Source organism: Micromesistius poutassou (genome assembly GCF_964030765.1).
Source record: "Micromesistius poutassou genome assembly, chromosome: 2".
Lineage (NCBI taxonomy): Eukaryota > Metazoa > Chordata > Actinopteri > Gadiformes > Gadidae > Micromesistius > Micromesistius poutassou.
The window spans coordinates 1,275,597-1,327,704 of NC_140272.1; the positions used below are offsets into that span (position 1 = coordinate 1,275,597).

The window sequence follows — 52,108 nt, forward strand, 5'->3', positions numbered from 1 at the left end:
GATAGATCGAGAGAGTGTGAGAGAGAGAGAGAGAGAGAGAGAGAGAGAGTGAGAGAGAGAGAGAGAGAGTGAGAGAGGCAGAGATAGATCGAGAGAGTGTGAGAGAGAGAGAGAGAGAGAGAGAGAGAGAGAGAGAGAGAGAGAGAGTGAGAGAGAGAGAGAGAGAGAGAGTGAGAGAGAGAGGCAGAGATAGATCGAGAGAGAGAGAGAGAGAGAGAGAGAGAGAGAGAGAGAGAGAGAGAGAGAGAGAGAGAGAGAGAGAGAGAGAGGCAGAGATAGATCGAGAGAGAGAGTGAGAGAGAGAGAGAGAGAGAGAGAGAGAGAGAAAAAAAGTCAATAAGAGAGGCAGAGAGAGAGAGGCAGAGAGAGGCAGCGAGATAGGCACAGAGAGAGAGAGAGGCAGAGAGACAGGCAAAGAGAGGGAGAGATAGAGAGAGAGATAGAGAGAGAGACAGAGAAGCAGAGAGAGACAGAGATAGACAGATAGGGAGAGAATAAGAGAGAGCCAGAGGGAGAGAGACAGGAAGAGTGTGAGAGCGAGAGCGAGATTCTGTTGATCACAATAAAGCATCTGTTGGCTGCCTGGCTATCTGGTTACCCCCACCAACAACAATTGCACCTGCCAGTCTCTTAAAGACCCCTCTTCCCAGTTCTCCTAAAGCCCTTCTCCAGATCCACTCAGCCTCTCTGTGTGTCTCACCCTCACAGCCCCTCCCTCTGCTATTCTTAGCAAAAACGAAAGCTCTGGAATTTTCCATCCAAACAGACCTGATGAGTTGGTCCTTTATAACGTCTGTGACTAACAAACAGTTGCATGACCGTAGATACTGTCAGCCACTTGTGAGCAATGGATGGTCGCCTGCTGCTATAGCAACCAGGGGGTCTGCTGGAGCTCAGACGCCCTCTAGTGGCGAGATGTGAACGGTTCAGCCGAAACGTCTCCTTCACACACGTTGTTACACCTGTTCGTGTTCTGCTCACTTTGTTTATTGTATCCACTATGTGGCATCCACGTGTGATTTTAGTCAATGTTATAAAAAAAATTATGGCAGCACTAAATATCATCATACACAGATTACAAGAGCCCTGTTCTGGCCCAGATCTGCTATGGAAAAAAGGCAGTTTAATTTGTACTCTCAGATGATGGACACTGCAGTTATCGGATGATATGCAACATAATAACAGATTTTTCTCTGCTTCAATCCGTTTAAACATATTACTGATCTCAGAGCTCTGTGAACACGGCCGTGGGTTGAGAGTGCAGCTGTCCAACAATGATGATCAGATTTCATTAGAAAGCCTGCTGGAAGTGTCCCCCGTTCACTTCCTGTCGCAAAGACGGGACACATGACACAAGCCCCAAACACATCACAAGACCGGCTGCACAACTCTGCTCTCTCATGCTCACAGTGCTCTCTGGACGTCCGCCTGACCACCTGGTTAAGCCGTTTAGACATGAGGCTGGGCTTCCTGCCTGCATCCCATCAGAATACATTGACACTGAATGAGTGTAGATGTAATTGAGGGATGTGGGGGTGAATAACAACCGCACCGTGATGAGACAGCGATGCACAGTTCTGTTGGCAGTCGCCGGTCTGGGAAGTAAGCAATCACTTATGACAGCTTTCTAACAGATTAGCATATGGTCCCGCCCACCACCAGCCGGTGAAGGACTCTCACTTCCCCTCCTCTCTCTCTCTCTCTCTCTCTCTCTCTCTCTCTCTCTCTCTCTCTCTCTCTCTCTCTCTCTCGCTCTCTCTCTCTCTCTCTCTCTCTCTCTCTCTCTCTCTCTCTCACATGTTTATGTTTTCTCCTATGTTTGCTTGTTGCTATAACATAAACAGTCTAGGTCTGCAGTGTGAGTTAAAGCCACTGTAAGTGATGTTGTCGTTTTTGGCTAACTTCATGTCCGTGATGCAGTTAGAACTCATCTCCCTCCTCCTTCTGTCTCCTGATTGGATAAAGTGGGACCGGGATACCAAAAATACAGATTACTCTTTAGTGTAGAGGCTGTCAGAATATAGAGCTATATTACACTTATTTAACAAAAACATTATATCTCTGACAATGCCTTTAAATGTACTAACAATCTTCAAAACAATAGATGCACGATTTTACCCAAGATTTTATTTTATGACGTGTTTACAGTTTCCCAGTTGATTTTTATCCCCAAAATAACATAACTATTGAAGGTTGCAAACAATCTACAGCTCACATGTCTCTTCCCTTAACATAAGATACGGTGTTCCCGAAATAGGATCACACTGGGTACAAAGTGTACATTTCCTGAGTTATCTCAGTTCAAAGGCCTGGGGGGATGTGGGTGTGTGTGTGTGTGTGTGTGTGTGGGAGGGGGATGTGGGTGTGTGTGTGTGTGTGTGTGTGGGAGGGGGATGTGGGTGTGCTAGGGCTTGTTTTGCAGAGGTAATCATGCAGGAGCGAGAGAGGGCGGGGGGGATCCACACACCCACCAGCTTGAATAGCTATAATAATAATACTATAGATATAAGGTGCTACCCCCATGTGATGCAATCACAATGTGGACGAGGGATGATAGTGTACAGGGAGAGAGAGAGAGAGAGCATATGAGAGAGAAAGAGAGAGAGAGAGGGAGCGAGAGAGAGAGGGAGAGAGCATGAGAGAGACAGAGAGAGAGAGAGAGAGAGAGAGAGACAGAGAGAGAGAGAGAGAGCATGAGAAGGAGAGAGAGGAGAGCAAGAGAGAGAGAGAGAAAGAGTGATAGAGTGATCAAGAGCAAAAGAGAGAGAGAGAGAGGGAGAGAGAGCGAGGGAGAGAGTGAAGAGCAGGAGCGAGGGAGGAGACGAAGAGAGAAAGAGAGAGAGGGCAAGAGAGAGAGAGAGAGAGAGAGAGATCAAGAGAGAAAGAGAGCGAGCGAGGGAGAGGGAAAGAGGAATGGATTCCTCCTCCATCAGAGAGCTGACTGGGCAGTCTGAGCCTCAGTAACACGGCGCAGTAACACGCACACAACACAGCTGCTTCTACACAGCTTCAAACCCCCGCGCGGGGCCAGAGACGAGCCTTCACCGGGCTTCACTGCTGTGCGTTCCTCGGGCGAGGGAGACAGACGGTCGCGTTGTTGTGATCAGACCACGAGGAGAATAGTGACCCGCAGACCAGCAGACCAGTTTATCAACTCGAAGTGAGCAAAAGGGCCGAGTGTGCCAGCGACTTGAGGCTGATGTTGTATGATGAGGCTGCGCTGGAAGACGGCCTCGGCACGGCGCGCAGCCAAGCACCACAATGTGAGGACTGAGAGGACGGCTGGAGATGGAAGACCTCTAAGTTATTTATTACTGCAGCAAAGATAGGCGGCCTTAACCCTGTGTGCGTGGCGTGCTCGCTTTTAACACCGTCCCTCAAAACATCCACCCTTCATCCACCCTTCCCTTCATCCCACATCACGTCATCGCTAAGAAGCTCGGAGAAAAATATCCTCAATGTAAACAAAAGATGTGTCATTGTTTACATTGGAATTGTATTATAAACAAACATAGCCTCACCACTATAGGCTATGTATATCTAGATGTATATCTATACCTATGTATGTAGGCCAACCACTATAGCCTAACCTGTTGTACCCTCAGGATTTAGACGGGTCTAAAAGGAGACAAGGGTTAAAAACATTAATTTCTAGTGCCTCACAACAATTTCACAACAACGAGTTCAAGGATAAAGATTTGTTATAAGATTACTATAATTAGGAATATATTATTATTGTCATCATTATAGAAACACTAAATAGGAAAGATAGTTCAGTTGTTTCAGTAGAGCCCGTTGTATTAAGTGTGTGTGGGACTATTGGGTCTGCCTGAACAGGTGTCACTGTGGCCCAGGGACGGCTCACTGGCTGCTAAGTAGCGTGGCTTTGGTGTTCGGGGAGCTAGCACAAGCCCCCGGTGTGACACACACACACACACACACACACACACGCACACACACACACACACGCACACACACACACACGCACACACACACACACACACACACACAGGGGTGTGATTTACAGGTGGGTCTGGAGGTTAGAATCCAGTCGATAAAATGACAGAAAGAATAGGGCCTTCCGAGAAGCCCAATACCCGTGCCAGGACGTTACCGTGGTGACGACCTGGCACCGATGCACAAATAAACTCTACTCAAATGGTCTGAATGAGACTTGAGCTGTGTTGCAATGTCCTTCTTTTTACTTCCAGGGAAAAATTACAACCAAACATGCGCGAGGAGGACTTGCTCAACCTGTTCTGTTTCAAAGAAAAATAATCATCTGGTTATTTCGAAAGAAAAGAATGCTGATGATTAAGATTCATTCAAGAGCATGTAACTCAAACTGAAGAGCAGCATCATTTTTTAGATGAGATCAGGAAAAACACCTCACAAAGCAACACACATGCAATCTAAGCAGGTTGTCTGCATAAAACCAAAAAGCTAAAAAGTTACTCACAGAGATGCTCAGAGCACAGACGGAATGGCCTGTAAGTGGCTGGAAGAGTCATGCAACCGGGGCAGTTGTCAGGTTGATAGATAATAAAGAGCCTGTGACAGCAGATAAGGCCTTAAGACACGCAGGCAGTGAAACCGTGATAAACTGACCCCCCGGAGGGCCGGACACAGAACCCCCCTCCCATATTTCTTCACTCACTGACTAGAGTGCTGACTGTCAGCACTGTTGGCTACCCTACCCTGTACGTAGGTGTTGACTTGAACGATTTATCGAAAGAGGAACGCAAGCTGGCAAGCGACCTGTACATTTTAAGTCAGATTTGCTTTCCTGTCAGAGGAAGAGGTTGGATGATGGAATATGTTTAAACACAATGAACGTACTACAAACATCAATTATTTATAAAGAAACTGTGTCAGAGAAATGGTGTCGATGAACTGCAGCAAAAGTGCTCTCTGGTACAAGAACTAAGTGTCTGCTTCGGTTGAGAACCTTTAAAGACAAAACCAAAAGACACACAAGACTCCCAAAGACTGTGAAGTGCCCCTTGCTGCTGCTGCTGCTGCTGCTGCTCCAGCATCTGTGTGTTTATCTTTACCCCGGACCCCCCTCCCCCATCCTCCCCCACTTCCTCCATCCTCCCAACCAAGCTCCCCTGTGCTCCCCATCCCTCTCTCCCTCCCTTCCCCCGCCACTCACCAGGACTGGTGGCGCTCTGCAAGCTGCCCCTCTTGTGCAAGGTGGGCTTGGCTCTAGCCTTCCCTTGTGCCTCGGCCGCCCCCGAGGACGGGGCTGTGGAGGTGGTGGCGGCGGCGGCGGCGGCGGCGGCGGTGGTGGTGGAGGACAACATCTTGCTGCCTGGTGCGCGGGCTACGACGGGAGCGGAGTGAGTCAGAGCTGCGGAGCGGCCGGCGGAGGCAGAGCGAGAGGGAGAGGAGAGGAGCGCCTGCCCCGTCGGAGCTGCGCCGACTCACTCTGGACAGCAGGGGCAGCAGGAGCAGCCGCGGCGCGAGGCCCGGGGGGGCCCCTTTGCTGCAGAGCTGGCTCCGCCCCCCCAGGAGGCAGGAGTGGGTCAGCGGCGGAGAGGCACGGGGCTTCCCTCACTCCTGCCGGGGGGGGGCCCCGCCTCCCCCGTCGTCCTAGCAACCTGGAAGCCAGCTTCACCGCAGCGGACGCGGAGGAAAAATGCCACGGAGGAGGAGACATTGCTGACTTGTTAAAGCGCTCAGCTGGCGTGACTCGCCGTAGCTGCAACGCGGGACAGGCTCTCGACCGAGCGACAAGGTGAGCTGAGGACACAGTGCTGTCCTGCTCCAGCGGTAAAAATAGAAACAAGAGACGTTTGCGCTGGCCAGAGCAGAAATATAAGCTGTAACACAACAGGACGGGCGCCAGGCCTCCTCTCGCAATGACAGCAGCAGCAAACTCCAGACAACTCGGTTGGAGGTAAGAAAGTGCAACCGCCCAGCTTCAGGTAGCCTGCCCCCAGCTTCAGGTTGTCTCACACAACAACAATCTTATTTACTTATTAAACTTATGAGCATGAACAGCGAGCTGTTGAAAACACACACCCAACACACACCCAGATTAAATTCTTTACACCTGAAAGTATGCATTGAACAGGAATGAACAGGAACAATAAATAGAGGAAGATAATCTGGTAAAACAATGTCAGGAACCTGTCTGCCATGTCCATCATCGGATCATTGTTATGCTGTAGGTTCAGTAAAAATGTTTACTAGCCTGATTAAATTACACAAAAGAAAAAGAAAAAGCAACAACCAGGCATTCCATAATACACAAAATGCATGATAGGCGTATTGTTCGGTTATATCAGTGTTATATATAGATGTGTGTCACGCACACATAAAGGTGGAGGGGCTTTGAACAAAAGGACAGCATAAAACCCCATCTAGTGGACAGGCAGATGAACAGCAGCCATTGCAAAACAAATAAGCAGAAGGTAGCAATTGTTCTAATCGTGCATGCCCAGCCGTTATAGCCGTTATATCGACATATTGACATAGATCCGCTCAACTTGGACCCAACCAATACTCTCACAAATCCTTTATGCAATATTTACACACCTTTCTCTGTGCTTCGCCTTCTTTGCTCGAGCTCGCTCTGCTTCCTATTAAAGCTGAATGCTGGCTGCTCTGCTGAGAACCAGACTACTGTGAAAACCACAGTTTGCTATTTTCTTCCTTCCCCCAGCTTGTGAAATACCTCATTTTTCTTTGCGGAAGGCACATGGCGAAACCACACTCCTCTCGAGCCCATGTATATTCATTTCTTAAAGGGGATATAAGCCATTCCAAATGCAAACTAAACTTTTAGGACAGAACATTTTGACTCAGTGATGAGGAAAAGAAGTCAAGATAAGCAGGTTCTAATGGTACGGGACTCTATTTGGTTATGGTCCAGTCATAGCATTACGGCAAAGTTAGTTTAACCTCTGGCTGTTAGCCATGAGCAGACATAAAATGGATAAGCTATTTCTGTTTACACAAACATCTATGTTGTTTACATTACATTTATTTTGTCAATGTAAATCCAAAGTCTACAACGTGAACGTAGCAGAGACATCCAGGTCTCTTACCACAGAATAAAGCCAAGCACATATGATTTCCTAAAACAGACATCCATTATGAGTCAACAAAAGAATATATGTAGGCCTGTCAATCGAGGGTCAAATAGACCTGGATGCATATGTGGGCTATATCTTTCCCCGCAATAGGGTCTTTTTCTTCCATCAACAGCAACAGCGCCTTGAAGAGGGGTTACTGATTCACAAGATGTTTAACTTCAACTGAACCTTTGCACTTTTTCTGAGGAAGAAATCCTCCCACCCTCTTTGTACGGGGTTTGGAACTTTAAACCTCTGATAATGATGATGCGCACACTCACACGCACGAGCACACCACACACACACGCACACACGCGCGCGCGCGCGCCCGCACACACACACACACACACACACACACACACACACACACACACACACACACACACACACACACACACACACACACACACACACACACACACACACACACACACACACACACACACACACACACACACACACACACACACACACACACACACACACACACTTACCAGACATCTCGCCAGTATGCAGATGCGTCAGTAGAAAGTTGGAAGCGCTGACCGCTCTGCAGAAACAACAGTAGCCCTTTGTTAAAGACTTATAATTACGCCAGCGAGAAGCTAGCAATTTGAATTAGTAGCCTACACATACAATCAAAAAATTATAATACACGTGATCATTATATTTAGTTTGAGTTCAATGGCGATTATAACACATGTTGTAGCTGGAAAAGTAATGTGAATCTTACCCAGTTTTAATGACCCAAAATTCAACACTTCAAATTAACCTCATGAATGGAACCTACTTCGTGTTACAGAGTTATCTCCCCTATATGCATTTTGTCATCAACAGTTAATGGAGGTTATTTCAGATTTCTTTTCTCTATCGGGGTATTGTTGTCATCTGGGTCCATCTACGGGATGCACATTTGATAGCTGCGTTGACGTAGTCGCTTCCTTGTGTAACAAGGAAAGCGTCTGGTTCCCACTTAAAGGGGCCGTGGCTCCTAAACCGGGCGCTTTATTCTAGGGCCGCTATCTGCAGCCGGGCTGTTTGAAATAATAATAATAATAATAATAATAATTATTATTATTATTATAATAATAATAATAAAACGGTGTTGTGTTTTGTCTTCATTTTTTTCGTTGAGCATGTCTTGCAGAGAAGTTTTTGGAAAACACCATTCGAGCCCAAATAACAGTTTCATATTTATACAGCACTTTCCCCTTCGTTTCTATTTGCAGTTAGGCTTTTTCATTTACAGTTATGTGGTTTGGAAAATATTTAAGCCGAGGTTTATTAAATACACAATGTTTGTGTTGAGAATTTGACGTTAGATAAATTGTAAAACACTGTTTTATTTCCTGAGAGACACTGGCCTACTTCAGTCCATCATGTGATCGATTGAATAGCTTTTCCCTACAATATGGAATATGCGCAGACCAAATTTCATATAAGTAATAGACATGGTTGTATTCTTGTTTTCCCCAAAGAGCCGGCTCCTCCCACCACCTACTACAGCATTTAGAAATGTCACTAGGTTTAAGTTGCCATGGAGATGGCAGAGCCTGGAGAAGCTGGGGGCGGGGTTGACTGAGGTCCGTTGCTGAGGTTTGAGGCCTGTTCATTCTACATGGTTAACCACCACATCTGTCTATCTATCTATCTATCTACCTATCTATCTATCTTTCTATCTATCTATCTACCTATCTACCTATCTATCTATCTATCTATCTATCTATCTATCTACCTATCTATCTATCTATCTATCTATCTATCTATCTATCTATCTATCTATCTATCTATCTATCTATCTATCTATAATCTACTGATAGGTAACTGTCTGTCTGTCTGTCCGTCTCTCTCTCTCTCTCTCTCTCTCTCTCTCTCTCTCTCTCTCTCTCTCTCTCTCTCTCTCTCTCTCTCTCTCTCTCTCCCTCTCTCTCTCTCTGTATATATATATTTGTATTTCTGCATTTCTGTTCATTCATTTCTGTGTATTTCTGTCTGTAGGTCCTACTGTCCTCTTTCTGTCCTCTCTCTGGCCGTCTGTGCTGCATGCCTGTTTGGCTGCCTGTGTAATGCTTCGTCTGCCTGGTCCACATGACGTCTGTACATCCTGAAACCCCCCAGCTCCCATATAAAGGTCAGACTATCATCGCAGGCTTTTGAACTTCAAATGATGCGCTCTGGTCAAAGTGTTTGAACTCCGTCCCTCGGTCCACCTCCTACAGTGTAACGTGGAAGCAGGCCTGCATCAGTCACTACAACTACGGAGGCCCAAGTGATTAAACCTTCTTTATGACAACATCTTTCTCATGTCAATATACATTACTCCTGTGGTAGGAGTTACATTTTTTTTGGTTGATTTTAAACATTTAAAAATGTAAGATGAGAAGCACTATAAATAAATAAAAACATTAGATTTAGCTAAGATTGAGCTAAATTGTATAAATTATTATTGCCTCAAAAATGTGAAATGTTGAAATGAGTTCAAATTTAAGAGGTGTGAATGCAGCTCTGAATTATATTAACCATTTTTATCAATTGCGATGTAAGTTAATCTATTTAGTCTCTCTCTAAAGAAGATGAGGACTGGTAGAAATGTCATCCAAAAGATTCATTAAAAACAATGCAATTCCTGATAGCAATAATCTTTAAATTAAATTAAATAGAATAAATTCAATTATGTATAGATAATCGTATATACAAAATAACTGATATAAGCAAACAATTAGCAGTCTAACCTGGCCAAAATCAAAAGAAGATATCTATAAACAAATGACGACAAAGCTGTTTTATTTGGACCATTATATAATTGCACTTCATACAATGGTCAGGCGAATTAAACTGTAAATGTTGGTATGCAATGACTAAAAGGCACATTAGGCTACCTAATGTTTTCAAGTGACAGCACAGTACTGCCATCGAAAATGCTTTCTAGATCATTTTGATTATATTTAATGTTATAATTTAGAATTGTTTTAACATTTTCATAAACAATGACCATTTGATCATTGATTCGTCATTACACCTCAATCCTATTTTGTCATAATTCATATTTAAAATGTCAGAGGGCAATCTTCTCATATCTGAAGAGCCCCTTACAATATGACAGTAATATAACGGTCATGGACATGTGTTCTTAAATGCTGCCCAGTGTGTATCCTGAATAAATTAATCTGAAAATATTGAGCATTAATGACTAATATAATACCTGTATTATAAATTATTATACATTCCTGACAGCCCACACATATGTAAAATCAAACAGGTATCTAATTTGTACATATTTTATTTTTTTTTAACGTATAACATCAATAAAAACATTCATTTTACATCAAGTCATTTTCTATACAGGGCAGAGAAGTTATTTCCAAGGCAATAGGGTAGTTGTTGTTTTTTCTCATAAATGTAGCTTAGAAATTACGTAAAAAATTAATTTCTGAGGATTTCAATTGAAATTCATTATAATTTGAATGTATCACAAGTGCAATTTTGCAATGGAACAATAAAAAATAACCTAGCTAAACTCATAAGCTACCATCCGTGACGGATTGGGGACAACCTTCAGCAAACGATGCCCTGAAACACAATAAATAACAAGATTAAAACGATACAATCTTCTTCCAAACCTTAACTGTCTTTTATTATATGGTTGTTTTTTTTCACGTGTTCACCATCGGTGAACTCTGCCGTGTCCTCCGCGATTTGTCCGGGAATCCTGAAATCAATAGGTATGGCCTGTGGGGGTTGGGGAGCCTGAGCCTGGACCACCTCTCCCTTGGGGCTGGACGTGCTCTGCGAGTCCGGGGGCTCCAGGTTGCACCCGGTGCCCTGGAGGAACTGCAGGAAGTTCTCCTCGATGGAGCCCTCCCGGCCGTCGAGGTCCTCCTCCTCCACCCGGGCCCTGCGGAACAGGCAGGGCATGTGCTTGCCCAGCTCCTCCCGGATCTGCCTGTTGAGGCAGCCGTAGAAGAAGGGGTTTGAGGTAAAGCAGAAGTAGCCGATCCAGGTGACCACCTCCTCCAGGGAGGCCAGCGCGGCCGGGGGGCTGGCCACCACCGCCGAGTACAGGTGGAAGGAGAAGTAGGGCAGCCAGCAGCAGAGGAACTGGCCCCCCACCGCCGCCAGCACCGCCGCCGCCTTGCCCCCGCCGAAGGACCTGTGCGGGGTGGCGCGGCCCGTGCCCGTGCCCGACCCGGAGCTGGTCACCATGGTGGAGCGGCTGCTGATGGACTCCAGCCGCTGGCGGCGCGGCGTGTCCATCCAGGTGGGCAGGGGCCCGTGGTGCATGGCCGCCACGCGGGCCACCTTGAACATGTTGCAGTACACCACCAGGATGAGCAGCAGCGGGCACAGGAAGTACACCAGCGTGAAGAGGACCATGAACACCAGGCGGTTGGAGCCCCCCACCGTCCAGTGCAGCGAGCAGCGCCTGTGGCCCCCCGGGGCCGGCACGGGGGGCACCCCGGGCCCGCCGCCGCCGCCGCCGCCGCCGCCCCCGCCGGCCGCCGCCCCCACCCCCACCCCGCCCCCGTCCAGCAGAGGGCCCCTGCCGCCCTGCAGGAACCAGGCCACGAGGGGCAGGACGGACATGGCCAGGGCTTTGACCCAGATCCCCACCAGCACGGAGGCCACCAGGCCCATGGTCATCTTCACCTCGTAGCGCATGGGGTGGATGATGTAGTAGTAGCGCTCCACGTTGATGGCGGAGATGGAGAGGATGGCGGCGCTGACCAGGCACACGCTGAGGAAGAGGTAGCTCCGGCACAGCGCCTCCCCGAAGAAGGCCCGGCCGGAGAGCATCCCCAGGGGCATCAGCACCAGTGCGGCCAGCAGGTCCACCGAGCACAGGTGGAAGACGAAGGCAAACTTGTGCAGCTGCGGCGCCTTGGCGATCACGGCCATGACGGCGCCGTTGCCGACCACGGCCAGCAGGTCCATGAGCAGCATGGCCAGCAGGGCTAGGCAGTGGGACAGCGCCCAGTCCTGCTCGGGCACCGGGGAGGCAGACATGTTGGAGGCGGACTGTGCGTGCGGAGGGCTGTGTGAGGAGGAGGAGGAGGAGGAGTTCCACGTGGGCTCCATTGAAGCGCGAGGCGGGGCCGGGGCAGGCAGGCGGGATCCGTCACAGACCCATCGCCCATCCTTCACCGCCGGGGAGCTTGGGGTGTGAAGACGAGGTCCGGAGCGTCCCCGGTGAGGGGAGCCTGATCCGACTCACGCTCTGGCTCTCTGGGACACATCTACAAAGACCGGTGTCTCCGGAGCTGTCAGAGGAGACCCTGAGGAGAGAGGGGGAGAAGAACAGGAGGATTGTCATCTGCTTGCAGCGAGTGAATCTGAGTGACTTCTGTCTGGTACCGTCCCTCGGAACAGAGAGGCAATAAGTGATCCACGGTTCTATCTAGGGTCCACCTGAAGTCTGTTGTAGGAGCCGAGCACACAGGAACCATCAAACTGTGAGTGTTTGTAACCATCAGCATATCTTTCAGAAATAACAAGAAACTGTTTTTTGGGGGGGAAGCTGCACAGGAAATCAGGTTAAATCTATTTAAAGCACACATCCTGTCAATGCATGAAGCGCGAGCTAATTCCTGCACATAATCCTATTACTCTAACGCCATTTTCATTACCATTAATAATAACTTCCATTGACAACGAATTTCCAGCCTCGGAAATGCACTAATGCAGTCACTGTGTGGTGGTGTGTGTGCTTTCAGATCTGGAACAGGTGAACTTGTCATGTTGTCATGTTCTTCATGTTTCAAAACGCTAGTATGAAGATGTGATGACGTAGGCTTTAGTATGGATTTAACCCGGCCGCCTTCCCACCTTAAACAACAAGGTTGAGGCTTGGGTCACAGAGGCCAACGGCATGTTGCAGAAAAACAAATGGTCCTCTATGGAGGTGGCAGCTGTGTGTATGTGTGAGTCTGTGTGTGTATGTGTGTGTGGGCATGGGCATGCATGCGTGCGTGCGTGCATGTGTGTGCGTGCGTGCGGGCCGGTGTGCCTGCGTTTGCATGTGCGTGCGTGTGTGTGTGTGCATAGCCAATCAACTTAAAATTGTAAAATTACAAATCAAAAGGAGACGATTTAACGAGGCACGGTTCCACAATCAGAACAATACACCACAGCTCCTATACATTACGGCTGCTCGGGTAGCAATGGTGTCACGTTGGACGACTCGATCCTCTGTGATCAATGGACCTCATTCTCCCAAGCCTATCTGTTCCCCTCGCCTGGTGTAGTCATGTATTAACGCCTACTCATTCATCCATCAATCATTTATATATCAAACTGACTCTACAACACCGGAGCCTGGTGGCCCTGACAACACTGTTCTAATCCCAGGCTGGCAAACAGATTCACTCAGCTGAGCTCCTACACAACGTGGAAGAAGAACCAGGTAGAGGAGAAGTGAGCATGTAGATAAAAACAAAAAACAAAGCGCATGACAGAAACAGAGAGAGCGAGGGAGAGATAGAGAGAAGGAGAGAGAGAAAGGGAGCTATAGATAGAGAGAGAGAGTGAGAGAGAGAGAGAGAGAGAGAGACAGCACGAGAAGACTGGATCAGAAGACATGATTAATCCTGGTATAGCCAGGGCTACAGCCTTGGTTGTTATGGTCTTTTAGGGGCTACGACTGGGAGCCGGTTTAGCTGGCAGCAGAGTGAGGTGGACGGTGGAGATGAAGCCCGGTATACCTTGTGAATGGTGGTGAGGTAGTTCCCGCTGAAATAACCTGCTCTTCTTACCATCTCGCCGTCGTCCTGGTTGCTCCCCTCGCAGCCCACCGGCAGCAGAGGTTTGTTCAGGACCGAGCAGTGGAGAGGACGAGAAGGAGAAAAAAGCTGCTCCCTTTTTTTGATGATATAAATGCTTACACAGAGATGCTCCCTCTCCTCTCGCGCTCTCTCTCTCTCTCTCTCTCTCTCTCTCTCTCTCTCTCTCTCTCTCTCTCTCTCTCTCTCTCTCTCTCTCTCTCTCCCATACACACAAACACTGACTGCAGAGATGGAGCAGGAGGCAGCTAGTAAATGGGTACCAGAGCAACTGGCCGCACAGGGTCCTAGTGCCTGCACATTCCTTACATTGGAATAGTTTGAGCATTTACATTTTTAGGGAAGTGCGTCAATACGTATAAGAAGTCAAAGCCATCCAAAATTGTAACACCGTCAAATATGTTTAGCCCACAATGGATGATATGGTTTAAGAAGATCCATACAGATTCAACATCTGTGCTAACTAAACACTAATTTCCTGATTTAAAATCTCGCCCTCAATGTTACTTGTGCACGTGTGTGTCTATTGTATAAAAAATAGAACGGAATACATTCAGCCAACCATACGTGTAATGGTAATTTTCATATTTTAACATACATACACATCCACTGTCCTTCCGTCACAATTAACCATATGTTTTAATCATTGGTCATTTGAACTGAGGTAAACCAATTACAAATTGGCCTCAGCCACCTCAGTATTACTTCATCAAACTGGGGCAATTGCTGATTCTCCTGTTGCCACGGTGATCTTTCTTCACATACAGTCTGTCTCGTTGCATTTTCCAAGGTGGACAATGAAATGTTAAATGTTATATTTAATGTGACTGCAATAACTCAGCTGAAGGAGCAAACACACATATCTCTTGTTCCGCAATGCTTTCATTCATTCATCCTCTTTCTCGAATAAAGGATTACGTGCATGCAAAGCCTCATTTGTCAATATCCATATGCATATTCAATGCATGTTTTTTTGTATTCCAAAAACATTCACTGATAACATAACATCAGATGATGATCAATGCTCAGTGCTTCAAGTGAAGTGATTTCCATGTGTACTGTGTACGTGTGCGTGCATGCCTGTGTGCCTGTGTGCCTGTGTGCTTGCGTGCGTGCGTGCGTGCGTGCGTGCGTGTGTGCAGTGTCTGTGTGTGTGTGTGTGTGTGTGTGTGTGTGTGTGTGTGTGTGTGTGTGTGTGTGTGTGTGCGCGTGTGCGTGCATGCGTGTGTGTGTGTGTGTGTGCGCGCACAAGCATCTATTTATGAGTATGTATCAGGTGTTGACTCATGACAAAAATAGAAGATTTGTCTCTCTCCGCAGCACCAATCACTGCCACCACAAATACAATGGTTTCCATGGCAACCTTCAAAATAGATTCAGCATCCTGGCTCAGAAATAGCGATGGCATTCTGCCCTTACCCCATGCAGCCCCTGCTTAAAAAAAACACCAGCTATCCAAAAATACCCATAGCAAATGCTCTCATTAATGCAATCATGCAATTACAGTTACCGAAAACACAATTACAGCATAGCACATGTTCAAGTGGAATTTAAATGCACTGAAAGCCTGGGGATGTAAAGAAACCATTAACCTGCTGTTGATATTAAATCATATGAAAGCCGGCAGCCCACCCAGGAACACAAAGACATAAAGGTGTATGTTTCCCTGGCATCCGACATGAAGACCGCAAGTGAACCGGACCAAATGTCTGCGACAAGGCAGTAGGAGGGACACACCGTAGGCCAATGTACAGGAATTAAACATGCAGGAAGAATGTGACCTTTTAGCCTAGCTTGCAGAGGGTACAATGCCTGAAAATGGGTTATTTGATGCTGAGTGTGATGAGTAAGATGAAGGATGGATAGGAGGCACCGAAACTCACTATAGATTTAACCTTATAGTCCAGTGGAGGACTGAAAAGCTAAAGTGGAGCTCCCTTTAGCAAAACACATATTTATCATTTGTATTTCTGCCATGGGTTCATTTAAATTTACAATTCAAGTGTCTTGATCTTGATATCTTGGCAATTGTGTGTTACTTATGGCATTATACTCTCTTATCAAATGCTTTTCGTTCAAAGTTCGTTTGATTACTTATTTTTTTTTATCATTTTTGAGGATTTATCTTTTTGGATTACTTTTTTTTTATTAGATTTTTGGAGTACATTTTTTAATTACTTTTTTCGATTGACCATTTTGATTAGATTTTTGATTAGGTACACCAAAAAATGGCAGTTATGCAAAAATCAAAGTAGCCTATGTTATATATATTACAAGCTAACATGATTCTATGAAACATAACCCCACTTCATAATTAGCCAGAAACCGATTATTAACGTGCACAAAGACGAAGTCTACCTTAACAAGTGTAGCGTGTATTGCGTCGATACCTCAATCGACAACGTTCCCATGTCGATTACAAACAGAACAGTGCTCCGTTAGACGGTAGGCCCCACCTCGCCTACAGGGGTCGCAAATCCCACCGAAACGGTAAATGCTGGAGTTGTAGAACCATAATTCAGATTCAATCCAAATCGCTTGGGAAGAATTCCATCGCTCCTGAGTGACGGGCCTCCGCAAAGCGCGGGAAGAGGTATGGGCCTACGGGTCGCTGGGTTAAGATGTGGGCGGTGAATACCCGAGGTTACTAGCAGTCCTAGTAGGTCCTATATACATCATCTAGCCTGCATGTGGAGGGCCACATAAGGTAAGAAATTGATTTACTTAAACTGTGCTGCTGGTTTTGTTTGCTCGTGATGACCTGGTCAAAGGCTACGATTGTGATCTGATTCTGGTTGGTGCTCCAGCTAGTATGGATTGTAGATACAGATTGCAGCTACACACGGTGCGATTGCTATGCCAATGTGGTTATAGTTGTTTTGTCTGGTTGAGATATGTAATGTGACGTTAGACTTGGAGCCTGGTATCCTAACATAAATATGTTCTGAGTCTCGACTCTCGAATAACCTGTGTGATTATCCTAAACTGTAGGGGATTTTATTTGCGGGCAGTTTGCTTATATGACGTAACGAGTGAAGTCTACCTTGGTCCTTCGCGAGTGTTTACTACTTTACTGGTGAGGATTTGGCAGATGCAATTCTGCTCTGGGCGTTGTTTTTTTTTTGTTTTTTTTTAAATGCATAACAGGCTACCAGCAGCCCTTGCTCTTCTTCAAAAGGCTGATGCTCAGTACCTCGTTTCATTTCGTACCCCCTTTACAGTCTGGCATTGTTTGTCTGGTAAACTTTGTTGATGTCAAGAGAAGTGTTTAATTGCCAACACTGTTCTTTGTATATGATGTGTATTAGTATTACATATCCCGACAACAACAACAACAACAACACCTTTTCAACACCTGAGAATTCACTGTAGAGCATATTGTAATGCAGCGTTGAATGGATGAATAGCTTACATAAGGGTACCCAGCACTTTTCAAATCACACTCAAGGTTATGGTTATTGTCCCCAGCACTTCTAAAAACAAACTGACGCCACTGCCTATGTTTATTCATTCCTTTATTAAAGGAGACATATTATGGTATTTTCCCAACAAGTAAACATAGTATATGAGTTCCAGAAAACATGTTTTTGAAGCTATTTGCTGGAATTTTTAGGGGGAAAAAATCTCGACTACCGCTATTCCCCTCTGTTTCAGTCCCTTCAGAATGTGCTGTTTCTGGTGTCTGTAGCTATAATGCAAATGAGCTGCTGCCCATTGACCAATGAGCTGTCAGAGTGAACCACAGCATGGAGGAGAAGTGCTTGTTGCCGTTTGCGGACTACTGGAGCTCTATATCTATATAATATAATATAATATAATTATAATAATAATAACATTATTATTATTAGGCTATTATTATTATTATAGGTATCTATATAATAAAATATCTAATATCACGCCAAAAGCTATGTGCGCCTCGGATGGTACCAGAGTCTGACGTCTCGGCAGCTCCGGCGGGGGGAGCTCGGCGGCAGTCGGGCAGCTCCGGCGGGGGGAGCTCGGCGGCAGTCGGGCAGCTCCGGCGGGTGGAGCTCGGCGGCAGTCTGGCAGCTCCGGCGGGGGGAGCTCGGCGGCAGTCGGGCAGCTCCGGCGGACTCCCTGCCAGGCAGTCACATCTATTTTTGTATGGAATCTCCCTGCTTCTGAAATGCGCCAACATCTCCGCTCAGCGCTCGCACGCTGGTCCACAAAATCGTATCTATGCTCTGATTGGAGGGGGATGGGGAAGTGGGTGGTAATATGCAAATGTACCCCCTTCCTACGTAGGAGGGGGCGCCGAAACGGACTCGCTCGTTTGGTAACTGTAGACGGCGTACTTTCAGAAATGCATATCTCACTCAAAAAAGCATGTAGGCCTATGGACTTATTTCAAAGTTTGTATGCGTGTGGCATCACCAGAGACCCAAAACAACACCCCAACTCCCAGGAAAAGTGTTGTTTCCATAATATGTCCCATTTAACATAAGCATATAGAACAGTAGGCCTACAGTCTATTTAATGGGGATCCCTTGTCTAACACAGTATTACATAGAGTATCTTTCTTCATATTTTATTACACGGCCGCCTTTAAAATGTCTCGATCAGAGAGGGTTGTATTGACATAAGTGATCCATGAGAGGGAGCTCTAGCAATTCACATGTTTTTGGTTGAACTCCTAACTATCGGTTTGGCAAAAACATCATCAAATAAATATAGACCTATAATATATAGCTATGAGTTCTTATATATATCCATGGTCCATTCAGTCAATTCGATGTCACAAACCTCAAAACTCATGTCATCTTACTATGCTATATGTTGTAGGCCTATAGTTTTTTTTACTTTGTGTCCTATAAATTGTTGTAATATAAATATGAATACAAACTATTGAAAACTAAACCATTCAAAGGCCTTCTTATCGATAAGCACCAATGACGATAGACAGATGTCCAGGGCAGCATCCTTTGAGTTGCCCATGACTGTACACCGGTTTACATGCGCGCGCCCACGCACACACACGCACACATACACACGCGCGCGCGCGCAAACACACACACCACACACACACACACACACACACACACACACACACACACACACACACACACACACACACACACACACACACACACGTACATACTATTTGGATATGTTGCTTTATAACAAAATTCGATCGAGCAAGCAGTTGAATGAAAGTATTTCAGAAACACTTTCTGATATTAGAATAATTTCTTCTCATGCATAATAAATAATATATGATCATAAAATATTTACCTTTGGTGGATTTTACTCATTCAGTGTCATTAATTACATTTCCGAATATACAGGACAATGTTTGAATGCGTATACAGTATAGCGAATTTACTGTGGAAATGAATGTAATATGAAGCCTTTTAATAATGCTCACGCTACTAAAACATACTAGGCCTACTATAAAAGTGTAAGGGAATGGCCCCCATTCTGATGTTGAGATAGGATGCTGCTGAAGTACGAAATACCTGTTTTGACGTATGCCGTAGTCCTACAGTTATATTTGGTTGGTATTTTTCTCACATACAAACCCCAAATGTCTATTTATTTACTTTCCATTTGTTTTTTTTTTATGTGAAACAACATAAAGGACAGAACTGGGCGTTCAATAGTCCGTCAAGGATCGGCAGCAGAGCGCATGGAACTCTAGGAGACCCTATAGGAAGCCTATAGAAGATCCCTCACACCACCCCTACAGAACGCATTACACGATTCAACACTTCCACCAAATCGAGCCATTCCCCTCTCCTAGTTTGACCAGCATAACAATCCTAATTTATCCCGTTTACCCAACTGTATGTGTGAGTGAGAGAGTGAGAGACACAAGGATTCAAATGGTTTTGAAGAACGAAAACAAAACAAAAAATATCTTTAATTTAAATCGAAAAAAAAACAGTAAAACGTGTCTGTTGTCATTTTCCCCATGGACACGTTGTTCCTGCGTCTCGGCGTTGACGGCCGTGTGTCAAGCTGGACCTCGCTGCTGTCAGAGGGACGGGGTCAAGGTTGCAGGTGGGCATGAGGGGGGCTGGAGCGTGATGACCCAGTTGCCTTGATCTACAGTCAGGGCTACATGCGCCACAGCTCATCCATAATTCACTGGAGGACTGCGCATCTCCACACGCAAAGTAGACCGCCGCCTACATCTTCTACCGCGCAGCCCCACACTAATACACAATACACTATAAAGGGCGCAGGACAGAGATAACTATATAAACAGTCCACCAACAGTATGATACTAACACTACTACCCAACAGGATTGTTCCAACAGTTCCATACTAACTAGAATCGTATGCTATTTAATAAAGTATCTTATGTTATTTAATTGGACATATATGTATCAGTAGACCAACAACAACAGTACACCTACTATTTATAATACGAAATACTTTATCTTAACAGGACAATTAATACAAAGAGTACTATACCAACACTCTAATGGTATGCCTATACCAACAGTACTGGAATGGTACTAAGCAACAGTACTAGGCCTATTCTAATGGTACTATAGCAAAAATACTATTCTAATGTTATAGTAGCAACCGTACTATCTTAATGGCCATATAGCAACAGTACTATTCTAATGGTACTATTACTATAGCAACTATCTTAATGGGATTATAGCAACGGTTATACCCTCCTTGCTAAGCCAGCGTTGTGTATACATGTTGTGTGTTGACAGGGCAAGGTGAGTTATCTGTTTCCATTGTTGCGGTGTCACAGTGCAAGGCCATAGGATACAGAGCCCTCCCGTGGGAGTCCCGTTAGACACACATGTATGCACACACGCACGCAAACAAACGCACGCACACACACACACACACACACACACACACACACACACACACACACACACACACACACACACACACACACACAGAAATGTGCAAATGTAAAACTGATATGCACATTGAAATGTATTTAAGCAACCGGACACTTTGTTTAGACTCTAAACAAAGGTAGCAGTAGCAGTATCAATATCCAGGGATCCTCTAAACTTTAGAGGATCCCTGGATATTGATACTGCTACTGCTACCTTATCCTCCACTCACACTAGCACCCCCCCCCCCCCCCCCCCCCCGTGTTTTCTCATCCTATAATAGACCATCGCTTGCATAGATCACAGATATGCAAATGAGATCCGCAATTAAAGATCGGATTCGGTTCACGCGTCATGATGGAGCGGTGCCCTGCCCTTGACAAGGTGACGCACGTGAAAAGGTTGCCTGATGGAGCGCTGCAGAGGACCAGTCAGCGTGCAGCTCCCCCCCCCCCCCCCCCAGCCGCCTATATAGGCTGGTGTCGGGAGAGGAAGGATGTAGCCAGCCGTATCCGCCCTGCTGTGAAGTATGTAGGAAATGAGTATCCCACCATCAGCCACAATGCAATTGATCTATGTTCAAAGCTAGCATTTCATAAGTTATTAGTCTTTAACACGTACCCAGAGATTTATTTTTACTGGGACACGTGTTGGATTCAGTTAAGATTCTACATGTAAGATACAGTCCATCAGCCCCAGGAAGAGCGAATGCATCCCATGTTATGCATTTTTTATTTACCTCGACGGCGGCGGGATTTTTATTCTGCCTGAGGGTACAGGTGTTGTTATAGGTATAAAGACAACCACTACAAAGTGAGCAAATGTGACGGATCACGGGAGAGCGAGAACGTGCACCGAACGTGGAGATGCGTGCGTGTGCACATTGATGTGCCACACCTCCTGCTGTGTCGGATCAATAATAAAATGATGGGGTTTTCTTGGACCACAGCGAGGACGACGGTCGGGCTGTCCTAGTAGTAGCCGCCCCCGATAGGTCCGGACCAGAGAGAGGCAGCCGGTCGTCGTCGCTCCGGTAAATGGCCAAGGACGTCATCTGAGCGGACCATCTTGAAGCCTGGAACATATGTGGACGTCGGATTTATCGTTCTCTAGACATCGGCCGAGGTAAGGGCTCTGGGTTGGAATGCTCTGCTACCTGGAAGTGCATAATACGTCTTTGTGATGTTTAATAACTGTGCAGGGGATTAATTCAACTCTATAAGGTGATTATACACGCAGCATTGCAGTTCGGGCAGGGGCAGGATTTGGGGAAGTATTTATTGGGAATATGTTTTTTAATGATTATTATCATTATTGTTATTGATGTTGCACATTTGGCTTAAACATGCATTCACTGTTGCTTTTTCATCAGTTGTTATTGTAGTGTTGTTATTTACATTCGAGTAAAAGTAACTTCAGCTGCTGTTGCAGTGAGATACAGGCAGCCCACCCCGCGCTTCCTACCATGTCGGCCTTATGCCAGCATCCTGCGTTACGAGTAATAACTAGTAATAATAACTAATAACTAACAAATGTCTAGCAACGTCATGGCAGATGACAGGCAATCAGGATTGCTTACTCACTTCAATATGGGTCCCACTTTACCATAAGGGTACATTAATTAACCCTTAATTAACCCTTAATTATCGTTAATTAGTGCAGTAATTATGCATTATTATTGCCTAGGGGTTAGGGGTAGTAGGTTTAACCCTATTAAACAATGTATAAAAAATACGACTAGTTGATATGAACACCGTTTCCTTAGTAACACTTAGTCAACGTGAACGTTATTTAATGCTCATTTCTGCACTAATCAACGGTAATGAAAGGTTAATTAACAGTTAATTCATTTTGTAAAGTGTTCCCCCAACATGTCATTGCAGCCTCAAGTCGCTCGAACGTGATTTCTGCAACATCCCCCCCCCCCGCCCTCCCCTCCACCGTTCCACCATGAGAGAGCCGCGCTCCCCCTCTCCCGGAGTCCCGCCGACCCGCCGGCTCCTCGCGGCGCTCCCGCTGGTTCTCCTGATCGCCTCCATGAACGCCGACGCCCAGTTCATGGCCCTGCCCCTCAACAGCCGGACGGTGTGCGTGTGCGCCAGCAACATCGTCAGCTGCTCCCAGCTCAACCTGACCAGCGTGCCCTACAACCTGCCGTCCTACGCCGCCGTGCTGGACCTCAGCTTCAACCTCATCTCCCGGCTGCGCGCCGACTGGACCCAGGCCTCGCTGTGCCGGCTGCACACCCTCCACCTGAACCACAACGGCCTCACCTTCCTCTCCTCCGAGGCCTTCGCCCACGTCACCCAGCTGCGCTACCTGGACCTGTCGTCCAACGGCCTGCGCATCCTGGAGGAGCTCATCTTCGAGCCGCTGGAGCAGCTGGAGACGCTGCTGCTCTACAACAACCACATCTCCCAGATCGACCGCACCGCCTTCTCGGGCCTGGCGCGCCTGCAGAAGCTGTACCTGAGCGGGAACCAGATCTCCCGCTTCCCCCTGGAGGTGGTGAAGGAGCGGGGCCGGCTGGAGACCCTCTCCCTGCTGGACGTCTCCTCCAACCGGATCAAGACGCTGCCCCTGGCCGAGCTGCAGGCGCTGCCCGCCTGGATCAAGAACGACCTGTACTTCCACCGCAACCCGCTGCCGTGCAGCTGCGAGCTGCACGGCCTGCTGGCGCTCTGGGCCCTGCAGAGGTTCAGCTCCGCCGCGGACTTCCGGGAGGAGCACACCTGCCTGGTGGTGGGGGCGAAGGAGAGGGAGAAGGCGGCGGTGCTGGACCTGGACCGGCTGCACCTGAACTGCAGCGAGGTGAAGGTGGTGAAGGCCAACGCCTACCTGGGCCAGTACCTGCTGCTGGACTGCGACACGCGGCGGCGCGGCATGCTGAAGACCTGGGCGCTGCCGGAGAACGTCACCGTGTCCCGCGCCGACAAGAGCGCCCTGGTGCTCCCGGGCGGCGAGCTGCAGATCGGCCCGCTGAGGGCCGACGACTCCGGGGTGTACCTGTGCCACGCCACCAGCGACGCCTACAACGAGACCCTGCACATCACCGTGGAGGTGTTCAACGCCACGCTCAGCGGTGGGCTGGAGAGCATCAAGACGGCCTACACCACGCTGGTGGGCTGCCTGTTCAGCGTGGTGATGGTGCTCATCTACCTCTACCTCACGCCCTGCCCCTGCGCCTGCTGCCCCGGCCACGGGCTGACGGCGGTGGACAGCGGCGCCGACGACAGCCTGCGCTCGTCCATGGTGAGCGTGTGCCAGATGCACGAGGAGACGCCGGGCGGCAAGCCGGACGGAGACAAGACGGATAAGAACTTCCTCAACAGGCTGCAGCAGCAGCAGCAGCAGCAGCAGCAGCAGCACACGGGGTTCCTGGGGGCCAAGGACCCCCTGGAGCAGAACGGGAGGCTGAACCCCATCGGGGAGGAGGAGGAGGAGTGGCACGGGGAGAACGGCGCCAGGCGGGGGTCTGACGCGGACTCCGTCAGCTCCGTCTGCTCTGGAACTCCCATGGTGGTGTAACACCACCTCTATCTGCTCTGGGACCCCCAGGGTGGTGTAACACCACCTCTATCTGCTCTGTTACCCCCAGGGTGGTGTAACACCACCTCTATCTGCTCTGGGACCCCCAGGGTGGTGTAATACTCGCTCTGTCTGCTCTGGTACCCCAGGGTGGTGCAACACCACCTCTATCTGCTCTGTTACCCCCAGGGTGGTGTAACACCACCTCTATCTGCTCTGGGACCCCAGGGTGGTGTAACACCACCTCTATCTGCTCTGGGACCCCAGGGTGGTGTAACACCACCTCTATCTGCTCTGGGACCCCCAGGGTGGTGTAACACCACCTCTATCTGCTCTGTTACCCCAGGGTGGTGCAACACCACCTCTGTCTGCTGTTACCCCAGGGTGGTGTAACACCACCTCTATCTGCTCTGGAACTCCCATGGTGGTGTAACACCACCTCTATCTGCTCTGGTACCCCAGGGTGGTGTAACACCACCTCTATCTGCTCTGGAACTCCCATGGTGGTGTAACACCACCTCTATCTGCTCTGGTACCCCCAGGGTGGTGTAACACCACCTCTATCTGCTCTGGTACCCCCAGGGTGGTGTAACACCACCTCTATCTGCTCTGTTACCCCCTCACAGGATGGCAGGGCAAGACTGTAGGCCATATGTCATAGCAGCTCTCTCTCAACACATGGTTATGAATGGGATATGCCATGACCATGATTGCATACACTGTATGGCATACTATTATCTACTATCAATGGCATAAGACTATCATTATAACATGATGCGGGTTGTTTATGTTATACGGTGGTTTGTGTCTGTATTATTTTTGTTTGCGATTCTGTTTGTTTATGCCCCCCAAAAAACTGTTTAGAAAGACTGTATGGCCACAAGAGGATGAGTTTTCATTTTTTTTGTTTATCAATAATAGTTTATTGACAGTTTATTGGAAGTTATATACACTTATTAAATAGCTTTAATATCAAAGGTTTTAGTTTACTTTTGATAGAATATTTGCAAGAGCATAAGATAAACTATTGAGTTTATCTTACGCTCTTGCAAATATTCTATCAAAAACCAATGTAACTTGTGTAAATAATACATCAATACTTTCTAGTATTTTGATATAGCTGCAAATATTAAATAATTTAAAAATCATTAGAAATATGTTAACCAGCATATTAGGCTACTTATTAATGACTGTAGCTTCTGTTATTGTAGCACACAGTTAAGTTGAATGCAATATCAAACACTAGCAACCAAAACTGAATTGTTAGCATGGGTGTCTTTTAAACATGTATTTTTGTCTATTTTGTGAATCTATTAGGAAAAAGCCAAGGTATTCCTAACAGAAAAACCTTACAAAATAATCCATCCAGTAATATTTACAGTCACTAATCGCTTACAAATCAATATCATAGCATTTATAAAAAATAACGATTATGATTATGTATTAATGTATACTTTGTCCTTCGAAATCTCCTGAGTCCACTAATAAGCACACAGGAGATGTATTTTATATATTGCGTCATGTCATCTTTATTCGTTCTTTTGATAAAGCTGAATAGGAACATTTTAGCACTTGAACCCTCTCCCAAGCCGTCTCTTTCCATACCAGTGGCCTATATGATGTTAGCATGTTGGTGTTGGGAGGACATGTTCTCCGAAACTATGTGTCCCAGTACACACAGACACCAGTCTACCCAAAGAGTCTCACCAACCTGTCCTGTCCATGGCTCCATTCCATTATAAAGGCTCACGGTTTACCCCTAACTCACTGTGTGTTGCTTCTGGGGGGGGGGGGGGGGGGTTAGGTCATGTAGCTTATTTTGAACATGAAGTAAAACTGTATGTTTACATTTTTTGTATATATATATTTATTTATTTTTACAAAAAGGATTTATTGCACCTGGTGGGATACTATTGTATGATGATGACATTTCTGATGTCATGTGTTGAATCGTAGATCGTTTCGTTCACTTCCTCTTGGTTTTTTTTACCCATCGTTTCACTCTGGCAGGACTTATTATTTGTATCCACGCAGAATATCTCAAAATAGAAGGCAATATAAAGTCATCCTATGTTTGTTATTCTAAGTATGTGAAATATTCCAAGAATCAAACTTCCCCACCTATTGGCAATGACTGGGACTCATTCAGCCATGTTGCATTTAGTATTATAAAACGGGTGGCTTAAATCAAGCGATCTTATTGGTTCCCAACTAAATTCAGCGTTCAGACATGTTGCATTCAGTAGTAATGCCACTACTGAATGCAACTTTCTGCCATGTTGCATTAGTAGTGGCACTATTCCCATATGTGAAACCTGTTGTTCAAAGGTAAAGATAGCAGTGGGTCTATTAAGGTCTGTATTATGCTAGGCTCTGATTGTCTACCATGGTACTGCTTTCTGTCCTCCTATGGGACGCTAGGCATCTGCTGGCTCAGGAGACTCAACTGAGAACTGGAACCTTCCACTACATTCTTGTGGGCATCTGTCAATACATACCAACCAGACAATAGTCGGATGACAATAAACAATAATACAAAAATAGCATCCACTATTGGCAACTCGCATGTAAAGTAGCACTTCTTTATGCTGACATAACTCAGCTAATGTTAGGCATCCGTTGGCCAGGATTGTGTAAAGAAGTACGGAAAATATAAGTAGTGTCACTTCTGAAAATGTCTTCCACTGTAGGTGTGCTCTGAAGAAGTAAACAAATGTAAAATTAATTCAAGGTGAAACTCACACTATGCGCTGTAAATCGACCCCCATAATAAAACCATTTAACGTCATTTCACTTGACTGACAACAATAACACAATATTCCTACTTCAGACCAGATGTGATTGTAACTAAACAAGAAATAAACAAATGAATAGACAGGAAACTCCCAGACTAGGTGTAGCAATGTATTTCTAGCAAACTAAATATTTTTGTATATTAATTTAAGCACTAAATAAACGTCGGTTAGCAGAATGTAGGTGTTTCAAAATGATGATAACATAATGTAATATAATACGTGTGGTGGATTCTCTTTCAGAACATAATTCCTGGAACTACTCAAGCACTTTACATTTCTTTCCCTAAGTTGCCTCAACAAACTCAGAGAGATTTAGACTAGTAATATGTGCACAATATGTAGAGTGATGTAGTCATCAATCATGTTGACCTTGTCTGTTGATTATCACTGATTTTGTTCAAATATCTTACTGTATGTTGGTTTTCACTTATCTGCTGTAATAATTGCCTGGTCTGTCTGCCTGTAACTGTACTACATAAACGATAAATGTACCAATGATATCTATCAATCTCTTTCATGAATGGTAAGCTGTACAATCATTTTCTTTGTGTTTTATATCCAGAACTCTGCTATGATGAGGCTGAATAAAGGGCTGGAGAATATAAATATTGATATGCAACAGGCATCCGTTTTGAGCCAAACAGAGCAGCATGCAGGGTTTACTCTCACTCTCTCTCCTTTCTCCCACTCTTTCTCTGCATCTATCTCTCCTCTCTGCATCTCTCTACATCCCTCTCTCTCTCTCTCTCTCCTCTCTGCATCTCTCTGCATCTCTCTCTCTCTCTGGGCGTTTCTCTAATAACATGCTCTCAGCTTGCAGGCGGCTGAGGGTCTAGATGCTACGAGCATAGACCACTGCAGAAACGCAACCCTCGACCCTGCTCATGTATTAACCTTTGTATGGTTGCCGTGGCCCCCCTGTTGGATTGGTTTAATTGTTATCATTATTATTGGACGTTGGAAACAAGATGTACCTCCCCATGTTTTGAAACGTTCAGGTCATTGACCGATGTTAAAGGATGGAAGATGGCAGCAGATCAATAAGGACCAGTTGATACTAGTATACTTGGAGGTCAAAGGGGTGTGTTCCGGTAGTGTTGCATAACATCAGCTCCTATAGCTTGCAGGAGTACAGGAGTGCCTAAATGAATAATTAAATAGGCATGGAGGGAGGCCCAAAGCATCGAGCCCCCCTAGCCATGTGGCTCAGTTACACTGCACATCTCAGTTACACTGCCCTTAGGTTTGTTTACCTACCAACACACAGGCTTAGCTCGCTCTGTAGTGTTGTAAGGGCTACTTTTATCACAATAGTTTATGGTTACAGTTGAGTTGCCATTAATCCAATGACAGATAGAGACAAATTAATGGGGGAGAGGGTGAGAAGGACACAGGTAGCTTTAGAAGAGTCAAAAGCAGAATGATAAAGAAATTCAAGTATTGTTGTTCAAATTGTACATAATTTATGTGTGGAAAATTGTGCAATTTTGTCCCACAAAAAAAATGATATTTATACATCCCAGCCTCTTATGAAATAGAAAAAATGGACATCTGAAGTAAGATGTATGAATATATGTGATTGAGGGCCAAACAACATCACCAAATCGCTTGAGAAGATGAAAAGACACATCTCATCTCTTCTATAGAGAGAGCATCCTAAAGAGACTTATCACACATGCAGATGGCGTTTTGCTGGGAATGGAAGCAGCGCCAGTTGACTATCAGTGATTGGCAGGTGGTTGTACATGTAAAGCCTGAATTTGTGGGAGATGACTCATTCATTCCTCCAAGCCCCTCCCCGGAGCACACGAGTTTCAGAGTTGCAGTCTTAGATGTCTGCCACCTTGTGGCAGACAAGCTAGAGCAGGGAACTATCACCAGAAGTCATTTTTTAATATCCACCAAAACAGCTCAGCCAAGAGAAATAAAACAAAGCTGTTAAAGTTAAAAATTAACAGATCTTTTTTGGGCATTATATTTTATTATAGCAAATAATCATTAAGACTTAAATTAAGACATTAACATTATGGAATGAGTCTGTCGAAAACCAGTTCTTAAACCCTCAAGTGGTCTCCTGTTTGGAGAGAAAATAAACAATGCTATAGCAACTCATACGATAAATAAATCAAGCGTGCGCGTGTACATTCACACGGCAAGAGCAAAGCCCACTCTGGAGTTGTTGACGTCGAACACGGTGTAGTAGTGCCTCATGAAGACCTCGCCCAGGATCCAGTCCCCAAACACGTACTCAAACCCGGTTTTGCAGCTCGACCCGGCCTATGGAGCAAAGCCCAGAGGGTGGGTGAGAAGAACCACACATCCCGGGTCTCAATACAATATTTAAAGGATCTAATTAGATTCATGACATGTAAACGATATACAAATATACGTATACTGCATTATGCAGGTCAACACATGAATAAACAGGAATATTACCATACATGTCGAAATACGACCATCAACACATAAAAAACCTGTTTCTATGAATATTAGGATAAAGATGATGGGACTAACCTGCAGGACGTAGGCTGAGGCTGGGAGGTGAAAGGCATTGCCGCCAATGTTGAAGACCAGGTCTGGCATCACCCCGATGTTACTGCAGCCCACTGAAGCTTGCTGTAGGGGACACACACACACACACACACACACACACACACACACACACACACACACACACACACACACACACACACACACACACACACACACACACACACACACACACAGGATTGCACACACACACAGGATTGCACACACACACACACACACACACACACACACAGGATTGCACACACACGCACACACACACACACACAGCATATTATTCACAGCCAAACATCAGGTCATCCACTATATATTTTTTTTATCGTTTTGTTATATTTGTGTATTTTTTTTTTGTATATTATCACGACGTCAAAACGACGCAACCAGAACTCACCGGGCCCCCGGACGCGTAGGCGCCCACCCAGCCGTTGATGTTGCCGATGTCCCTGCTGGGCCCGGTGATGAGGGCCGTGCCCGAGTCCACGCTGGCCTGGCAGCCGGTGGCGCAGGCCACCGTGTTCCCGTTGATGGTGATGCTGCACACAGAGGAGCCGCGGGTTAGCGGCGGCGTGTTATCGGGTTCAGAGAGGGTCAGTGGCGCTCACCGGGAGGTCACCAGTGGAACGTACTGTATTAGATAATGTAGCATACCATGGTATTATGTTATCTCTGATATCCTGTTGGCCTGATACAACTCGATGTTATGCTGGATTATGGACATTTGAAACACCATCTAGCATGTGAGGGCTCATTAACCATGGTACTGTGTAGAACTCATTTACCATGGTACTGTGTAGAACTCATTTACCATGGTACTGTGTAGAACTCATTTACCATGGTACTGTGTAGTGCTAATTGACCATGGTAGTGTGTAGGCCGTGTTAACCATGGTGCTGTGTAGCGTTCACTCTACCTGTCTATGTGTAGTGTACACTCTACCTGTCTATGTGTAGCGTTCACTCTACCTGTCTATGTGTAGCGTTCACTCTACCTGTCTATGTGTGGCGTTCACTCTACCTGTCTATGTGTAGTGTTCACTCTACCTGTCTATGTGTGGCGTTCACTCTACCTGTCTATGTGTAGCGTTCACTCTACCTGTCTATGTGTAGCGTTCACTCTACCTGTCTATGTGTAGCGTTCACTCTACCTGTCTATGTGTAGCGTTCACTCTACCTGTCTATGTGTAGCGTTCACTCTACCTGTCTATGTGTAGTGTTCACTCTACCTGTCTATTAGTGTAGCGTTCACTCTACCTGTCTATGTGTGGCGTTCACTCTACCTGTCTATGTGTGGCGTTCACTCTACCTGTCTATGTGTAGCGTTCACTCTACCTGTCTATGTGTAGCGTTCACTCTACCTGTCTATGTGTAGCGTTCACTCTACCTGTCTATGTGTAGTGTTCACTCTACCTGTCTATGTGGCGTTCACTCTACCTGTCTATGTGTGGCGTTCACTCTACCTGTCTATGTGTAGCGTTCACTCTACCTGTCTATGTGTAGCGTTCACTCTACCTGTCTATGTGTAGCGTTCACTCTACCTGTCTATGTGTAGCGTTCACTCTACCTGTCTATGTGTAGCGTTCACTCTACCTGTCTATGTGTAGCGTTCACTCTACCTGTCTATGTGTAGCGTTCACTCTACCTGTCTATGTGTAGCGTTCACTCTACCTGTCTATTTGGATGGTCCAGTAGAATTCCTCCTCTTGGACCATGATCCAGTTGATGGGTCCATTGTAATACTGCTCATCCACCCCCCCCAGGATTAGAGCACTCCCCTCCACCGTTCTGAAGGCAGAAAGAAGGAAATTATAAGCATTTCTTTCTGCACAGAAACCAAAGAAAATGCAACAACCAATATGCATCACAGTGTGTGTGTGTGTGTGTGTGTGTGTGTGTGTGTGTGTGTACATACTGTATATACTGTATACATACATAAATATACATACAGGTACAATAAAGGAAAACTCGAAAAGGCTCACTTGCTCAGGTACATTGAGAACTGGTTATGTGGGATCTTGCCCTGATTCCACATGTTGTTGAAGAGAGGAGTTCCCCCGATTGAGGAAGTACCGAGGAAAGCCAAGCCTTGTACGCCATCCCAGGGCATGTACCTGAAGAACGGCAACTCCACGTTGGCCAGGCCGAAGATCTGATTCTCCACATAAATGCCACCAACCTGGAAATAAAGAAATAGAAACGTTTGTACTCTGGGGAAAATAATGGTCTGCGTGTTTCTTTGTTGACGGTACGCCTGCGCTCGGACGCGGTCTCTCACCAGGACGGTGTCATAAGCCGTCACGCCCTTCAAGTTGCCCGTCACGTACTGCAGGCTGAACTCCTCGCCGCCCTCCTGAAAAGTGGAGGACGCTGAGCTGTTGAATTTGCCATGATTTTCTGGAAACAACACGGAAACAACAGAAAAGAGTTAGGATGACTTGTTATTTTTGTTTCTCCAAATTAATTGAACTAAATGAAAAACCTTTTATATTTATATAAAAAATATATGTGTTTTCAGTTTAAGTCCTTGAATTTAAGTAGGACTTAAATGAGACTTTGTTCAATATTTCAAATATACTTTAAACAATACATTGAGAAATAAAATCTATAAATGTCTACTAGGGAAGTGTTATGGTTACCTACAAAGAAATTAACAATGTCTGTGTGTGTTTCAATAAACAACAAGGAGTCTGACTCCCAAACCATAGAAACTAAACCAATACAGGACTTCCGATGCACTTACCGCAGCTATAACTGGTGCAATTCAAGGACGGCACCCATAAGTCAGCGGAGCCAGTGTCAAAAAGAATCTTGAAGTATTGCGGGGGATTTCCAATGCCAACTAGGCCATAGTAGGTAACCTATAGTCAGCGACCCAAAGAGAGATGTGGAAGGGTGAGTGGTGTGTCTGCGGTGTGACGGAACACAGCTTTGCAGTAGAGCAACACTCACCTCTGGATCATAGGTAAGAGGCACATTGTTCAGCTCCAGCCCTCTCTGAAGTCTTGGCTGAGGATTGTGAGGATACTGTGCCTTGTATTCTTCGTAAAGTCCATCCTCCTCAAGAGCCTGACGGGCAGATGTGCCTCTGAACAGAGGGATACTGAACCAACCAGGAATATATTTTAATCCACTGAGATTTGTTTTTGAAGCCCTTTACAAATACTGCAAACATGAACAAGTGCCCTGTGCCCATTTTCAAAAGGCATAAGAGGATAATCAAGGATTAAATAGAATGTGTGTGCCAAGTGTGTGCCATCCTTAATCCCTTGAATAAACAGGTGATGAACTGAATGAAAAACAGCTTGCAAGTGTAATTCATATTTTAGTATTTTGTCTTAACATTAATAATCATGATCCACTTACTTGACAAGTCCCTCTGTGAAAGCCACAAGAAGCAACAGTAAAACAGCAGACTTCATCTTAAAGCTGACCGTGAAGGACGGAAGACTAAAGGAAAAAGGTCAGTATTTTTTATACTTTTAATATCAGCCTCAACTCCCCCCTCTATCCAAGCTACACCTCCTACTCACCATGATAAGAAACCACTTAGTAAGAGAGCATATTTAAACAGTGAAACCAGATAAAGGAAACAAAATGTGCCCTAAATATTAATCTAATGCCCTTCAATCCAAATGTCACCAGAGCCTGTTCATGACGATTGAAACTTCTCGCTTGTGTCGGCTGCATCAAAGAGCCTTATGTGCACGCGAGGTGGCTAGCTGTTATTGTATGGCTATGTGGAAATTGGGTGTACACCGACTATTTATTCAATATACTGTATACTAAATTGAGCAATAGCAGAGCTGAATGCCAAAGAGGTCAACATACCGGTATACATCTTTGTGTTGCATAAGTTTTTGAATTTTATTTATATTTCCTCAAATATTTATAGTGATTGATTTATATCATTAGTCACAGACAGCCAACATGGATGACATGGAAAACAAAGAAGGGTAGGCCTGTGTTTGCCCAAGTGAGGCATCACGCCCAAGTCTTGAAGTAAGCTTAGCAGCTTACAAAAGGGACTATTTCTACATCATAAGTGATATGATTTAATGGTATCGGTCATGCCGCCATCATCATTTACATTTAGGGCACTATAATCATTCTATTTCTGTAAGGATCGGCCTTCTTTAAACCACATTACAGTTGAACTTTTATGGACTATTCTCCCTGTGAGTCTCTGGGCTTTTCCCAAACGTCCTACTCGTGACATTCTGTCTTTATAAACAAGCATTTCTAAAGATTCCCCTAAAGATTTTTCTTAATTTTCTTTTTTTTGTCAATTTATTTGGTTGTATAAAGTATATTATTAAAATGACTAATAGTAAGGTGAGTGGTTGGGGTGGAGTGGTTGTTATTTATTCTAAATAGGCCTAATTATACAGCCTACAGATTATTTTGATTGCTGTTTTCGGTTTTGAAGTCTAAATCTTGAGTTCTGAGAATGTAGGCTATATTTGCTGTGTAGATTAACAAGCTATAAACTAAACTAATATTGTTTTTGTGATATGTCGAAAACACGTATGCCAATTTCCGGATAAATTCCAGTAATACCTTGGACGTTTTTTATCACCCCGACCTCAAAGTTAATTTGCATTTCTTTGCTTCGCACACTGTTCCCGGTCTCTACGTGACCACCTTGTATAAAAGTCTTGCAAAGTCACGTTACTGCTCAACCCCGCCCCCTAGAGGACAGCCGTGTTCACCTTCAGGAAATGTAAGATAAGAGGCAATAAAGAAAAAAGACACGAAGGCAAAACGGTACATTTCAGACTTTATTCAATCACAGACAGCATGAACCACAAAAGTATATTATATATTTAAAGATATAAACAAAAAAATGTACTCACCATGGTATAGTTTACCTGTATTATGGATTCCTGTCAATGCGTGAGAACATAGCCTACGTGTCGGCAGACTCTGGAGGCTCTGTAGGCATGAGCAAGCAATCTCCGTCCTGATAACAGAACCAATGAGGCGCCGTGAGTGGACGTTCAGACACACTGGAAAATGATGTGTAACAATATTTCAAATCATGCAAAATTCTGACACTTCAGTCCGTTGTTCATAAATTTAGCCACAATAAATAAATAAAGAGTATAGGCGACCTAACATGCTAAGTAAATACTTGAATTACACCAAAACAGCCTTTCACAAGGTCCGCTATTCACAAGGTAGGCTACATGGTCCAGCTCCTCATTTGGACCACTGCCTAAAAAAATACCTTAAAAAAAACGACATAATACTTACCAGTAATTTATTGTACTTGTTTGGACAAAATGTGATGCACAAATATTTTTAATTGGCAATAAATCATATTTTCAGTTGCACATTTTGTCCAAACAGCTACACAATTGAGGATTTTTCATCTGTGTTCCCAAGTTCATAGTCAACATTGTTTTATGGTAGAACATTATCAGCAAAATTACTTATTTACATATTGTAGTTGATTACAAATAACCTGTGATTGTAAGACGTCTGTTGATATATAGTGGGACAACTTATGTGTGATTTTAGGAGTAAGCCTCAAAGCCAGTTACTGGCCTGCTACTGAAGACGAAATGTCAACATTAAAGCCTCCCTGATCTTCAGGGCTGCATGTCACTAACACCTAACCCCTTCCCGTCTTTTAACTCCCAAGGTGATCAGGGGTCAGCAATCCCTGACAGGCGGCAATCAATGTATTGACAACAAAGAGGCAACATTAAATTGACCGTTATCGTCAGCCACATCCCTGGTTTACAACACTGCTCTTGCGAAACAGTGTGTAGCGGGAAGTGTATTTGAGCAGGAACTGTAAAGGCCTCGCTACATCAACAGTATCATGTAGCATTGAATAAACATTGACCCAAGTGTCATAAAAGAACCCTTGAGGCCTCCATATCTACATCAAGTCCTTGATGATCCATCCTACCTCCAGAAATATAATCATCCACAGCCAAGGTCAAACCAGGACTACCAACTTAAATCACAAAGGGTGTTTTCATTGCAGTTCTTGTCATACATACCCGACCATGGTCTACGCCTGGCGAATACTTTACCCGAGCTGATGTTTAGGGCTAACCACCTCAAACCTGTGATCACACCACGCAGCACTCGGGAGGCCTTGCCCTCTGGACAGGGTGTGGGCGGACCCCATGGTGGTGGACCCCACCCTGGGGGTACCAGGGGAGCGGTCAACGGGCAGGAACGCGGTCCAGTAGAGACTGTTGCGTCCGGTAGATTCCCCAACTCCAAACACAAGGCTACTGTTCACACGTCGACGTCCTCGCACGGCGATACTGTGGAAGATGTTATCCTATTCTAGTGCAACAACGTAAAAAAAAAAAGTGTATTTATGCAAGGCACTCTCCTCCGCTCCATCGGGGTTCCCATCTTACAGCCGTCGAACTCGGCCGCGTCATAACCTCAATAATATGCGACTCCTCTTCGACGCGAGACGGGGCCAGTGCTCAAAGCCCGACCCTAAAAACCCGGTTTCCTCTGGTGGATCGACGGCCAGGCAGGTGCGGAGGGTCGGCGGAACGACAACATGCTACAAACACAAGAACGGCTCATCCCTGCTCCTGTACAGCCCGGGGCTGCAGATTAACGTGTTCAACAGGAAGACGCCGTCGGTGTTGAAACAGAAGAACGGGGCGGGAGGGGAAACTCTGAAACTCTCCCCATCCTCGGAGGTGTGTGGCCAAAGAGACAGGTGAGCCCCCCCCCCCCCCACCCCGCCGCCCCTGTGTTGTGGCCAGGCGGGGCAGACCAACTCGGGTCTGTTGTTGGGGAGGGGTCACCCAGCAGGTGGGGAGGGGGTTCCCAGGGCACACAGCTGGTGGTTGGCAGTTGGAAATGAGCTGTGGAAGTAACCCCCACCCCCATCTCCAAATGGAGACCAACACTTTAAACATGCCGCGGGGAGGTATTTTCATGTTGTATTTAGTTAGGACGGCAGGCCCAGTTTCATTATCAATTTTAGTGGTTGGAAAGGCTTGAGTCGACCGACAACGACCATCAAAACACAGAACTGAGAAGCTGTTTCTGCCTCCATCTCACTTCCTCCTCGCCCTGCTTGGCAGCTGCGTTCCGCTCTGCGCAGATAACTCCGAGTACACCTCCAACAACAGAGAACGGTGACAAAAAGGTTCCTCCGAGGCAGTTAGACGCGTTTCCCAGGAAAGAGAACATTTATTAAAACTGAAACAAAATCTATGGGTTGTCTGACAGAGGCAATTCATCTTGTGATTCATGAGCAGTGGTGGCCTCCGGTATTTTTCGTTGCAATCCTGAGTAAACAGCACATTGCTAAATTCTCCATTTGAAACATGGAAGCAAAGCATTAAAACAAATAGTCAGTTTCAGAGAAGGCAACTCAGACTGCAAATGGCCCTCTTTGCAGTGGTGCATTCTGGGAGTGGAAGTTCTTTTTTTTTTTTGTCATTCCATGACTGACATAGTGAAAGGTGAAGTCCATGGCATAGAAACACATCTAAGACTATACATGGTTTGACAGATGGACAAATCAAATACAACACTGAAGCTTTTTTCTGAGGTGTAGAATGAACCTTGGTGAAACAAACCAGGTTTTTTCCTGTTTAAACAGTCGGCCCAGTCAGCTTTGGATAAAATTGTAATGAAAAAATTATACTGAATAAAATAAGCATGCGAGTGTACGTCAACTCATCAAGAGATAATTATCTGACCGGTAGGTTGACCAACTGACGAGTCTCTTAAGATTTCAATTGCAAAAATTCCAACCAGCATTAACAACAATTTGACCAAAAGCTCATATATCTTAATAGTTACGGACAATAGATGAATACCCTTGAATGAGCAGTATTGATTATTAACTTTCATTGTCATTTAGTAAGTGAAGATTAGAAATGTTTGATTAGTTGTCCAATGATTGACTACTATGAATAGACGCCAAAGGGTATGGTAGGACCGCAGGGAAGCCCTATTTGCATTTAACCAATTTGCTAGTTAAAGTGTGGTTCCCATACCAGTTCATGAAGCCTACCACATCCAGCTGGTCACATTATTTACAAAACCATTATCGGACTTATGAAATCCTTATCCCCAAAGAAGTTTAGCCAATTACACTTCAACCATTTCTTACTATTGTCTTCGTTGAATATTTAAGACACCAACACTTCACCCATGACTTATTCAATAAACACTTACAATGCAAGCGAACATAATATGGAATGACAAGCAATCAGGGAACCTTGTGAAAACCCAATAGTAATTAATCAGGCCTAACATTTGTATATTTAACAATTAAATGATGCTTAAAAGTTGCATTTCAGATTGTGTAAGTTTGACCGAGTTAAGGTACCGATATCAAATAATAAGTTGGGTTCCTTTAGCAAAGATTTTGCATCTTATGTTTGCATGAAATCTGTATAGAAAAAAAAACATTGACTGCAATGGCTTCACAGAAATCTTCATCGTACTTTAAAAGCTCTTGACACTTGCAAACCATAACACATCGAGTTATACTTTTTGAGTTGTCAAATAGATTTTTATAAATTTTCTTTTGTACAGTTGGTCAACATAATGAAAGACTTAAGGAATGAACTTAAACTCTACTGCGGCGACAAAGATCGATTGAACATAATGCCTCGTTCTCAATGTAGTTAGCTTTTTTGGGAGTGGAAATTATAAGGGGGGGGGGGGAGGAGTTAATTTATACTAATCAAATCCATCAGCTTAATACAATGCATTGTGAAATATTGGCTGACAACTTTGCTTCGTCTGAATGGAGTACAGGCCGCCTGGAAGTTAATTAAAAATCAAAGCCTTGACATTTTTCTCTTAAGCAGTCCGACACTCAAACGCTAAATCACATCTACGCATTCCACCTGGATGGATGGATTGTTCCACCCGCCTAGGTATGCAACTCAAAGAATAAAAAAAATAGCAGTGCTCAGTTGTTAAAAGACAACCAATTTTGGGGGGGGGGGTGAGCACACTCAGGAGGCTCCTCGGATAACGATCATCAGCAGGTACTCATCCTCCGACCGGGCGAAGGCCTTGGAGGACGCGTCCAGGAACTGCTCCGAGAACGGGCACGGGGGGAACGCGTGCAGCACCCCCGTGCGCTCCTTGTCGCGGCTGCCGCCCACGGGGAGGCTGATGACGCCCGCCGCCTCCTTCTGCTTCAGGTAGGACACCAGGTTCTTCAGCGGCCTCTCCGTGGAGCTGTTGCTGCTGTCCTGGCGCCCGTCCTCCGTCTTCCCCGGGACGGCGAGCAGGACGGCGTGGCCGGCGGGCCCCGAGGCCTTGATGCGGCGGCTCACCTCGTCCAGCTTGGGCTGGTCCAGGCGCAGGCGCTGGCTGATCTTCAGCTGGGACACCGGGCCGCCTTTGGAGCCCTCCACCAGCAGGGAGGCGGGCACCGCCATGTCCCCCTGGAGCAGGTGCACGGTGGTGGGGAAGCTGCTGTTCTTCAGCAGGAGCACGCCCTGCCAGGCCTGGGACAGCTTCTGAGACCCCGCCCCTTGCTTTGAGGGCGGGGCCGACTTGGAGGACAAGTTGTTGGAAAGGAAAGGCGGGTGGGAGGGGTCCCCCCGACGCATGGGGCTCCTGCACGGGTCCCCGGCCTTGCGCTTACGGTCTCTGTCCGAGCTGGTGCCCGGTGCTGTGGGGGGGCTGAGCGTCCTCCTCCTCTTCTCTGAGGGCCCGGTCGGGTCCAGGCTCTGGTGCTCCCTGGCAGGAGAGAGCCTACCTGGGTGGGGTCCCCGCTCGGAGTCCCCGTAGCGGCCCATCCCGCCGGGGCTGCGCTCCAGCGAGTTCCCGCGCCGGCGTCGAACAAAGTCGCCGCCGTTCGGCGAGCGGTCTGGGCGCCGGCCGTCGTCCGGGGGTCTCCGCTTGCGGTCTCGCAGCTCACGCTCCAGGGACCACGTCTCCCGGGCGCGTCTCTCCAGGTGGTCGATCGGCTCGAACCCCGGCCCCCGGGCCCGGTCGTGGACGTCGAGGCCGGGCCAGTCGTTGCCGGGGTAGAGGTCCCTCTCTCTGAAGCGCAGGGGGCCGGGCGGAGACCTCTCTCGGACCCTCAGGGACTCCGGGGGCGGGCGGTGATCGAAGGCCTCTGGGACCAGGTCATAAGGGGGGGGGAGGTGCTGCATGTACTGCTGCAGGTACCGCTGCTCCGTCTCTGCAAAGTCCACCCTCAGTCTCCTGTCTGGGCCACCCAGAGGGAAGCCACGCATGTGGGTGCAGGCAGCCTGGGCAGCGTCCAGGCTCTCGTACTGAATGTAGGCCCAGGGGTCTCCTTTCCTGTAGTCTATAGTTCTAATGGTACCGAAGCGGTCAAACTCTCGAGCAAGAGCCGCAACCGGAACCCAGGGGCCCAGTCCCCCGACCCAAAGCCTGGTCGTAGGCGTGGCTTTACCGTAGCCCACTTTAATTGGGTTGCGACCCACCACTTTCCCCGACATGGCCACTTTGGCCCGATGGGCCATGTCAAGATTTTCGAACTTTAAAAAGCCATAGGTGCTGTTCTGGCCGCGCACTGCCCGCTTTATGTCCACTTCGGTAATGACACCGAACCTGTCAAACGCCCTGCGCAGATCCTGATCCGTCACAGTAATGTCAAGGTTTCCTAAGAACAACGTCCGGTTTGCTCTCTGGTCGTCTTCAGGGGACATGAGATCCTCCTCTCTGAAAGGGGCACACTCGGGGATAAACGGGGGCCGGTTCCTGTTTTCGAAAATAGAAAACTCTCTGTCTCTTTCTAGGTCCCTTAGGTGGATGGGTGGTGGTGGCACATGAGGTGGGGGGAGATGGCCCAGCGCTAGCTGCTGTAGTCGGTAGTCTCTGTAGCCTAAACCAGTGGGTGACATGGCTCTTTGGGCATGCACATTACGGTGCCCGGGAGGATAACTTGACACGGGAGAACGGCTTCTGCGACGATTCATGAACACGGGCTCAATTTTGAGAGGACGGTCGTAAAGCACCAACTTGCCGCGTGCGTGTTTGGCCGCCTTGGCGTCGTCGGGCCTTCTGAAATTCACAAACGCCACCCTCTGGTCGCCAACTCGACTTATTTTGACACTTACATCTCCAAATTTTTTGAATTCATGAAATAGTCCGTCTTCGATTTCTTCGTCGTTCAACTGGGACCCCAGCTCACTGATTTTAAGCGTCTTGTACTCACTCTCGGAGCTGGGGGTCCGCGCGTCGCCGCGTGCATTGGTCCTGGGAGCGGCGCTGGCCTCGGCAGCGAGGTCAATGCTACCGTGCACTTTGTTGCTGGAGCTTGCGTTGTTACTTCCATAGTCGTGGTTGGCCCCAGTCCGGCCAGTGTGGTGTCCTTCCGCGTCCCTCATGTCCCTCTTTTCGCTGGGTAAACTTCTCCTTGCAGAAATGTGACTGTTAACAGAACTATTCCCGTTGTTGCTGCCGCTGCTGCTGCCCGACAGCGGACCTAGCTTCTTGGTGAGGTGGCCTCCGCGATCTCGGAGATCATCGATTATCCGTGGGCGTTTTTTTAACGGCGATCGTTCTTTCCCTTTCATTTCAAAGTAGCTGATGGTCCAGTGTGAGAAAGTACACTTTAGTGACGCACGCTATTCATAAAGTTAACTTGACGAACTAAATGTGGTTTTAGTAATAGCGCAGCTTCACGTCCGCCATCTTGGACTACTCACTACTGATTCCGCCCACGCATCAGTGGAAGAAGACGATTGGCTCGACGATTGGCCACTTGTCCAATCCGTCACGACGCTTCGCCTATAGTAAATGGGGTGCGGCCAAAGGGTCAAGGAAATGATACTACTAATGATACTATCGTGGAAAAAAACGATTGTGAAATCTTAGAATTATAGCCTACAAGAAACGAAGAAAGTTGTGCAAATTTCTTCCAAACTATATATGTTAAACAAATAGTGCCCTTTGGTCGATACATGACAAACGAACAACCATGTATTATTGCATATGCATGCCTAAATGTCAAATACTGGACATTTAAATTCCTCAATAGTTCCTCAATTTGTCAAGCCTGATCGTAACGACCAAGGTCCAAAATACGATTTAACTTTATTGACAAACCAAAATATTTTCGACCACTAGTGGGCAGAATGTATCTTATATGTTTTATGTGGGCTTGCAAAGCCTAAGCATTACATTTGCGAAATAGCAAACTAATCGTTGGAAAATGAAATTGTTTGTTATTTCCTTTTCATGAATTGTATATTAGCATTAGCCTACTAAGCGCTAACCACTGACATAATGTAAAACCTTAAACATAACATCGTTTAAACACAAATATAACCAAAACAAATACATTCATAATGGAAAAGTACCCTGCATAAGCCTTATAAGTGTTACATGAACAGGCTTTTGCTTCCGGAAAAAGCTCTTGTTGTCTCTGCAGAGGTATTTTAAAATGATTATGATGGGGGTAGGAACAGTGGCCTTCGCCCTGTGAGCTGGCCCTGCTATGAGACACCATCTGCTACAACTCTTCCACACCGGTCACATGCTTCAGCAGTAGCCCAGCAGCCGCGGCAAGCTGTGCCATGTGCCAGTAATATGGCTTAAGTGCGTATATTATAGGCACACTAAGAGCTCATGCATTTCCATGGATTTTACTTTAAGTTACAACACTTGTTATACATACATACATACATACATACATACATACATACATACATACATGTTGGATGAAAAGAGGCCATTTCTATTTAATTTGAGATGGATGCAAAATGCTGCGTCCTCTCCTTTGTCAGCTCAAACTAAATATTTTTGGATGGAAGAGTGTTTTTCAACTTGGTAAGATAAGAGAGACAGTATATTTTTTGGTATATGTTGGTGTGGTGTTGTAATACACCCGCTCCCAGAGGATGACCTACTTCCATCTTTATTTTGTTTCAGTCTTCCTCTGTCTACTGGCATATGTCTTTGTTTTTCTGTCTCTATGTTTCTTGTCTCTTTCTCTCTATCTTTCTCTCCCTCCCTCCCTCCCTCTCTCTCTCTCTCTCCTTCTCTCCTTCTATATATATATATATATATATATATATGATTGTCTCTGTATGTGTGTGTGCCCTCTCTCTGAACACATGCACAACAGAAGCAGGTAACTGGTGCATTCTGCACTGATGCGTAGTGCAAATGTAATCGGATACATGTCTGAAAGTATTGTGTATCGATTAACTGACCGATAGAGAGCCTATCACATTTTCTTCTTTGTGAATCTGTTTGGAATAGAGTAGAAGACTGGCTTTAAGATCAGTTAACATGTTTGGTATGAATGAACTATGTCATTTTTATCATATATCATTACTGGTATCAAACACTTATATCAAACCTCAGTATCGAAGCAGACCTATGTGTGCACTGCCATTACACTATGAAAAATAAAAATAAATGTGTAAGAGGGATGGAATCTTTTATTTTAGGGTTTGAGCATGACCCAGACAACGCATGGGGAGAGAGAGGAGGGGGAAGAGAGAGGAAGGAGGGGAATAAATCTGACAGGAGAGCGAGGAGGGATGGAGGACAGAAGAAGCACGAGGGAGGAGAGGGCGGAGGCAAGGAGGGACGGAGGGAGAGAGAGAGGGAGGGAGAGAGAAAGGGATGGAGGGACAGAGAGAGAGGGAGGGAGAAAAAAGGGACGAGGGACAGAGAGAGGGAGGGAGCGGAGGAGGGAGAGAGAGAATGGGACAGAGGGAGAGAGAGAGAGAAAGAGGGAGGGATGAACAGAGGGAGAAAGGAAGGGAGAGAGAGACTGGGACAGAGGGAGACAGAAAGAGAGAGAGAGAGAGGGAGGGAGGGAGGAACGGTGGGAGAAAGGGAGGGAGAGAGAGAGCGGGACAGAGGGAGAGAGAGGGAGGGATGGAGGGACACAGACAGAGGGAGGGATGGAGGGAGACAGAGCGAGGGAGGGAGGGAGGAGGGAATATAAATTAGGGTGGGCAAAGGAAAAGTACTGGGTGCATGTGTTGGTGCAGAGACACAATGTGTGAGCGCACGTGAGTTGAAGTGGCTGAGAGTGAATTCAGACAAATGGACGCTTTCACTGAAATAAAGGGGGGGAGTTATCTTGGTATATAGAGACAAGGGAAGGTGAGTCACCAGGGGAGAGAGCGAGGGGGAAGAGATTGTTACGTCTCGGGAGTAAGGCTACCGAAGCCATCTACGGACACACCCCCGACCCACACTAAACACAGTCGAGGACTTACAGTGAAGAAGAAGCTAGTGAAGGCTGTGTTCAAATTCACAGAGGTAATCGTGAATCAAAATGGAGCCTCGCTTTGGGATACTCAATGTAAATGTTGAGGTAGTCAACCGACCTAGTACGAATGGAGGCAGTGTATGTGTGTCACCAAGCAGAACCACACCCTGACCCCACTTTAACCAATAGGGGCGCGCTGCCCAGCCCAGGTCAACTGCTAATTAGAGAATCTAGCCGCCCAGCTGTGCCGACACTCCAACTGGCCTACAGTGGCTCAGATAACCTTAAAACGGATTCATCCAAAACCACCGTTTTTTCTAAAATGCCCATACTAATCCTCAGACACTCACACTGTCTATCTTGCTATATTTCCTATTTTTTCTTCTCTTTTGTTGCCTTAATGGTGCAACCAGACACCTTAGCGTCATTAAGGGTTTATTTGTTCAGACTTGTTTTTTCTTGCAAGACTGCTGTCAGTTTACTGGCACGTTACTGAGCGTCTATTAATAAAGAAAGTAAAGGTTGAGTCAAGATGTTCAGCTTTGTTTGGAGAAGGCGAGGGTTTTTTCAGAGGAGGGGAGACGGGATAGGTTTAGACTGTCTAAGTACATGTTTGGCAAGCTAATTAAGGATGCCAAACACACAGTAGTAGCAGAACAACTCTCTCAACTCTCTCTCAACAGTTCTCACTGACTCAACGACTCCTCGTCGCTCTGGAAGGGACTACGGGAGATCTCAGGCTGTATGACCAAATCTCCCCACTCTATGAATGACCTCAGACTGGCAGATGACCTGAATTATTTATGCTGCAGATGTGAAGGACAGAGTAGCAGTCCTGACTCTGAACCACACCGCCAGCCCCCCTCCACACCCCCTCCATACACCTCTTCTTTTCAGCCTGTATAGAAACACTACCCCCCGCCACACAATGGACCCAGACCGCCCGTCCCTTCCATCACACCTCACTATGTCCTGGACAGAGGCGTTTCAGGACAGAACCCCCTCGAGGAGGCAGGACGGCACTCTGTCCCCCCATATACACTGACTGACTGATCACAGCTGTCTCCTGTGTTCACCGACATCTTTAGCACCTCAGCGGTTGAATGCATGGTACCAGCTTCACGGCTCTTTATGACTACAGACCAGTAAGCCTAGCCTCTGTGGTCATGAAGACCTCTGAGCACCTGGTGCTGACCCAGATCAAGGCTATCACCAACAATCTCAACGCTCCATTACAGCTCCCCTAAAGAGACATCCGGTCTGTAGACGACACAGTCAACAAGGGACTCTACTCAATCCTCCAGTACCTGGACGCCCCCCTACACCATGATCCTCCCAGCTCTTCTCAAGGACAAAGTACTCCAGCTGAGCATGCCTGAGCCCACCTGCAGGTGGATCAGTGACTTCCTGATAGACAGGAAGTCCAGTACGGCTGGGCGAGCTTGAGCCACGGACCACCAGCATCGAAGCCCCCAAGAAACAAATGTGCTCTCTCCACTTCTCTTCTCCCTCCACATACCAACAACTGCACCTCCAGCCATCCTTCTGTCAAGCTCCTGAAGTTTGCGGATGAGGCAACCCTCCATAATCTCCAATGGGGATGAGTTTGCCTACGGAAAGGAAGTCTCAATACGGCAGAAGGTCTATCAAGCGCAAAACCGTGTGTGCCACCTGAGCATTTTCTTCCCAACGGCAGTGGCACTCACAAACAAGCCTCCAGGACTTAAACTCCACCCACACACACACACACACACACACACACACACATACACACACACACACACATACAAATGTACATACATACACACGTAAATCTATATTTATTCTAATTATAGTGTTTATGCCGCATCCCCATTTCATAGTCTCTAGCCCTTTCATTCTCTCATTGCCTCTTAGCCTTTCACGGCATATTCGATTTATAGTTCTCAATAACTTATAGTTCTCAATACTCAATAGCTTTTTTACACCTGGTGTGCAGCAACCTCACTTTGTCACTTTCTGATTCTTCGCTGTCCATCGCTGTCCGTCCCATCAAGCAGAGGTTGCTGTGGCAACGGCTCTCCCCCCAGGTGTATCAAAGGAGGCAGCGAGCCTTAGAGCCTTAGAGGAGAGGCAACATAAATAGAACACCTATCACAAATAGTGAGCTGCATGCGGCGCTATCTTTAGTACAGGGAGTCAAGTCAAGACCAGAATAGTAGGAAAGCAATGCCAAAAAAAAGTCTGAGAATCTACAAAAACGGGGTCTGATGTTTTGTGTCCACATTAAGTATGGTGATTGGTGATTTGTTATATTTATTTATGGACCTGCTTTAGGTTCACTGTGCATCACAAGATGTTTCCTTTGGAGTCCAGCCCGGTCTAAGGACTCTGCTCAGCTGTGAGGTTGCGTGTAGTCGTACAACCTACGCACATCCCATCATTCAACCGCTCGCTTTAATGACAGACGCTGGGAGTAACAGGCAGGAGCCCACATGATATCTTACTTATAGATGATGAAAGAAGAGTTCCTGAAGATAAATGGTGGGAGATATAGTGATGCGTGTCTTGATGAAAAACGACCTCCAGACACCCACGCCCCCAACTGTCTAGGCTGCGGGGGGGGGGGGGGGGGGAATAATAGTCTTCTAGAGGGAGTTTGATTTATGAAGGTCTCTGGCTCCATGGGCCATGAAGTCGTGTTGCACGTTCGATGTCTCATTGGAGAGCGACCACCCCTGAGGTCAACACACACAACGTCTTCAGCACAACAGAGCCTGCTAAGATTTTCGAACCATAGAGGGAATAATAACCTAACATTAGCGTTAAGTTGTGTAGACCATTTACTCATTAGACCGTGGTGGTTTTTTTTAAATCTGTTCGGGAGCTTTTTTTTTTAGAATGAACACAATTGCATCGAAGACCACCGAGGTAGGAGGCATATGGAGCATGACGATATACCAGGTGAATAACCTTGAGGTTTCTCCACGCATCATTATCATTCCCCACCGCCCTGATAGAGCTCGACCGATCATGTTTCGTGGGGTGTGTGTCTCCACCGAATGGCGTCACGTATCAGAGGGCTCTTACGTATTTGCTTGGCCGATGTGTCAATGAATACTTTTGCGTCATCGAGCTCTCGACTCTCCTCCGTGCGCGTCAGTCGTCAGCGGAAAAGAAAAAAAAAAGGGAAAAAAAAGCAGCATGTGATCCACACAGCAGCCACCCGTCCTCTGGTTGATCGTGCGCGTTCACAAGCTGCTGGGTACCACAATAATCCCGTGATAGTGATACCCACTGCGCGGATGTTGCTGTCCTGAAATATGTTAGGATTATTTTAACACAGCATTGATGACACACGTTGGATTGAATTGATCGCTGGGACAGCATTCACGGTGAGGAGACAATATCTTTTTTATTGGTTTACTTGATGTGCTTTATAGCACCTACTTGGCACTACGTTTTCCCACATGCATCTCTGAGGTTAAACCTAGAACTATTTCACCCGATGATTCAGCCCAGGAAAAGTATTTTATTGTGTTCGTCTACTACGTTGTCAAATGTATTTTAGTTAAATGCAAATTGTAACAGAAGTTTCAAGGCAGACAACCCGTTATATTTCTATTCATGGCCTCAGCACTGCTATACGAATAGAATGCCTTCAAATGGAAATAACTTAAAGATTGTGTGTGGGACATTTGTGTAGCATGTTCAGAAAGAAATGGGGTTTCTTTCTTGACGTATATGGATGTCATCAAGCTCTGCGTGCATGGATCACATGTTTCTATTTGACCTTGAGTGCGTGTGTATTTTGAGGCGCCATTCATAATAGAGTAGCATACTGCCATGTGTACACTGCATTTGCAGAATATGTATTAGATAATCCTTGTATTGTAGACCTATTGTCCATTATGGAGAAAGATGCCTTGATTGTGTGTAATGTTCATAAAAACCACCAGGCTTCTCTATTAAACTAAGGAACCAAACCCTTTGGAACTTATTTCTAATGAGGTAAACTTCTTTACATACTTTACATTACGTGTGTGTGTGTGTGTGTGTGTGTGTGTGTGTGTGTGTGTGTGTGTGTGTGTGTGTGTGTGTGTGTGTGTGTGTGTGTGTGTGTGTGTGTGTGTGTGTGTGTGTGTTGATATTAGATTTGATTCTTGATATTAGATTGGATTAACGAGGTTGCTCCAAAAATGTATACAATTGAAACTAGCCCACATGCACACACACACACACACACACACACACACACACACACACACACACACACACACACACACACACACACACATACAAACAAAGGATATATTTTTGGAATGTCTGTTTGTTTGTTACAGACATTCATTCATCCAACATTTGAGAATATAGCTTTGTGGGTTAATGATGGCAAAAGAGCATATATCTGCCTTTTTTAATGAAAAGCTTTGTATTTATAAAGTAGTATTGAACAATGTCTTGCCTCAGGCATGGTTTTGCTAGGGATTGTCCATGTGTCAATTGCTACCAAACAGAATTAGTACCTATTATTATTATTATTATTATTATTATTTGAATTTGTTTTAAGTTCACAGCAACTGTGTTTATGGAAATAGACTAAATAAGGACAACCTATTTTCCAAAAAGTCAGCTAACAAGAAAGCCAGCCTTCTTAATGGAATGTTGCAAAACCATGTTTTCTAAAAATATTTTTTTTCCATAATTAACCAAGTATTGCAGGCATGCAGTCAAATATTAGTGTTACTGTTTGCTAGGCTATAGTTTAGTTCAGTTATGGTCACCAGAATAGACTTCAAGTGTAACTTTATCCTTGGTGTAATATCTAAGTAAAACTAGATCCTCTGTTGCATTTGCAACATGACCAGGCTAAAATGCCTCCTCCATGAGGATGCTTATTTAATATACTCCAAAAGAGGCTTACAGCTTAACAAAACCACTCTATAGTTCCCTTTCGACTCACACTTCCTCCAAAAAGCTATTCTGTGATTCACATGCTCTGATGCTGTGCATAAATCATTGTCCCATCCCATCATTGTCCGATTTGCTGTTGCTGCAAGACTGTTGTTTCGTGTTTGATTAAAACGCGACAGTGATGGGCTGGGTTGGTTGGCTGGTGGCCTGTTGTTGCTTACAGAGGACTGGAGAATACAGATGTCGATCAATAGAACGAGGCAGGTGATTGGACTGGCAGGAGAGGAGCAGGGTTGAGGGCGGGGTTTAGTGTTAATGCACATCGGATTAGGAACAGTTCCCATGTTCAACTCATGAATGGCAGTGGATTACATTGCATCAACCTGCAGGGAAAGCCCATATACACACACATACATGCATACACATACATAGACACGCACACACACATAGAGACACACACACACACACACACACACACACACACACACACACCCCCACACACACACACACACACACACACACACACACATACATACAAAGGGTATATTTTTTGCTTACCACGTAAAAATAACTGTTGGCGTAGGGGAATGTAAGAAGGCTTTTTCGCCATCAGCTCAGGATAACTAACATCCAGGAGTGCCAAGGTGTTACTCTAGCCAGAACTCTCCCTCTCTCTCTCTCTCTCTCTCTCTCTCTCACTCTCTCTCTCTCTCTCTGACCTCTATTAAACCTTGTAACTTGACACAAATCCCTATTCCTTCTGTAGGAGCCTTCTTTCCCAAAGTATCATCGCCATCGAGTCTCATAGTTGCAGTTATCTTCCAGATGCCTTTTATTGTAGTGGAGGGTGCAGCCGTTCCTCTATGGAGCTCTGTTCCTGTGTAGTCCTACTCTAAAGCCCATTGGACAGGTACAGGCCCCCCTTATAGCCTAGTCCCTGGGTGGCACTGGGTATAGTGAGGAGGATTAGGTTCACTGAGGTGCAGTAGGCCTACTCAATAACTGATGAGCCTGCACGAGGCCTGGACTGGGCATGGGAGAACCATCCCACAGCCTCGCGATCGCTTGAAACATGAAATGGCACATTTGGACCGAACCAACCCATCCCCGGGGGAGAGGGGGGTGAGGATGGAGAGGGAAGGCTCCTGGGGATTAGGGGATTTGCGTGAAAGTAAAAGCGTACCAAAAGTTAAGCTCCCAGGACAGGGAAATAGAGTCAAACAACTTTATGAGATTGGGAATTTTGTGGACGAGACAAGGACGAGATCAATGTGCCAGGACATTTCAAACAGTCATACTTTGATTTTTTCAAGTGAATGCTTATATGTATCACACAATGGAGTTTGGACGGCACTCCACCCTTTTAAGTGTGGTCAGATACTGAAGCCAGAATGTTGTGAAACCAGGATGCCAGAAAAGCAGCCAAAATAGCTACTAAAATAATTACTGGCGAGTTCATGTACATTATTCCGTTTACTGCTTCATGCATTTTTGATTGATATAAATAACGAGACACAGGATAAACACTTCTTGAACTTGACTAAGCCTTTTTTTCTATTGCGTTCCAGTTCAGTTTGATGAATGCACTCGGTCTTTGTGCTGACACACCTACTGCTTCCCGAGGGTAAAATGTGTTCCAGCCTCTTTAATAAACGCCTGACCAAGCGCTAAATGGGATAACAATTGTGTTAGTGACTGTCCAAAGTGTTCAAGGTTCACTGCCATGCTAAGCACTCAATAACAACAACCACGCATCCACCCAGCCTCCTACAGTCGCTCATTTAGTCATGACTGACGTCTGTTTAATGACTTCTATTCTATGCTAAAGACATCCTGTCGCCTCTCTCTGTCGCTTCTGACACAGGACCGAGGAACACATCAACATCTCAGCATCCGCTATCAGCCCTCACCTGGATCAACCCCGTCCAAACCTCCCCCCTCCGATCGGTTTCTTTAATCCTCCCGCTTCCCCCTCTCTCTCTCTCTCTCTCTGTCTCTCTCTGTCCGTCTCTCTCTGCCTCTCTCTCCCTCCCTCTCCCTCGCCCCTCCTCCCCTGCCTCCCTCCCCGGGCCCCCCCCAGCCTCAGGGTTCACTCATGCTGAAGACCGGCGGGGCGTCGTCGCTCCGCGTGCCGGCCCATGAGCCGGTCACCGAGTCGGTGGCGGACCTGCTGGCCCACGAGCAGCCGCACGACTACAAGAGCAGCTCGCTGAGCGTGGGCGCCGGCGGGGCGGGCCGCAAGGTGCCGCAGATCGAGCTGCCGGAGAACGACGGGCGGCCGGCGTGGAACAGCAAGCTGCAGTACATCCTGGCCCAGGTGGGCTTCTCCGTGGGCCTGGGCAACGTGTGGCGCTTCCCCTACCTCTGCCAGAAGAACGGAGGAGGTGAGTCGCCGAGGGGCAACGAGGGGCTGAACGAGGGGTGGAAGCCCGGTCAGCCGCAGAGGTGTCTGTTAGACGAGAGGTTGAGGCCGCGAATGTGTAGGTGAGCTCTGAGGCGCCGAGGACTCTAGGACTCTGAGGCTCTGAGGCTTTGGGACTCTGAGACTGTGGGACTCTGAGACTGTGGGACTCTGAGGCTGTGGGACTCTAGGACTCTGAGACTGTGGGACTCTGAGACTGTGGGACTCTGAGGCTGTGGGACTCTAGGACTCTGAGACTGTGGGACTCTAGGACTCTGAGACTGTGGGACTCTAGGACTCTGAGACTGTGGGACTCTAGGACTCTGAGACTGTGGGACTCTGAGACTCTGAGACTGTGGGACTCTAGGACTCTGAGACTGTGGGACTCTAGGACTCTGAGACTGTGGGACTCTAGGACTCTGAGACTGTGGGACTCTAGGACTCTGAGACTGTGGGACTCTGAGACTGTGAGGCTCTGAGGCTTCGGGACTCTAGGACTCTGAGACGCTGATAATCTGAGACTCTGATGAGACTCTGAGACTCACGGTTTTCTCACGTATTTCTTTCAGTTGTGGAGTGAAAGCCTTGCCACACGTGTCTTGCCACCCATCTCATACAGTTTGGGATAGCATGGTGGCTACGGTGGTCGACAGAAAGTTCCGGGTTGGATCCCCAATCCTTGTAACCTGCCAATAGTCATCCTCTGACCAGACACCTTTACCGCCCCTTGAATCAATGCATCGGATTTTTCAACGCAGCTCGCTTTGGCTAACGCATCGACACTAGAAGAGAAATAGTGTTCAGTGGTGGGTTGGTGTGCTCCAGGACAGCAGCTCCTCGCACCATCCCCAGCGGGAGGTCAACATATGACCCGTAGTGTCCCAACGGCGCCGGCGATCAGACGCTACATGACAGGGTCGGACTCGCTCGGCCCCCTGATCCACATCAGACCGGCTGGCCGGCGTTGAAAGGTCGGGCCTGAGCAAAAAACAAGAGCCTGGGCTAAATATAGCGGGGCTATCGATTACTGCTGCCAGTATACGGTGCATGAACACAAGTGGGTGGGCAAAGGGAGCAAAAAAAGAAACCA

The 52,108-nt window shown here is 46.4% G+C and overlaps 2 protein-coding genes and 2 pseudogenes across 4 annotated transcripts; 1 reads left to right on the forward strand and 3 right to left on the reverse strand.

The window, feature by feature from the left end:
* Positions 1-10,703: 10,703 nt before the first annotated feature.
* Positions 10,704-12,158, reverse strand: LOC311338347 (G-protein coupled receptor 61-like; the record flags this gene model as incomplete). Its single annotated transcript, XM_084463579.1, has 1 exon — positions 10,704-12,158. One exon carries the CDS (start codon positions 12,156-12,158, stop codon positions 10,704-10,706), a length of 1,455 nt encoding a protein of 484 aa, XP_084319705.1.
* A 10,480-nt stretch (positions 12,159-22,638) lies between these two features.
* On the forward strand, positions 22,639-24,216 carry LOC311339100 (amphoterin-induced protein 1 pseudogene; annotated as a pseudogene). The gene has a single exon. The product of its transcript is annotated as an amphoterin-induced protein 1 pseudogene (transcript).
* A 4,905-nt stretch (positions 24,217-29,121) lies between these two features.
* On the reverse strand, positions 29,122-35,573 carry LOC311339102 (pepsin A-like; the record flags this gene model as incomplete). Its single annotated transcript, XM_084464464.1, has 9 exons — positions 29,122-29,288; positions 29,526-29,627; positions 29,950-30,091; positions 31,223-31,339; positions 31,534-31,730; positions 31,830-31,948; positions 32,295-32,412; positions 32,504-32,654; positions 35,566-35,573. The coding sequence occupies 9 exons, from the start codon at positions 35,571-35,573 to the stop codon at positions 29,157-29,159; spliced, it is 1,086 nt and encodes a 361-aa protein (XP_084320590.1). The 3' UTR covers positions 29,122-29,156.
* A 683-nt stretch (positions 35,574-36,256) lies between these two features.
* Positions 36,257-41,197, reverse strand: LOC311339452 (RNA-binding protein 15 pseudogene; annotated as a pseudogene). Its single transcript has one exon. The product of its transcript is annotated as an RNA-binding protein 15 pseudogene (transcript).
* Positions 41,198-52,108: the final 10,911 nt, after the last annotated feature.